At 44.3% G+C, this 71,646-nt stretch overlaps 4 protein-coding genes across 5 annotated transcripts in view; 1 reads left to right on the top strand and 3 right to left on the bottom strand.

The window, feature by feature from the left end:
• LOC119161098 (erythroferrone-like) overlaps positions 1–17,669 on the top strand; it is a 44,288-nt gene extending 26,619 nt beyond the window's left edge. For both annotated transcript variants that reach the window (XM_075889629.1, XM_075889628.1), the window contains exons 2-8: positions 6,285–6,413; positions 7,534–7,636; positions 9,292–9,332; positions 13,163–13,363; positions 14,625–14,833; positions 15,668–15,746; positions 16,901–17,669. In XM_075889629.1, the coding sequence (XP_075745744.1) occupies positions 6,285–6,413; positions 7,534–7,636; positions 9,292–9,332; positions 13,163–13,363; positions 14,625–14,833; positions 15,668–15,746; positions 16,901–16,999 (861 nt within the window). In that variant the 3' untranslated portion in view covers positions 17,000–17,669. The remainder of the gene's footprint in view (positions 1–6,284; positions 6,414–7,533; positions 7,637–9,291; positions 9,333–13,162; positions 13,364–14,624; positions 14,834–15,667; positions 15,747–16,900) is intronic.
• Positions 17,670–25,173: 7,504 nt separating this feature from the next.
• On the bottom strand, positions 25,174–31,648 carry LOC142803176 (uncharacterized). Its single transcript, XM_075888271.1, has 5 exons — positions 31,540–31,648; positions 29,689–29,761; positions 27,129–27,191; positions 26,870–26,945; positions 25,174–25,476 (listed from the first exon to the last, which is right to left on the bottom strand). The coding sequence occupies exons 1-5, from the start codon at positions 31,592–31,594 to the stop codon at positions 25,324–25,326; spliced, it is 420 nt and encodes a 139-aa protein (XP_075744386.1). The 5' UTR covers positions 31,595–31,648; the 3' UTR covers positions 25,174–25,323.
• A 1,025-nt stretch (positions 31,649–32,673) lies between these two features.
• LOC142802816 (uncharacterized) lies at positions 32,674–54,433 on the bottom strand. Its single transcript, XM_075887864.1, has 8 exons — positions 54,401–54,433; positions 52,754–52,893; positions 50,402–50,581; positions 47,652–47,715; positions 46,639–46,772; positions 38,367–38,467; positions 33,472–33,626; positions 32,674–32,793 (listed from the first exon to the last, which is right to left on the bottom strand). The coding sequence occupies exons 1-8, from the start codon at positions 54,431–54,433 to the stop codon at positions 32,674–32,676; spliced, it is 927 nt and encodes a 308-aa protein (XP_075743979.1).
• A 5,607-nt stretch (positions 54,434–60,040) lies between these two features.
• On the bottom strand, positions 60,041–61,561 carry LOC142802815 (uncharacterized). Its single transcript, XM_075887863.1, has 3 exons — positions 61,317–61,561; positions 60,330–60,390; positions 60,041–60,061 (listed from the first exon to the last, which is right to left on the bottom strand). The coding sequence occupies exons 1-3, from the start codon at positions 61,559–61,561 to the stop codon at positions 60,041–60,043; spliced, it is 327 nt and encodes a 108-aa protein (XP_075743978.1).
• Between the last annotated feature and the right edge of the window lie 10,085 nt (positions 61,562–71,646).

Below are 71,646 nucleotides of genomic sequence, written 5' to 3'. Positions count from 1 at the left end.
TAGCATCGTTGGGAACATCTTTATCTGCAGTATAACCAAATTTGTGTCATATCCCTGAAAAAAAAGTAAAAGACATGCATCAAATAGTTTCATTTGGTAGCAGTGAAGTCAGGTTAAGAACAGCCAAGTGGGAATCAGCCTAATTATGTGCATGCGGCAAATCCCAAACGGCGTTATTGAGGTTGTCGAAATTTTCGTCGATTGGTATTAACGTCGATATGTGACTTCAACGACATGCCAAGTTTTCACAGCGCATAAATATTTCATGATGCAGAATAATGACAGCGCTAACGATAACATACAGCATTTATGATTGTCTTTTACAATATTCAGTTTTGCTAAGGTTTTGTATCACTAAAGAAATCTGAAAGATTTGGGTCATTCCTCCTCCAATTGTTCTGTCAATATGTAAACTGCTCGCTTGATGGTGCGCTTATAGAATAGTACGTTCAGCGCAGAGGTGAAGCAAGTGACGCAGTGATGTGGGCAGATTTTTTTTTTTTTTAGGCGTGCGGGGAGGAGGGGGGGGGGGGGTCCGCTTATCTGAATAGGCCGGGCAAGCGAATATGGTCGTCAATTTGGGCTCCCTACGCCCGGCCAAAAAAAATTCTGTGCGCAACCGCCTGGCTATGCCAGTGAAGTGATGCGACAATGATTTGTTCACTTACTGATTTACATACACTTTACATCTCTAAAAAATGCGGCCCAAGGCCCCAACACTCAGCCGTTAACATTACATAAAGCCAATGGTAGAAAAGTGCCAGTATGAATGCAGCTACAACCCCGCCCCAATGTTTTTTTCAAGCGAGGTAGTGTTGCGGAAATGAACTTTTAACTGCAAAAGTACACTGGCACTGCAGTGGTGACAGGGGAAGCAAGAGGGTATGCAGGCGGTAATAGAGGTAATTTAGTCCGATACGGCTAGCAATGGATACGGTGAATAAGAGCAAATCATTTCTCTTTCAATAGCGCAACCACTCAACAATGTATTGTAAGAGCATTAATTGTTGCTGGAAATGCCACTCACCTGCACGCTGATGCATGCACAGTCCTTTGTCCGACGAGCGAACAGGCTTGCAGATAGCTGAAGACGTGTTTACGATGTGTTTGTTCCACCCAGCAGCAAAATCCACAACTACTTCGCACTCCATAAAGATAAATATACACTAACCTTCATCACGAATAAGTAGAAACGCAAATCTGCGACACACACACACGATCAAAACATAGCTCACAAGTTCGCACGTCCATGTGCTCGCCAACCACAGACCATATGAAAATGAGTAAGTAGTGCGAACGCGAACCTAGTTGCGCCGAGAAAAAAAAACGTCGAGCAGTGGCAGCTCAGGCGTCAGCGCAATAATTTCAGTGTGTTTTCCTAATACAATTATAAAAAAAAACTGGGGTACACTAAAACTCATAAATAAACATAAAAAGTTGAGTGTAATTTTTATTTAGTGCTAGTCAACATAAACACTGAATAAAAATTACTTTGTTACTTACATCGTTTGCTACGCTAGCGCCACACTTCTCGTGCGGGCGCAGATGGCGCAGATGTGTCATTCTGCCCTCAAACTACACGGTGAAGCGTGCTACTAAGTGTATGGCTGATGAGAAGCGCGTCTGGGTCCGCTTTTTTTTTTTTCTTCTCCGATATATCTGGGCGGGGGGGCTCCTTATGCACGTGTTTCGGTGCTTGATCGACTTTGACGCCCTTACTTCGCGGACGAACGGCGTGTCTAGGCTTTTTTTATTGTTGTTTTGCACGTGTTTCGGCGTTCGGTCCGCTTTGACGTGCCAACTCTCCATTCTGCTGCTGCGTGTGTTAGGTATTTGCCGTACTGTATTCTCAGGCCTTCTGTGTTCAGCCAGCGCTGCTATCTTATTATCTACGGATGCTAAAATAAATCACTGTTTTGGTTTGGTGAAGCTTGGCACACAGAACAAACAATAATCTGGCCCATGAATATCAATGTGGGCGGCATGCATATTTGTGTGCGGTGTCCTGCCGGGGAGTAACCGTTGCGTGACGAGAGCATTTACAGCGGTTCCTCCTTCCGTTGCTCCCTTACAAACTTAAGATGAATACAGTTGCTCCCCCATTCTCGAACAAGTCGGCCATCTTGTGCCGCTTGGTCTTTTCGGAGAGTAACAGTCGGTCTGAAGGAGTAAAAACAGCCGTTGCTCCCATTTTGGCCATTTTTGGCTTAGAGTGCAGCTTTCCGAGACAATAGGTGCTAGCTGCACAAACGATTTTAATACGTTGACAACGCTTGCCCTGCTCTCTCGTTTATCACTTGCCCATACTTTCATGTTGAACGTTATACCGTGCAAGTTGCGACGTTACCAGCGCTGGCAACAAAGGGAAACAGAGATCGCTGGGTTGCAGCCATCGAGCTGAGTCTAGAACCAGCTCGCTGTTTCCTTAAAGTCTATCACCGCTGCAGATGGGTCTCGTGCCAGCTGATTGAAGTTCAAGTGACCACTCCGCCAGCTCTCGGCTGCCCACTCTACACCTACTCTTTGTTTCCTCCTCGCCAGCGTTCAAGCTCCTTTTCCCAGTGCATTTACACTATGGCAAGCCCGAGACCAGTTGCAATAACTCGCACCATCGTTTCCTTTTCGTCTTTGGCAAATGCAATTTGAAACCCTAAAGAAACCTCGTACCAGTCGAGAAAAAGAAGTTTTCATGCAGCGAATAGCGGGCTCTAATGAGCAGGCGAGCATCAGCGGCCCAGTTTTTTTTTTGTTTGTTTTTGACTCTGAGATTTATTCATTGGTTTGTTTCTCTGCTTCGTCAGTAAGTGGTTCATTTTGCGGACGCGCGTCTAATGGGGCGCCCTTGTTGTTGTGGATGGGATACTTGTTTCCACCACACTGGTGGCGATCAGGCGGTTCCAGGTGCTAAATCAAGAAGTGTCTTGGTGGCTGGGTAACAGAGCTACGACTCAGCAAGCAAGTGAGCAATAGAAAAGCCCAGGGGCATTCTCTTTGTGGGATTCATTGATCCAAATAACTGCTCGTTTTGTTTATTATATATTCCCGCGCTGCCAGGCAAGTTGTTCAAGGAGCTCTGTTCTTTTTGTTGTACTTGTGACTTTTGTTTCTTTGCAATGCATTACGACAAAAACAAGAGCTTACTCAAGACATCAACCGCAAGACAGAATCGCACTGAATCGATAACCGGCACGTTCGAGTGGAAGACCACGAATTGCGTTGATGTAGGGAATGTGGAGCGAATTATCATTATTGTGATTCTATCAGCAAGGCATGCACTACGGTAATCTTTATCAATATCAAGAGCGTTTGTTTTCCTGTCGTTTGAAACAGCTAACGAAGACGTTGAGCTGAAAACTTCGTGTTCAATGTAGCAAAAAAAAAAAAAAGCACGGCTGAAGGTTATGTTTACTGCTTCGATGGACTAAAGAGTTGCAGAGTGGCCAAGTTGAAAATTGATTGCGCCGAATCGATACGCCATTGAGGTCATTCACTCCTGGAAGATCATCAGTTGGAAGCTGACTGGGTTTTCCTTTGCGGTAACTCTTATATTTCGATTCCGCCTTTGGTTTGTTTCTTTCGCATTGACTTGTGTGTCCAAACAAACTTACCCGACTGACTGGTGACGTTGTACTCTGATATTAGGCAATCATTGTTTGAGAAAAAATGGAGGGATGAACAAAGACATGTTCGCGCTGGTTCAGAAACTCAGTGTTCTAACAGCGATGCTCTTAAGGCTTTGGGGTTTTCCAGCGTCGAATTCAGAAACTCGGCGCTCATGCACCCCAGGAAGCGGTTATATCCCAAGCACCTCCGAGCATAGCAAAGCCGTGCGCAATATACTGTACCGAAGAGGTGGGAAAGAGAAGTAGCGGCGAAGGGGAGGAATGTTAGGAAGAGGGCTAATGAAATTAGAAGGAAAGAGGACACGGCCTTGTATATTCGAGCTTAGCAAGGGGATGAGAAAGCAAAGAGAGGGTGAGGAGGACTGATGTTAAGGCGAGGTGGAGGAAAAGGATCCACACAGACTGGAGCTGAGAGGGTTAAAAAAGTCTAACTGGTAGAGCATAGTATATCAACGGTTGAGAAAAGGAAGCTAGAGTGAGAGTAAGGATGCGAGAAGATGCATTACACCATCCAGTAATGAGTGGTAAAGTTCACCGTGACTCGGAAGTAAGGCCTCGTGCCCACGATCGCTTACGCTAAAGTGTTGCTGGCTACTGTGAATTATCCTTTGGTTCGTACGCGTTGCTACAACTCCTGCCAACACTTCTGCTCTTGCCCAGAAAAAGCGTAGGTAGCCAAGCAACATGAACATTATTAAGAAGAACTCCTGAACGGCATCACAGTGCCAGAACGCCCTTGACTTTCTGGGGCAGCCCAGAAAAGGACCGCAATTATTTTTTTCGAGCACACCCATCTCTCCATCCTTATCGACCATTTTTTTTTCTCCTTTTGTCACTCCAGCGTTTCCCATTGAAAACGCTCGCCAAGTTTCGCTTCGCGAGACCCACGTTCCCAACTTAGCTAAAAGCTGAGCGTTGTCGCTTCGGTTGTTGTTGTTGTTGTTGTTGTTGTTGTCGACAGCAAGATGCGCGCAAACGGTGATGTAAACAACAGCGGCAACAATGCTTGCAATACAGTAACACTGCTTTGTTGCCGAGAGGACATGAAGAACGGAGGCGGAAACTAATGGAATGCGCGTGCCGTACCACGCACTGCCAATGAAAAACTATCGCAAAGGCACCGAGCACGTGTACTCGTAGGAAGTTGGGAGGAAGGCCGGTTCACTACGTCCAGTGATGAGAACGAACGGAAGGGAAATAGAGGAAAAATCGGCAACAGTATGTAGCTCAAGTTGAACTGCAGCCAAGTTCCGCCCTTGTTCATCGATTGGTCGTGCACCGTCCCGAAAGCAGACAAACCTGGCCGTTCGCCAGGCGTCCTGGAAAGAGGTTTTTCTGGGAAGAGCTGGGGAAAAATAATAAGAGAAAGACATGCACTGCGTCTTCATTATTTTGAGTACACATCCTTGGTGGCATCACCAAACAGAGTATTGTCTATTAGCTTTACTGAGCTCTTCTTTCGAGTCTGTTGGTAAAATCTTTGCGTAAAATAGGTCGTGTTTCAAATTTTCTTTACGAAAGTCTTCCTGTGTGGCGTATGCGCTATTATTTATGTTTAAAAGTCCCGTACACCTCTTGATGATTACACTGTGACCCACGTAGAGACTTCGTGCTTAAAAACCTAGAATTACCTTATTCTTTCACTTCAGTATGTTCTCACATGTGTGCACCTAGCATAACTTATCGATGATGTGAAATTCTTCTTTGCAGAACACGAAGCACCCCCAATAAACTTTTTAACATGTTATTTTTCTATTGTTGCCTGATCCACTTTCGTTGAGTTCATTACAGCTGATTGACTTTTGCACTTGGGAATGTTTTCCTAGGTTGAGAACGTCTTCATTGAAATCTGCAATTATATTTTTTCCTAACTGGTGTGCTTAGTTAGTGTCTTCACCTATAAAGGTAACGGTCTCTGTTCATCTTTTCAAGTTTAATGAAAGCAACAGAAATACATATTACAACATTGCCTTAGTAACGTTTACAGCATTCAAAAAGATGGAAACAAAGTACAGAGCCTTGGTAATTAGATATATTTCAAACGTGTCGAACTTACAAGAGCATTATATCTCGTGGACTGATTCCTTGTAAGGTGTATTTTAACACGACTGGGGATATAGTTTCAAGAATTCCACGAGTGCTATAGTTGGCCTGAATTTATAGTAACGCGCAAAACACAAATATAATTGATGTCTTATTGATGTTTATTGTTATATTGTTTACCGTTTTCTCTTTACTTATGATACCCACCCCTCATGTAATGTCCCTCGGGACCCTTGAGGTACCAATAAATAAATAAATAAATAAATAAATAAATAAATAAATAAATAAATAAATAAATAAATAAATAAATAAATAAATAAATAAATAAATATAAGATGGAGCACAGCATGCGTGCAGTACGTTAATGTGTATTTGTTTTTCAATTCCTAGCGTTCTCGTTTCTTTGCTGCCATACATGTGCCACAGTGTTTTTGCCGTGCTATACGACGGGCTTCCGTTAGATTGGCGGGTATGTGACATGCCACCTATAATAATTCATTTTTCAATAAAAAAAGAGAATCTAGGGCACTATCTACTAGCTCCTACCTTTCCACGATAGGTATAGTCTCAACAGAAAATTGAGTGTATAAAGTGGCTTTGTATATTTTCTTTCTTCAGCCAGAGAAGCGGATCGGACGACAGACGACTCTGGACCCCCGAGAGACCTGGGCGACGTTTCTCCGTCATTCTGAGAGGACGCAGACTGCAAGACCTAAGAAGAAAGTGGATCCGTCTTTTCTCAGAATGGTCAGAATTGTGCCGTACGGCTCCTGGTTATCTGTAGTACAGTTTGGTAGTACATTGAGGTAGTGCATTTTTGATCGTACAGTTTGGGTAGTCAGATCTATCTCTGGGCAGATAAATTTCGCTAACACCAACGCCGTTTAGCTGCACTCTTTCGTTGGCATTCGTACGCGAGAGCGCACTCAAAAGGTCAGGAAACAAGTTATTCCTACAATGATATCACAGAGCAACAGCATGGCCCGAGCCAAGCGTAAGGAGATATTGTGTCTTGTGAAGCAAGAGTGCTATGACAGCTTTCTAGCATCACTGCTGCACAGAGCTAAAGAAACAAAGGCAAAAACCTGCCCTGATTGAATTTTTTATTTAGTCCCTTGCGAAACTGCATGAATTTGCCAAATTTGTCGACCTGCCCATTGACCTCAGTCTGATGAACACAGGACTCACGCAAGGCAGGACTCACAAGATGGGAGAGATCTTCATCTTTTTTTTTTTTAAAGAAACAGCCAGTTTCCTTTCACTAGTTTTCATTGTAGTCTGTAGACCAAGAATTTTATCGCTTTCAAGGCACAGGCATCTTCGCTGTGGGGGTTGCTGATTATACGTGGAATGAGTTACTAAGCGATCATCCAGTTTGTTGTTATCATATCATGGCCACCGATTTTCACTTGCTATCGGCGGTGACGTAACCATTCCGCATCTCCTACGCTGTTCTTGCCTACAGATGACAACTGGGGTTAAGATTAGGCATGCTTGCTTTAAACGTTGGCGCGAGAGTAAAAAATAGTGTGGTCGATACATTTTCATTACACCGCTTAACTGTAGGGTACAGCCGCCTTGTCCTGCCGCAATCTATGGTCACAAGCTTTTTGTGTGTGCTAGAAAGTGTCAAGCCATGGCACGGTCTTCACTGCTCTCGATTCAACGGTTGAGTTGTTCTCACAATCGATTAGCCGTATGTAATACATCCAGTGTGACATATACGTGCGAGTTGTCATGTGCACGATACATATTGCCTCATATTGTGCACAGGCTACAGCCAGAAACTGTCCTTTATGAAATTTTTATTTTCCTTTCGCTCCTAAGACGTGCCGAGAAAGTGACCTTAGCCTCTCCCCTGTTGCAGGAAGGACCACAGGGCCCCCCTGGTCCCAGAGGTCCCAGAGGCCCACCGGGGGCCAACATCACGCGAGAAGATATGTTCAGGGAATTCAAGGGGCTCCTGAGAGGTGGGGAAAATGACGTCTAGTTGTACGTGATTGCGCTCAAAAGCGCGTGCATGAACGAATAGTTGCGGAGGGTTGGCTTGGTGATCTCGTTTTCTTTGTAGTCCATGCAGCATTTTTGTTTTAAATATACGCACAACACATTCCTAAATTTGTTTACCGGAACAAAAATTTTTAATCAGGCACCCATAATGTAAGCTTACAGATTAATTAAACGATATAGGACTCTTTTATATATATCGAAATCCAAGCCTCATTGATGTGCCACCATCATCGATCCCCAGACCACGAGATCAGCAACGAGACGTTATAATTATTAAGCTAAAGGAGCACCTCATGATGGGTAAGATGACATAAAGTGTAGCTGACAAGCTATCAACATTTGTGTTATATAACAAACTATAGACGGTTCGGTAAAGCGATCTTGCGTCACGTGCCAGTTTTGTGTACCAGTGCGTTGAGCAAACCAAACTCGCATCGGAAACACGACACACTGCGAAAGCAGTTATTTCAGATCTACGTGTTATTAGCGAACTATTGAAGTGGGGCTGACACAATTTGCAGACATCGCAAAAATGTTATAAGGAGGAGGAGGAGGAGGAGGAGGAGGAGGAGGAGGAAAATTTAAGCGGAAAGACAGGGAGGTTAGCCAGTTCTTAAACCGGCTGGCTACCCTGTGCTGGGGAAAGGGGTGAGGGGAATGATAGATGTTAAAAAGAAATGTTGCGAAGAGGTTATAAGGAGAGCGTTGACACTGCATATTATCATTTTGCGATGTCAGCGCTCTCCGTACAGTGGAGGCTGACAACATGTATAAAATACCTTAGGTTGACTTTAAAGTTTTCGTCACTGATCATCAAGCCAGCTTTATCAGAATGTTGATTATCCCGACGAGTCATGACAGTTCCTGAGCGATGGCGTAGCCGTGGAGTGAAACAGAGGGCCCCTCACCCCTGCCATTGAAAATTTTTGCGCCGTGGCACAAAATTTGTGTAATGGCCCCAGTTTTTGAGCATGCGAGCTCCGCATCCTACATGCAGCCCATATCCCAAAAATCATTATCAGAGTCACTGTACGACAATTTAAGCATCGTTGCTTGTGTGCGCCGCGAGCACATGACAGACTCGTCGCCATTACGTCATCAGTTTCTGTCTACCCATGACGTGACACTGCTATGACACGTCGCTGACAAGCTGCCCTCAATATAGAAACCGAAACTGAATGTGTTTTTTTATGGTGGTGGTTATAAAAAAAAAACGTGTTTGATGCATTACCAGACTCGTTTATGTTACTCGGCACCTCCCGTTTTATTGAGAGCAACAGCCCCGAAAATTATTAGATTCGTGTCAGCAGTATTTTAAAAGGCGCCATGCAAAACCAGCGAATTTCTTTTTCATGTATACATGTATACGCATGTCATCACGTGTCACGATTCAGATGGTTGCATGTGTATGACAAAACTATAATAAAATCGTGCGATTTTTTTCTGGTCTATTGCTAAGCACAATTAGCGAGCTTCTTGGTGAAGCATGTTGACTACTATAGTGCTGCTAAGTTCCAGGATTTTTCGCGAGGTGAGCGATCTAATGCTAATTGCATTTGACATCCTATTAGTCGTGTCGTTCTTTATTTAAATGTACTTCCTGTTCATTTTGCAGAGGCTGCAGAAAGGCGAGCCCAAGTTATGGCTGAAATGCAGGTTAGTTGTACAGTTGTGTACCTTTTTAGACTAGCCGACAAATGCAGTTTAGCAAAGTATACAATGTTTAAAATTTGTTTTTCGTGCTTATTTGTTTTCTATGGCTCACGACGCCCATAATTGTTTTCGTACCACTCAAACAACTTCAATTCACAGCTGTTAGATGGACATTCTGTGACTTGCACAATGATTCTCAGCATTATTGAAAGCTTCATGCAATTGATTTCTTCAAGCATTCCTTAAGTTTAGGTTTCAGAATGGCCTTTTACAACGCTGTTAGTCTTCAGTGCGTGTACGAGCAATTGAAGCTATAGTGCCTCGCCTCTGGAAACTGGATACAGTGTTGGACTATCTTTTTTGATTGTAGGCCCGTGTGCACAGATTTGGGTGCACGTTAAAGAACCGCAGGTAATCGAAATTTCCGGAGCCCTCCACTACAACGTCTCTCATAATCATATGGTGGTTTTGGGACCTTAAACCCCACATATAAATTAAACTATCTTTTTGATGATTTGGCTCGGTGTATCGATGGTCGCGAATAAGGCTTCGCGAGCTAACAATTAAGAGTGAAAATATGATGGGAGACAGGGTGTACTTTGTATGTGTTCCTTATCGTCCTCTTTCCTCTAGCGCTTTCGTTATTATAAAACTATAGAATAACTACACCAGTCTACCAAAATTGACTTTTTAAGCTAGATTAACATAAAGAATCGGAAATTCTGTTAGTTGCGTAACGTGACATGGCCTGCGGCTGTTTGACCTTTTCATAGGAACACCGCCGAGGCTTGTATAGCGGCTCACTTTGGTTCAAGTTTCAAGACACCGGATTTTAATATACTGCTACACTATACTACTGAACGAATACGATACACAGCAAAATGGAAACCAGAAGGCAGCAATATGCCAGCGCAAAAGAGAACTCTTTGCTGCTGTAGGGGTTCCTTATTGGTATTCGTGTAATCATCCAGCGTTTTGATTAAGTGTGTTACAGCGACTCACCCACGTTGAATGGGCACCGAAGTAAAACACTGAATTGATGTAGATTGTAAACGTGTACTCCGAGAATTCCTCCTTCGCAGGTCTATTAATAAAGAAAATAGAAGGGCGCTGAAATTGCCGCACGTGACGTCACGGGTTTCCAAGTGCATTCTTCGTATTTTGGTGACATTGGTTGCATAAAATTTTCTGAAAGTTGGTATTTTAGTGATAAGGCCCCTCCAGAAAAGAATATTCGTTGTTTTTGCTGAATAGGGACTACGTACTACTTAGTTTTAGTAGATGACGTCAATATGTGTGACGTCATGATGATTGGTGCACGATTGTTACTCGCATTTTATTTCTGCGCATTTTCTCGCTTAGCAGAAGCGTCTTCTCGTAATGACAGAGGTAATAATTAAATAAGGAATCAGTAAATTTTTAGTGCGAGAAATTATTGAAAAGTAACAGAAAATGATGCCGAGAGAGGTACTAGGAATAATGAGAAGTGATTGTATTGTATATGTGAACAAAGAAACGTGGTCTAAAAAAATTGGCAGATCCCACGTACAGTGGGAATCGATGATATGCGAAGCATGAATAAGAAAGGTTAACTTGTCACTTTAAAATCAGCACAACGTTAAAAGGTGGAAGTAGATGATGCCGTACTAGACTTCCGTGTCATGATTATCATTTTTGGATGTGTCGTTTACCTGCATCATCTATTCACGTCACGTAATACCAAATTTAGTATATGTGGAGCTAGCGAAAAGGCCGCGAGCACACTATGAGCGTGGTATGTTGTCATGTTCTTACAAGACACGCGTGTCAGGATTATCATGTTTGCACCAGTCATATATTTTGTCATCCATTGACGTCACGTAACACCTAATTTGGTATATGTGGAGCTAGCAAAATTGCCGCGAGTGCATCATAAGGGCCCAATATACTCCAATGTAGCGTTGACGCGCGCACACACTGGGCACAGCGACGCTACGTTAGCAAAACGCGAGCACTCAATAGTCTGACGCCAGGCGCGACCAGCGCGACCAGCGCAGCGTCCGTCGGCGCGGCCCGACGGAAACTGCCGCGAAATTCACGCCGATGCGTTACCCAGACAACACCGCCTCTCCCTCTTTTCGTGACAGAGGGACGCCAGACGCGCTGAAATGCCCATGCGTCAAAGCAACGCAGCGGGGCGCGCGCCTGCGAGGCAGACCCGGTGCCTGGCGTGGCAACCCCGCCGTGACGCGACAAAATGAACGCTGGCGAGCACGCGCAGCACGTCACGTAAAAATGTATTGGCGCCTGGACTATGGTATGCAGTCATGTTCTCACATGACACACATCTCATGACTATCATGTTTGCACCAGTTGCACACCTTCGTCATCCATTGACGCCACGCAATACCAAATTTGGCACATGTGAAGCTAGCGAAACCGCCGCGAGCCCATCATGAGCGTGGCATGTAGTCATGTTGCTACATGGCACGCATATCTTGATTTTCATGTTAGGGTCGGTCGCTCGTGTTCACCATGCAATCATGTTACACCATACCAGTTTCGCAACATGCAATGTACGAAACCACCACAAGAGCTACAGGACCAAGAAATGTAAATCGTGACATACAAGTCATACATGTCATGATTTTCATGTCATGACTAGTCAAATATGTTCTTCATACAGTCATGTTACGCCATACCAAGTTTGTTATTGATACGATTATCGAAACGGCCATGATAGCTAAAATTTAATTAATATGTGGGGTTTAACGTCCCAAAACCACCATATGATTATAAGAGACGCCGTAGTGGAGGGCTCCGGGAATTTAGACCAGCTGGGGTTCTTCAACGTGCACCCAAATCTGAGCACACGGGCCTACAACATTTCCGCCTCGATCGGAAATGCAGCCGCCGCAGCCGGGATTTGATCCCAGGATAGCTAAAAGTCGTAGGTGGCTAGATAGATAGATAGATAGATAGATAGATAGATAGATAGATAGATAGATAGATAGATAGATAGATAGATAGATAGATAGATAGATAGATAGATAGATAGATAGATAGATAGATAGATAGATAGATAGATAGATAGACAGACAGACAGACAGACAGACAGACAGACAGACAGACAGACAGACAGACAGACAGACAGACAGACAGACAGACAGATAGATAGATAGATAGATAGATAGATAGATAGATAGATAGATAGATAGATAGATAGATAGATAGATAGATAGATAGATAGATAGATAGATAGATAGATAGATAGATAGATAGATAGATAGATAGATAGATAGATAGATACGCTCAAAGTCGCCGAAGTTCGCTAAGAAGTGCTTCGCATTTAAAATAACTTGCCACCGGCAGGATCCAGAACCTGAGACCTTCGAATAACACGTCGGCCGTTTTTTTTTCTGTAGTGTTCGTTTAAGGTACTATATTACACTACATTATACTATGTTATATTATAACAATACCCGCCGCGGTGGTCTAGAGGCTAAGGTACTCGACTGCTCACGCGCAGGTCACGGGATCGTATTCCGGCGGCGGCGGCTGCATTTCTGATGGAGGTGGAAATGCTGTGCGCCCGTGTGCTCAGATTTGGTTGCATCTTAAAGAGCCCCAGGTTGTCAAAATTTCCGGAGCTCTTTCCTATCAGCGTCTCTATAATCATATGGTGGTTTTGGGATGTTAAATCCCACATAACAATTAACAATCTGCAGAAATATATCAGTCATACCTCGAATAGTCTGGAACCCAACCTCACCCATCTATTCTACTGCTCTAGTCACCACTTGAGAAGGTGGCTCTGCAAGTAAAGCGAGTGACTTTCTTTTTTCGTCATCTAGTGCCACAACACGACAAACTGCACACTGCCTTTATCGGGTGGCATGAACGGGAGCGACTCCCTGTTGCCGTGGCTGCCACCCCTGGTGGAGATCGACCGCGCCAGCATGATGCCTCGAGCTCAGTCGGGCTTCTTCTGGGAGCTCTCGGACGAGGTGCGAGCGCGGAAGGGCAAGGAGCTGCGTCTGCACCCTTTCCACAGGGTGAGTCACAACTTAACAAACATCTTCAAAGTTTCGTACATTCGGTTTGGGGCCAATTAACATTTCGAAACATTGTTAGTGGGTCTAATCTCTCTAATCAGTATTCGTGAGCGAGAGTACTACATGTGACAGCTGAGCTGCTGAGTCCCAACCGTTAAGTTTGCGCACCTGTTGCTTTAACCAATCGTCGACGTCCTCGGCGGTAGTCCCGGCAAAGCTGGGTGGCTCATTGTAGAACTGTGATATGGCCGCTGACCTCGGTGTTTGAGTTCCCTGCAGCATGTCTCCTGTTGAAGCTGGTGGAAGTTCCGCAAGGTGACTCCGACGGGGGTCAATGAGTGGTAGTCTGTTGTCCAGTGCTCACGTATTCAGCACCTTCACCGCGATATCTCGACATTCAAAATCTCAGAATCTGTGTGACCTAGGTGAATTTTCGAGTGTGGGAACTATAAAACTTGACCACTATGTAGAACAGGAGTCTCAATCTCAACTCAGCCAGCGGGCCGCAGTCATGAACTTTAGTCTTCCGATGAGCCGAGATCGTGACGATGAACGAAACGTAGGGGGGTGGAGGGGAGGTGGCAGCACGAACAGAATGTCAGCTAAAGTTGTCATTTGAAAAAAAAATGCCTTTTTTGTATCGCCTGCAAGGCTCCTTTCTGAAGAACATTCGACGGCAAGTTCGCGGGAAAATGTTCATACTGGTTTCCAGAATGACTGAAATTCAGACGCTGTTTCTGATACGTACAGTTATTGTTGCATGCTTACCATTTACATGAACAAATTACGTCACACCACTCCCGTTGGTGTAGCTCATGAACGTACTGTTAAGAAAAATAAAAACCGGGTCAAGACAGTCCTGTGGGAGTCGGGGCACTAGCGAAAGGTCCACATATCACATGTGGCCCGTGGGCTGCGGGCTTGAGATTTCTTATCTAGACAGCCGTTGAAGAAAGTAAGAAAAAAGAAAGGAAGAGAAAAAGAAAGATAGAGAGAAAGAAAGAAAGATAGAAAGAAAAAGAAAGAAAGAATGAATTAATGAATGAATGAATACTGGTACGGTAGACGCACACATGCCTTATCGAGTCGTCCGGTGCCATTTTCCCGATAGGGGAAGTTTCTGAACTTCTTTTCTTCCTGTTGTATGTGAGCAGCTTAATTGCTTACGCATTCGCTGTACTTCACGAACAGCTTTGTTCTGTTTGAAGTGCGTGAGTGAGCTCGTGAACAATACAACGCTCGGCACCTATTTCTGCCGCAGCCGTTCGCCGAGGGCAGCTTCGAGCGCGGCTCCGGCCTGAACGCGACCCGGGGCATGTTCCGGGCGCCCCTGAGCGGACTGTACCTCTTCTTCGCCACGGCTTTCGCAACCAGGCCGACGTCGGCGAGGGCGCTGCGCAAGCAGTTGGAAACGTCCGCCAACGAGGCGTCGCTCCTGGTGTGCGTGAACGCAAGATGCCAAAAGAACCTGTGAGTATCCCGAACAGTGGGACATATAGTCATGAACAGTACACGAGAGGGAACCCTGGATTCATTCAGCAGAACTGTGGTTCACGAGCGTGTCAGACTAATGAGATGGGCGTGGATCCCGACCACGTCGAACGCGCTTTCACAGGGGCACAATGCGCTCGCATTGCGTACTCGCATTTAGCGACACGTTGAAGGGCACCAGCTGGTCGTGATTAACTTTTGAAACTATGTTATTTTTAACATAATTTTACAATGTAATGTTGACCACATGGAGTTCATTCCTTATAAGCCTAAGTTAAGTATTTCAGTCTTACTGTGAGTGCAATATTAAGAGACACATATTATGTTAATCGCCCCGCCGTGGTGGTCTAGTTGCTGAGGCACTCGGCTGCTGACCCACAGGTCGCGGGATCAAATCCCGGCTTCGTCGGCTGCATTTTCGATGGAGGCGGAAATGTTGTAGGCCCGTGTGTTCAATTTTGGGTGCACGTTAGAGAACCCCAAGTGGTCGAAATTTCCGGAGCCCTCTACTACGGCGTCTCTCATAATCATATAGTGGTTTTGGGACGTTAAACCCCACTTATTAATCAATATTATGTTGATCATTTTATTGTCGAAAGTGTTTATAAAATGCATGGCTACTCATTACATCTCAGCCTGGCAAGGACACTGTATATATGTTAAATATTATCAGAAGATGTTTTCGAAAGTATTGCGATCGTGTTAACTCAAGCTTCTGGCACTGCACCGGCTTTTATTTGTCAAGGAGCAGTCGCACACAACGTGCGCTATTTCCTCACCGAGTCACGACATTTGCATATGTATTTTTTCCAGGTCCCTCCGCACTACGAGCGAGTTCAGTGATGGCGAGTACACCATGTCGCTGGCGGTCAACGGGCCCCTGATGCTTCGGGTGAGTGCGTCAGTATATGGGAAAACCGTGGTTGTTTTCAGTGATTTCGGCGTTATTTGAACTCAACAGAAATTTGAACTCAACAAAGAAAAAAAATGAATCATTTCAGTAAGATACAGTTTAGAAGATATTGCGTTGTTTCTGTTTAGGTTCTAGCTTGTGGTCTGAAGCTTTTGCTTTTATGGCCGAAAGAGACGGGTCGCCATTGATGAGTTAGAAAAATAAGGAGAGCTGCATACCGTTTCATCCTTTGAAATATTCGCGCAGTTGGAAAAAGACTTGCGCTATAGTTCAAAATTCTAACCCTCGATTAATGCTTCATTATTATTATTATTATTATTATTATTATTATTATTATTATTATTATTATTATTATTATTATTATCGGCAACTGTAGGAGAGCACGGCTGCTTAACCACAATTCCTTGCGATCTGCTCCTGTCCATTATTTCGACGCTATTTCCGGGGAGGAAATGTGCCACTGAGGTATTAGTGGACCCCGGCACGAAGCACTTTGAATTCATGTTTTTTTTTAGAAAAAGCGCACAAGTGTTGCTTGCCGAACAAAGAGCTGAAAAAAAATTAAAAAAAACTAACAGTAAACTGTGACAGCTGGAAGGTTTCTTCACACATGTGGTTTCGCAGTGCCTCAAATATCGGGGGCACCTCACCTGGTTTTGCCTAGCCTCCATGATCAGCCCACCGCTAACCAAGTTACGACGTTAGGTGATGCTATCATCGTGGGATATAATGATGACGTCACATGTCTTGGTAACGGTGACTTCATTGTGAAGTTATCTTCTGATGATCTTTTGCATCCCTCGAGTTCGCGTGCCCGACGGGAAACGCTGCTATGGGATGCCAGTCAATTTTCGCACTTGATGAGGCCTCTAAAGCATGTGCGACAATGATGTCATGGACAGCGGATGGTCGAATGTTTTATTGTAGCTAAGAGAGCTGTGCACTAGTTATCATAAACTGTATTTCGACTCTCGCGCTGGCAAGGTGAAAGGCTCTATCGTTAATCTCCACTAAGAGCTTGACCTTGCGTAGTTGAGTCCGACTAGATACCCGAAAAAAAAGTTTTATTTAAACTTTGTGTACATGTAAAGAAACTTATATACCTTTTTTTTTTATTTCCATGACAATCGCAGGCTGGCCAAGTCGTCTCGCTGTGGTTCCACAACCGCACACCGTATCAGATCACCATCCACGAAGGATCGCAGTTCAGCGGCTTTCTGGTTGGCCTCTGAAGATACCATGCACGAAGCTTGGCCATGAGACAATCACTATCATCATTATTCTTTGCTCAAGCTCAACAGTGCGCGGTACTTTGTTAGTAATACTAGGTGCTGCAAATGCATACGTTAGGCACGTGCGCTCCGTCGTTTGTGCTTTTTCTTTACTCTAGAGATGCATGTAATCATATCGTTCGGTCTTTGAGTCAGCGTTATACAAGGCAAGATGATTTAGAAACAACGCTTTATCATTATATGTACTTGCCAACTCCTCGAATACCTTCTACTCCACTTGTTTAGGGAATGCATTTTTCGTTACTAACCCGACTTATCGTGTAATAAAAACGGACCCTTCATGTTCTGGTAAACTCGGCTGATCGGCTGCGTTGTTACGGCAATGAACCCATGCTTGAGCTACAGAAATTATTGAGAAATTGTAGCCGCTGTAGTGCTTTAGATGACGCTGAGAGTTTTTTTTTTGTGACATGCACTGATCTTTATAAAATGCCGCCTTTTGGCACTTCACAAAAAGATAAAATAGGTATGTTTATATAACTTGATATAAAGGGAATGCAAAAGAGACGCGAATGACGCTCTCATGTGCTATAGTATCGTGCTTGCATCAAGCATTGACCTGAAGTTTGTCAGTTGGTTTAATCCTTATTAAACTCAAGTGTCAAACATTTCTTTCATCGTGAGTGTTTTTTTTAAAGACTACATCGTATTCGTTCAAGTGAATCATCTCATGAAATAGTCGTGCGTACAGACGCAAGTACGTCCTTTGAAGGTGTTCTGTGCTTGCCCCTCTACATGTGCAAGTGTACGATGCGACGCGCAAGAATTACTGTCACGTCTAGAAAGTCTATGAATTGTAACCTTCTTTCCAGATCGCAGACAAGGGGTAAAAAGAGGTTTTAAGGTGGCGATTCCACTCCCTCCATCTTGCCCATAGTTCAAAAAACGACACCAGATGACGCCACTCATCCACGTTTATAAAGAGCGAGAAAATTGCGCGCGCAAATGTGGTCAGCGTCGCCTTTCGCGCGTCCTGTATTTCGAGCGAGGCGACTAAAATCGGTCAACGAAAAGCAAGGAGCACAAACGCGGACGGTGTCCTTCACCTATGATCGTCCAACTGTTGCCGTCGTCAACGACACGACGAAAGGTGCCTCAGTGACAGCTAGCAGACTGAAAACGGCGTTTTTTTTTTTCGCTCAAGTGTAAACACTCGCGTATACGCACATGCACAAACACACACTCTTTCCGTCTCTTTCACTTACTCACGTTCATGGAATAACGGTTAAACGTAACATGAACCAAAGGCTTCGAAGTGTTTCAGTGCACTGGCAATACCACTAACGTTCTTTTTGATGTACGTGGCGGCCTTGGCACTGGCTTCATAGCGTCGTCCGAGTGCGTCTTTTGTTTTGTTTGTGTTATTCAGGTATTAGTAGCAGTTCTGCCTGGGAAGCAAGCTGCTTTACAACAAAGTAGCTGTGAGAAGCAGCGTTATCACTACAGAGAGGGGCCCTCCTCCGTCGAACTGCTTCCCTACACCATAGCGCTCATGAGTTGCAGAGACAATGATCGTCTTATCCGTAGTGAGGGTGTCTCCGCATTTGGGAGTCAACTTTTCTAGGCTCCCGTACATTGCATATCGTTCCACGTTGGCGAGAACGTCGTGCATCTTCGACAAAGTCTTGCATCTGTCTTAACGTTGCAACCAGAATGTAATTACCTGCTTGTTTATCTCTTTACATTACTGGTCAGTAGAAGTTGTCGACAAGGTGCTCTGCAGGCGTACTCTGAAATTCCTGTGAATTGCAGGCTTTGAGAACATTCACCCAACATTACTAGATTATTCACCTCCTTGTCCCCTTTGAGGCGACCCTACATATAGACCCATTCCAAGTTTGTAAACACAGGTAGGCCAATGTCGACATTATGAGTAAAATTATAGTGATGTCTGCACGTAACATCTGCCATAAGCTCTGAGGGCTGCAATATGTGCCAACAAAACAACGTTGTGAGACGCCATAAGCGTTATAAAAGCCATAAGCGCTGAGAGCTGCGATATGCGCCAACAAACAAAACTAAGTTGTGAGACGCGACTCACATCCAACCGCAACGCAGCTCGTCGGCATACCATTTTTTTTTCTCGTTGCTTGACTGAGAACACCACATGCACCATTGAAAACTTAGCAGAAACTGCAGTAGGCAGACCGTCTTTTGCCTACCAAGAAAGCGCCACTGCATTTTCGTTACGTATAGGTGCGGTGGAATTTGTAATTTGCTCGGCCTGTCAGCGTCCCTCCGCTCATCTTCTTGAGGCAAAGCAAGCACTACTGAACCGTTGTAAGGGTCAGCGCCTGAACCGAAGGCTGAGGAAGAAGATACCTGAGGTAAAACGATTAGTCGAGGAACATTGTCGCGCACTATCCACAGGGGCGGCGCCAGGATGTTTTTACTGGGGGGGGGGGGGGGGGCAACCACGAAAAGTGAGTTCCTCCGGGGGGGCAAGCTAGCTCTGCTCCTACTAGGTTTTCAATATATGCTTCCGGGCACTTGGGTGGGCATAGGGGGGGGGGGGGGGCAGGCGAAAATTTTGGGGGGGCTCCAGCCCACCCTTGCCCCCCCCCCTGGCGCCGCCCCTGACTATCCAGGCAGCAATGGGACGAAATCTGCAACTCCGTCGATGGTCAGATGCGCAATGGCAAGACATGGAATATGTTAAAGCATCTCCTCAACGAAAACACCACCGAAACAAATCAAAAGCATGTTATCGCTCGAATTTTGCATAAAGAGATAGGGAGCACTACAGAACAGCAAGTTGTGCAGCGGCTCGTGCATAAGTACCTCCCAATCAAAACAGGACTGGCACCACCAAGTAGACAGTACCAGGGCAGGCCCAATCCACGTCTTGAGGGCGACTTTAACATCGAGGAGATCAGAAGAGCCTTGCATGATCTGAACGGCAGGTCGGCCCCTGGCCCGGACGGTATATCAAACAAGGCCCTTCGTAACCTTGATGACGATTCAATCGAAACACTGAAGGATATGATCAATGCAGCATGGAAAGAAGGCAGGGTGCCAGAGCAGTGGAAGCTGGCCAGGACGATCCTTATTCTTAAGCCAGGGAAGCCCCCTAATTTGGACAACATGAGGCCAATATCCTTGACATCATGTATCGGCAAGGTTGCAGAACATGCCATACTGCACAGGATAAACAAGTACTAGGGAGATAACGACATATATACACACAATATGGTTGGATTCAGGGCAGGGCTATCCACACAAGATGCAGTGAAGCTTATCAAACACCAGGTCATCGACAACAAAACCAGAGACGTGAGAGCCATTCTGTGCCTAGATTTAGAAAAAGCGTTTGACAACATCCACCACTCATTCATACTCGAAGCAATTTCTAAGCTTGGTCTGGGGAAAGCCTTCTATGACTACGTATGGTCCTTTCTTACAGATCGGAAAGCCGTGATGAAGATTGCAGATATCGAAACCGCAGCAATCGAACTAGAAGCAAGGGGCACGCCGCAAGGGGCAGTGATTTCACCAATGCTGTTCAACATTGCCATGATTGGACTGTCAAAGAAATTATCGAGCATTGAAGGATTGAAGCACAGCATCTACGCAGATGACGTTACCCTCTGGTGCACAGGTGGAAGCGAGGGGCAGATTGAGAGCGCCCTGCAAGAGGCGATTGATACCGTAGAAGAGTACCTTCGTCCTTCTGGGCTCAAGTGCTCCTCGAGTAAGTCAGAACATTTGCTGTATCGGACAGCACGCCGGGGACCGAAGCCCAGTGGATGGAAGCCGTTAAACCAGATAGACATCCACCTTCGTACAAATCAAGGGAATGCCATCAAGAGGGTCGGTTCCATCAAAGTCCTGGGCATGCTGATAGAGTCTAGCGGCCCCAACAGCAAATCTATAGCCAAGTTAACTTGGAAAACAGACAGTGCGGTGCACCTCATGCGCAGAGCGGCCAACAAAAGAAATGGGATCAAGGAAGACAACCTCACCAGGTTGATGCATGCGTTTGTTCTAAGCCACTTCACGTACGAGGCAGCAATGCACAACTGGTCAAGAGCAGAGTCCGAGACACTGAATGTGCTCCTCAGGAAAGTTTTCAAGAAGGTACTGGGCCTACCCATACATACCAGCACCGAGCGTCTGCTTGAGCTCGGCATTCACAACACGCTCGAAAAAATAGCAGAAGCCCAAGAGAGAGCACAGTTTGCAAGGTTATCTACTACAAGGTCGGGGAGAATGATCCTGCAGGAGCTGGGCCAACACCCAATGGCAATCAGACGCAATTAAAATTATATCCCCGACAACATCAGGGAGAATATCACGGTGTCTCCTATACCAAGAAACATGCATCCAGAACACAACGTCGGAAGAAGAATAGCGAGGGCCACGACTACACTTCGTCAAGTCTCAAACGAGGAACGAAGGGTCGTATTCGTTGACGCGGCTTTTTACGCCAATGGGAAAGCGTTTGTGGCTGTGGTGGTCGATGGGGCAGGCCATTTCGTCAACTCAGCGACGGTCAGGACGAAAGACCCAACCATTGCGGAACAGGTGGCCATCGCCTTAGCACTCAAGATGGATAACATTGAAGTCGTCTACAGTGATTCTATGGCAGCACTACGGGCGTTCGCCAAGGGGACGGTCTCTGAACAAACGCTGAGAATACTGCAAGGCAAGAACATAACGCATCATCTTCTGAGTTGGTTCCCAGCTCACCGTGGGCAAATCAACGATTCCCCTCCCAATCTCAATGAAGCAGCACACGAGGCGGTGCGAGAACTCTCCAACCGCGCCTCCCCGGGGATGCGTTCTACCGGTGAAGGGGATAACCGGGAAATTCTTACAACATATAACGAGCTCACTAAACATTTCTACCTGTCTAGAAGGATTTTCCCTCCATCTTACAAAAATCTAACCCGGCCTCAAGCATTTACATTAAGACTTTTGCAAACGCGGATGTACCCTACTTTGAAAATGTTACACGTCATGTACCCTGACCTATGCCCAAGTAATCTTTGTCCACATTGTGGGGAAATAGCTTCATTAGAACACATGCTCTGGCAGTGAACCAAATTCGCTCATTTATCGCACATCACTTCTGCCAGATGGGAGGCGGCAATCCGCAGCTCGTCCTTGGCAGATCAGCTCTGGGCTGTCCACCAAGCCCACGAGGCGGCTGAGGAGCTTGACATCTCAGTCCCCACGTGGAAGCTGCCCGCAACACAGTGATCTGTGTTTTGGAGGACCAAATAAAAGTTTATCCAATCCAATCAATGCACTGACCGCGGGAACACGAACGTATGCGAAACACTGGCACATTAGCCCTTTATCTCGTTGCATTTCACAAAAAAAAATGAAAGGAAAACGCGCACAATTTTTATTGCGTCTCATTATTTATTTCAAGTTTTATTAAACTCTTAAAGAAACAAATATACAAACTACGCATGTTGTATTAAACAATTTTTGCCATGTCACGTGGTATACTGTTGACAACGTCAGAGCAGAGTCGTCTACGTAGAGGACCAACGTCACTGCATTGCCGTGTACGTAGGGCAATTCCTACGCCCACGTCATGCCTTCATTCTCTACGCGTGCGCCGGCAGAGGGGAGGGGTTGCAGCGTTCATCTCGAAATTTGACCCATTTCCGCGGCGCGTAGCGTTGCAAATTTTGGCAGACGTGATCATGAACGCTTCGTCTACGCATTGCTCTTGTCGGATCAAAATTGTCAAACCAGGTGAGTGGCCCTTTAACGAAAGAATAACAGCCAAAGCTTCTATCAATCTGTAAGTTCTGATTATCTCTGCTTCTATGCCATGACATTTTTGTACCATATTCTATGCACCTAATTATCTGTGATTGGTGCGTTGTACAACGTTGATGGACTTGGCACACAATCTTAACTCGCGTGACTGGCAATTCGAGTTGCCCCATACGCATACGTTATAATAGGTCTCAATAAATATTTGCATCATAAAGCATTGGTCCTCTGCTGTTCAAACCCACACATTACAGACAGTGAACTTTCACTATGCATTGACGTTCGCAAATGGTGAGAGTGAATCAACAGCCCCGCCGCGGTGGTCTAGTGGCAAAAGTACTCGGCTGCTGACCCGCAGGTCGCGGGATCGAATCTCGGCTGCGACGGCTGCATTTCCGATGGAGGAGGAAATGTTGTAGACCCATGGGCTCAGATTTGGGTGCACGTTAAAGAACCCCAGGTGGTCGAAATTTCCGGAGCCTCCCACTATACGGCGTCCCTCATAATCGTATGATGGTTTTGGGACGTTAAACCCCACATATCTATCAATCAGAGTAAGTCAACATGAGCGTTTAAGAGGAAAGACAAAAAATATCGGGTAACCACGCCCCAAATAAAGCCGTAGGTTTCAGTAGTAATGTCGGTTTCACATAACAGCTTCAATTGTATAGTATGCTAATTTGAACCGAACCACGAGTTTTGTGGTGCTCACAATTTTGCACAGTAGGGACGAGCACACTATGACATTATGCAACTAACGACTGTAAACTTGCCCCGGAACTACGTCAAGGCCTGAATTATGGCGTCCAAGCGTCGTGGAAGCTATAATTTCTTAAAGTGACACTAAATTAAAAAATAAAGTTCATACTGATAAATCACGCTATCAAACTTTCATGTACCTAATTTCACCACCATATAGAAATAATCAAGGTCTAAGTTTCATTTTAAATTTCGCTGCGAAACTTCTGTGCGTGATGTCACGAATTTCGAAGTGTTTATAGTATTTCAGCAACATTGGCGCACCGCAATTTTCGGAAACTCAGTATGTAGAGTCAAAAGGAGCTCGGTGGGAAGGGGGGGGGGGCGCAGTGTGCTCTATGTTTAGGGATAAAGAACTACTTATGACCTAGTAGACGCCATCAAAGTTTATAACGCCATGGTGTTTAGTGCGGAAATTTCTAGGTGGTGTCTCCAACCACATTAACGTTTGGGGGGTTTTGTTCCTTACCAACCGTCTCATCGCTGTAAGAGTGGTGTGTTCGGAATTCTCAAATTGTACTCTACTAATGCGCGAAAAATCGTTTTATCCTTTAGGGTCGCTTTAGAATGAAAATTTTGTTACCGATTTCATGCCCACGCTTTCCCTCACAATGCGTATATTTAATATGTACAAGGTAGCAACAATGCCCGAACAGCTCAACCACTTTGCGGCGCTTTGACCTATTTTGCTGTTTCTTATCATATATATTCTCTATCCCCGCAGTGCTTTTAAAGTAGTTAATGTTACCAAACATACAATCTTTGTTTAAAGCGCAGACGTAAACAGGGATGATGAAAAAGACAGACAAATGAAGTGTGTGACAGTCACCATGAATCACCAACCAAACCACTAGACCAACCCGACCCCCTAACACGTACTTCGTTATAATACGTGCTCACTGGTGCGTCGTCATAGCGTACGGGCTACTCCTTGAGACACATACTTTGCATTACGGCTGCAGTCTGTACATTGTCGATACATTCCATCGTATTTCCGTCAGCAGCCTCCAGGAAAGCTGCCCACTATATGACATCTCCCCAGTTCATGACAGTTCATGACATCTCCCCAGTTCATGACAATTTATGTGACACCTTATATTATACTATATCAGTTTATATGACATCTTCCATTTCAATTAAAATATAAAGTGAAAAAAAAAACGACTCACTCGTTATTGCGAGTGGCGTTCACTGCGGTACCATATCCAGACGGACAAAGTGTTGATATTAAATGATAACATGCTTTCAAGTATCATTCGTGCGCAATCGTCACCCTTGCGTTTCTCTCTTTTGTTCCCGCCTGCTGCCTGAAACAAACGTCTTTATCTTTTCAGTTTTTAAACATCTTCCATGTTTTTCTGGCCTTTTCGCCTTGTGCGTGCACACTGCATTTGAACGAGAGTCACCAAAATGCACTTTGCATCAGACATTATTGGCTCCTTTGTTTTATCATATTTTTTAATGCTTGTCATATTCGTCTTCGAAGTTCTCTGACAGGAGCTGGGGGTAGGTAACGAATGAATCAGACATTATTGGCTCCTTTGTTTTATTATTTTTTTTTCAATGCTTGTCATATTCGTCTTCAGAGTTCTCCGACAGGTGCGAGGGGTAGGTATCGAATGAATAAATGAAAATAATGTTAATATTATATCGATGATCGTTCCCCATGTTTAGTTGCGAAAGCGGGCTCTGTCGTTGTAGCGGGTCCGAATGCGTAGCAGCCGTCTTCCTAGTATAAGCGTGACGTCAGCACACAAAAACATGCAACGTCACTAGTCTACGACGAAGTCCATGGAGGTTGCGAAGGCATTGAAGAGCCGCTCCAAGTACTTGACCCCTTCCACCACCAGGGGGCCTGCAGCAATGAGTGACACGCCCAGCCACATGCTCACGTGACCGGACAGGTAAAGAAGGAAGTCGGCCATCTGGAGGATGCAAATTAAATGACACGATCAAGGCAACGACGAAGTCAGAAGGAAAAGTATTCATCAGACTGTTTTTTTTATTACCAAATCAGCTAAGTTGCTTGAAATAGGTTGAGTAACGATTACTGTTCTGTCGCAATCAACACAGCGCAGTGGGTACGGATACACACACAGTCTAGCTGACATGAACTTATACACAAGCTAGGAGGCCCATCAATAATAGCACCGAAGGAGTATATCAACTGCTGTAGTATGGCATGCAATCTCATGCAAAAAAAAAAGTAGGAAGCAAAGAGTCACTCCTTAAACGGCTTTTGTATATAAGTAAAATATTCTAACGTACGCAAACCTTGACAATTTATTAAGTTTGTGAAGCGCGATTTCTATGGGGAAAACTGCTTTCGCGCTCTATCTCGGTGCCAATAAAAATGAAAGATTTTTTTTATTTTCATCATATGTACTATGGTAAATCTCCCAGTGTGAACATAAATTCCCCAGCACAAAGCTATATTTTATTTACATTCTAAAGGTAGGCACACAGTACTTCGGAGACCTGTGTGAACAGAAAATGGCGCGAGTTTCTCGGCAAATTATTTGGTGTTCACCTACGTCTCAACAAGTTCGCTGTTTTTATAATAAAGATAATAACCAACAAGTTTACCTGTGAGTGCCCTCGCGTAAGGAAACTATGTGGTAGCGTTTTACAACCACTGAACGTAAGACACCAAATTCGAGACGCATACAGGCATCGTGGTTGACCAATAAGTTGTTAGCCATTCCTTTCTCTCATTAGGTTTACAATGAAGAGGTTCTATTAAACAGCACCTCGGCGATACTATATACTTATTTATTCAGTCAAATACACTAAAGGCCCACTAGAGGCCTTACATGAGGCAGGGGATGAAGGGGACATAAGTGGTTAATGCAGTGTTATGTTTGTGATTTGTACAACATGTTAATAAGGTAATTGTTCAAACAAAGTAAACAACGAACACTGTACAATTGACAGCGATTCCAAATACGTTAGGAATGATGAATTAATCACAGAGGGCTCAGTAACTGTGGTAATTATAAAACTTAGGTCCTTTCATTTTTTTATCGACAAACTTGAAGTCAGAGTTTGTATATTTACGTCCGCGTGAAGACACAGTTGACTTAGTAAGTATGATAGATGCGACTAAAATTAGGATATGGCGGGAAACCATATGACCAAGCAAATGATTTCTCTATACTATGTATTTTGTCATTATTTGTGAGAACATCCAGTGGCATTCACATTTCTTTGTAGCATTGCTAGTATTTGACTGCGAGTTATAACTGGCGAAACATATAGGCTCTGGCTTCGAGGCAAATGTAACAAAACTCTGTTGTATATAAGAAAAAAAACACAGACCGTCATTCTTGGCAGGTTGCTGACAATCTTGCGCTTTGTGGAGCCGAGAACCACCGTGAGGTCTGCCTCGAGGTTGCTGGGATAGAAGAAACGTTAAATCGGTCATAGCCAACCCCGCTGTAGTAGTGGACGTATCCTCCGTATTTTCAGCCACATGTTAAACCGAGCGACAACATGAAGCCGAACAACAATCATGCTTCGCGTAGATATAGTAGAACAAACGGACAACAAAGGAGCATTGATTCCGAGCAGAACTTACTCGTATCTCACGTAGTCCGTGATGAATCCGGTTTGAAACATCAGGCCTCTATAACGAGTGTCTCTGAAAAAAAAATTGACAGAATATGTCGTTCAGTTTAGTTTTAATGCAAAGATGACTGTTCGAAACCGTGTTGAACAAAAGCTGTGCCCAATCAGTGAGCACTATTGAGTATAGTTCTACTTCGGCTATTGCGTTTGTATAAGTTTACGGACTTAAGACTTTAGCGTGCTTATTACCATGCTTGTGGTCGTCAGCATACGACGCTTAGTGTCGTGAAGCACCAGCAAACGTAGCATCCCCACAGAGCAGCTTAAAATGAAGAACTAGGGTCTAATTCACAGAACTTTCATTTCGTAACTTCGTTTTCCCATTGGTCAGCCAGCTACGATAACGATGTGCACCATATTGTGATTGACTGAAATATTAACCAAAGAAATTTTTCAGCGAGGACACCTTTGTGAATACGTCCCCTGACGCCCTACACCTAATAGAGAGCACGCTATTTAGCCCAACCTCTGGTTCAGTCCTACTTGTGAACATTTTGACGAGACACACTCCTAAGTGTTAAATTTACTTTGAATGGTCTCCATTTGTGCTCCTGCTTTTGTAAACTTTTATGTCACTCCAGTTGAAAAACTGTGCTAGCGCATAATATCCACCCAGACATCAAAACCGCTTTGATGTCTGGGTGGATCTCTTTTATCTCCCCGGCGGCGAGGTAAAAGCACCTTGCCTAACTCTGCTAGAAATCGAATGCGCAGAAGCTCTGTCATTGAAGCTCTGACTGCGTTCTCACAAGAAGGCACCTGACAGTAAAACTTACTGTTGCAATTACAACGGCGTAGAAACTCTGGCTGATCGAGTACTAGTTAGCCTATTCGTTGTAATTCGACACTGGTAACACAACAGCGTCACATTCCTGTAAAAGTGAAAGGGAAACAAAGGAAAGTTCATTCAACCAGTATTCGCAAACAGTAGAGGCACTTACACATTAAAAACTTGGAAATTGCGTCAGTATAGCTCATACCAACGCTGTAGACGCAATTTCAGCCCATTCTTGAAAAAGGGAATTTTATTCCATACTAGAAACAGCAGTTCAGATGAGTAAAACGAGGGGGCGAAGAGAGGTTGAGAAAAAGGAAAAGACACAATTTCTGCAACCCTAAAGGGGAGCATGCCTCAGCGTCGATTCGGATGAGTAAAACTGCACCGTGTGTAACAAAATCACTTCAGTGGGGCATACATTGTGAGCACTTTAGCGCACGATAAGCGCTCCACTATGAGAAAGCGGAAAGCAGTAAGCTGCCCGGCACAACACTGTATGTTTAGAAAAAATGATGAGGGGATTAGAAGAAGTTGTTAATGATTTAGTGTACTTAGTAGACTACTATGGGAGCGCATGAAGCGGCCGTCCCGAGAGCCTGACACTGAACAAGTGCTCAATATTGTGTTTAGAAAAAAAGTGGTTAACGATTTAGAGTACTCTACTATGGGAAAGCTGAACGCCGTCCCTTGGGCCTCCTAAGTAATCAATAGTGTGTGTGTCGAAATTGTTGTTAATGATTTAGAGTACGATGTACTCTACTGTGGGAGAGCAGAAAGCCGTTCCGTGGGCCTAACATCTTGCTGAGAAACTGTGTGTTTAGAAAAAGTGGGCAACGACTTAGAGTACTTGAGGTCCTCTACTATGGAAGAGCTTAAAGCGCCGTCCCGTGGGTTTCCCTCAGTGTCTGCTCATTTAGACAGCAGCGAATTATATTAAGTACATTTCACCAACGTTCGGCGGTAACAATCTTGTCAATTGTTTTGGGCACTCTTCGTTACTCAAGTATTTTCTTTAACACTGTCTACATTTTAGGAAGTGAACAGCGCTAATCGCAAACAGACGAAATATTACCAATTTGTTTTTGCTTGTTTCACACGGTCTTTAGTTTATAAACTTTATTGAAAAAGATCCCGAGGAATATGAAAAAAAAAGAACGTTGGATATCTCGATCCGCTTTCCTCGTGACAGGTAAGATAATGCCGAAGCACAGGGTAAGAACAACTATACTCGGCGACAACGTTGCTTGGCATTCAGGCCAAGGTTGTCAAGCCAAATCGCGTGCATTCTACCACCAGTGAATGTAGTTTTACAATAGCGCTGGCATTTCTAACGTCAAAAATAAATGTTCTTTATTTTCTGCGTGGAGCTATTTGAGACCGCACGCAGTGCACACCAGCAAGACAGTTGTATTTGTTTAACTTTACAGCCTTTTCGGACGAGTGAGAAAGTCTTGCCTTTTTACGTTACCTCAAACGCTGAGCGGCGTCTTCGTCTACGTATACATGAGACGCTGATGCTGCACCCCCGTCACTTTGCACAGCGTACGTTACGAGACACGTGCCGAATCAGACTACTTCGCGTAGTGCTGGCTGCATGTGCAGCAGAAGCTGCGCTCCATTCTCTTTCAATTCAATGCCAACAAATGTTGTGCCCGAGTATATTTCCTTAACACCAATCGCCAATGCCAAGCGAACCACTCAATATTATGAGCTTTGTTAATACATGCCGTACTTGCATCCTCTGGTGCATTCGTTCTGGCAGGACACAAACCACTTCTGACGGATCAGTTCATCGATACAGCGCACTGCGAACAAATGAAAAAGTGAACGTCAAAGAGAGAGAGAGAGAAGGAATGTAGTAAAGGTAGGGAGGTTAACTAGACTATGCGCCCAGTTTGCTACCCTGCACATGGGGAGGGGGAGAGGGGAGTAAAAGAGAGAGAGAAAGATGGACACAGATCACCCACACAAAGCCGAGTTTCACAGGTGGTCCCTCAATGAAGTTGCGGTTAAGTATCTCAGGAGGGCTCGTGTGGCTTTCTGTGCTGATGCGCTGTGCGACCAGGCTCCTAAGATCTTTGCCTCATTAAATGGCCGGTTATCGAGTCTATTCAAGGCACACTGGAGAGTCCGGCGATCTTCATCAAATTGGGCACAGTGGAACGTCAAAAAGTTACGACAGATATTGAGAGGTGCACTAAGTGCACGCTATCAATACAGTAGTGTTGCATATAAGTTCTCGTTTTTATATTGAATCGATATCAATATAGTCCAGAGGAAAAAAATCGCAGCGTATCTACGGAGTGAATTATGTCTTTTTATCTATCTATCTATCTATCTATCTATCTATCTATCTATCTATCTATCTATCTATCTATCTATCTATCTATCTATCTGTCTGTCTGTCTGTCTGTCTGTCTGTCTGTCTGTCTGTCTGTCTGTCTGTCTGTCTGTCTGTCTGTCTGTCTGTCAGTGGATATGCTGTGCTGGCTACGCCGGAGGGATGGACTGACCTAGACCATAAAATTGCTTCGCTCCCTAAATGCAGACAGTCCCTCCAAGAAGCGCCAAGATCAGCGTGAATGACAACCCGGGTTCTCACGTGACGCTCAAATTACAATGGGAGAGAAGTGGTTTACTGTGGAATGAAGTCGTATGAATGCCAAATAAAATTGATTGATAGACGAATTGATTGACTGGGTGATTATTTTTGGCGAATCTCGCCACAGCATCGCTCAGATTGATGATTGATATGTGGGGTTTAACGTCCCCAAACCACCACATGATTATGAAAGACACCATACGAGGGCTTCGGGAATTTCGACCACCTGGGGTTCTTTAACGTGCACCCGAATCTGAGCACACGGGCCTACAACATTTCCGCCTCCATCGGAAATGCAGCTGCCGCAGCCGGGATTCGATCCCGCGACCTGCGGGTCAGTAGCTGAGTACCTTAGCCACTAGACCACCGCGGCGTGGCGGAGTATGACTCAGAGCAATTCCAGTTGGCTCTACATAGTTTCTTCTTTACATTCAAGAACCTCAAGCTTTCCACACTTTACCCAGTGTTGCCTTACATCCGGGTCCGGTGAACCTTTGTACAGGAGACGACGCGTCATGCGTGCTGTCACTGATTATGTAATTATTACGACACACAAATTCCTGATTAACATCGTTGCGATAATTTTTTATAGGACGTAATCAGTTTCATGTGATGTCTTTTTTTGTGTGTGTGACGTTTCGGCCTCATTCGTTTCGATTGCCGCAATTCACATTTCGCGAGCCAGGAGGTTTGCTCTCGGGCCAGAAACCCCCTTAACGTGTTCGCCCTGAACGATGTTATGTTTTAGGCTGACCTGCTGTAAGCTTAGTTCACTATATACCTGTAGCATATGATGGTATCATGCAATTTCTTTGCCTACCTCTCAAAATAGAAATCCTCTGCATTTTAGCTACGCAGTGTAAAAAGTGTAAAGCAGTACGGCATGCTTCATGTGACATGGCTGATCACCGTGCTTTAGCCAAGTCAAGACAATAAGAAAAGGAAAGCAATCGGAAAGAAGCGGAAAGATTCTTCACTTACTATGTGGCACATATTCGCACACAGTTCCGCTCATGCGATGTTTCACGGCATACATTTTGGAGAAGCAGCCGCACGTATCAATCCATCTTTGCGCCACGCAAAACTCACTGCACTCCTGGCAGCAGAAATTGAAATAACACATGAGCACGTCATTGCTAGTATGTTAGGAAAAGCATTGCCATATCTTTGTTTTTTTTTTCATTGAAATTATGGCAGGTGAGATCGGTGCCTTTATGGTGGCACGAGGTATATGACCTCCTTCTCAGTTATCAAACGAAACATAAGAACAAAAAAGAGGAGGATGGAAAGAAATACAAGAATAGAAGAAAAACAAGGAAGATAGGAAAACATGTATTGCAGTCTTACACTTTGTATTCAGACGCAGTACAATTCAAGAGGACGTGAGTCAGGAGGATCTGAGCGCGAGTCCCGGTATGCGAAATGAATTCACATGTATGTATAAAAAGTCGAAAAATCGGTATGGCTCGTAATACGTAGCCTGACAGAGAAGAACGTGAAGCATACGATCATTCCTCCTTAGTTTGTTTGCCTGTTCACTGAGCTGAACATAAAAAGTCTCAGCACAGGTAACACTTGATTAAAACGAAGGCGTGAAATCTGAAATACTGGACCGAGCTACTGGGAGGCGAAAAAAACGAAGCTGGGTGAATTACGCCAGAAGCTTATTTGCGGAGTGGCCCACATTTTGATTTATTACGAAAACAACGGCGCCTCAGTATTATGATACTGAGTATCTGGTGTCACTTTGGTGAGCTTACCTGCTCTGTAAAAGCTTAATTGATTGATTGATTGATTTGTGGGGTTTAACGTCCCAAAACCATGATATGATTACGAGAGACGCCGTAGTGTAGGGCTCCGGAAATTTCGACTACCTGGGGTTGTTTAACATACCATAATCTAAGCACACGGACCTACAACATTTCCGCCTCCACCGGAAATGCAGCCGCCGCAGCTAGGATTCGATCCGCGACCTGCGGGTCAGCAGCCGAGTACCTTAGCCACTGTACTGCGAAATCTTGAGGTGGTAAATGAATCGACAGTGGCTAGGCAGGGATAGGATTTCTTAAGAAGCGATATACATTCGCAGTGTTACCACTCGACACATTACCGTAATCAAAGTCGAGTACTTGCCTCTTCTTGAATCTCTTTCTCGTCATACAAGGACTCATCTGCCGTAGCTTCGTAGTCAATGCATCGCGTCTCGTAAGGTAGAGGCAACGAGACCAGCTCCGTCTGCGAGAATTACGTCAACGATGTCGATAAAAACATAACTGGGAAGATTTCAATGAGTTTTCGCATGGCAACGTACTTATTAGGCGATACGGTTATCGTGGCTCACAATATTGAATTTTTTTAAAACTCTTATCACTCTACGACACTTGTCCAAAACAAAGACAAATATACCTACTTAATTAATATAATTTATAGTATAATTTATATAAATAATATAATTTAATTTATTTTTTCTCAATTTTATTGCTGATCTGTTATGAACAAACGGTACAGCTCAAGGCAGACTAACTGTCTGACAATGAACCACTCAAGCACATCCGTTATCTTGAGTATTTTTCGGTAATCGCAACGAAAGGGTGGACCTGCTGATTTGAACTTGAAATTGAAACCTGATATCAGATGATAGCTGCATTAATAGTCATTTTGGTGCTGTCCCTAATGTATAAATAGTACCAGCATATTGAATACGGCCTTTACTCTGCGTTATTTTCTGCCAAAAGATGCCTGCCTTGTAATACATCACGATCACGCTTTGCAGCAATGAATATCAGACCTCGTCAATCTCACTACACTGTAGTTAAACTACGCTTGTTGCAAGTATTCTCCAATTTTAACTGTCGCTCTCGAATGCGCTAGCCACCCTAATACTCAACATAGACAGGCGGGTAACATCTTCACCTGAGCTACGGAAATGGTGTACTTCCGACCCGCTTGGAAGCGGAAAGTGTGGATGATCCCAGAAGTGTAGCTGCTTGTGGCGTGCACCAATGCCGAGAAGGCCATGTTCTCGTTCCGAGGATCCTTGGTGTCCGCGCGAACGCGGAAGTTGAGTCCTGTGGAAACGTCCAGCAACAACAAGCAGCAAGTTCGTTGTGCATGTGCGCGAGGAAACTTGGGCGAATGCTTTTCGTAAGGCGGTGATTGATTACATGACGCAAGCGCAATTGACGTTGGCGTTCGTCGTGAACAAGAGACCTAGTTCACTGTGGGCAGAAGTAAGTCACTCGCCCTTTCCCGTGTAATAACTTCAGCTGAAAGACGTACGGTATGTGACACTAAAAGCTTTCTCATTGCGACAAGATTTGAAGATATGAAGGCCGGAAGGTTAGCCATATGAAGAGAATAAAATAGTAAGATAGTTGTGTAGGCCGCCGAGGCCTGTATGTGATGGTGTGAATCTTAGCCTTGCGGGAACAAATGGGTCGCCTATCTGCGCGCCTCGTTGCAAATCTCACCAGAAAACGATAGTCTTGTCTGTAGGCACTGTGTGAGATCACTGTGTGGAGGCACTGTGTGTCTGGAGGCACTGTGTGTGTGTGTGTGAAGAGCAGCGCTTCGAGATAGGTAATAGTGCACTTCAAGTTGTAAAAGACTATGTCTACTTAGGGCAGGTAATAACCGCGGAGCCAAACCACGATATTGAAGTAACTAGAAGAATAGGAATGGGGTGGAGCACATTTGGTAAGCATTCCCAAATTATGACAGCCATATTGACATTATCCAAGAGGAAGGTATATAACAGCTGTATCTTGCTGGTACTTAGCTACGGAGCAGAAACCTGGACACTTACAAAGAGGGTTCAGCTTAAATTGAGGACGACGCAGCGAGCAATGAAAAGAAAACTGGTAGGTGTAACCTTAAGAGACAAGAAGAGAGCAGAGTGGATTAGGGAACAAACGGGCGTTAAAGATATCATAGCTGAACTCAAGAAGAGGAAATGGACATGGATCGGGCATGTAGCGCGTAGACAGGATAACCGCTGGTCATTAAGGGTAACTGACTGGATTCCCCGAGAAGGCAAGCGGGTTAGGGGAAGACAGAAGGTTAGGTGGGCAGACGAGATTAAGAAGTTTGCGGGTATAAATTGGCAGCTGCAAGCACAGGACCGGGTTAACTCGCGGAACATGGGAGAGGCCTTTATCCTGCATTGGACGTTGTCAGGCTGATGATGATGATGACGACGACGACGACGATGATGATGATGATCATGATGATGATGATGATGAGTGTCTGTACACTATGTTCTGCATGCTGCCGCGGATAGCCGAGTTGTTATGTCGATTGCCGCAACATCGAGGCTCTTGATTGCGGATAACTACTTGTTTATATTGGCTTGGGGAAACGCCAGAGTATGTGGTCAAGGCTAGCGAATTTGTTGCAGTGCCTGCATGCAGGAGCTATTGGGATAAATGTCGGCATAAATTGTGTGCAATAAAGCAGGGCTGGCATACGAACCCGTGTGCAGGAGTCTGAAAGTCAATGCCTGCGCTTGATTTAACGTCTTGCTAGGAATGGGAAGTCTTTTCTGGCGAGATAAAAGGGCTGTGTAAGGGCTGTGTGGTTGGGTGATCTATGTTCTCCACATTTGCGGGCCGGCGGGGAGTGCTTCATGGTCGGGAAAAGCGAGACCTCGAGTTTTAGAGTGAGCCAGCTTGTTCATATTTATTGGGACTCCCCTGATGGATCTCATGTGGACGCTGAACCACGTTAGGGTGTCGGTGGTGATGCTCTTGCCCTCCAGTATGCGATAGGCTTCTTTGCACACGGTGCCAACGGAAAAATATCAAAGCAAGTGAGGGAATGGAGTAAAGCTACAAGGTGGGCTAATTGTTTGTGAATCTCTGTAAAAGCACTGAGGTAGTACGGACAATGCACAGTACGATAAAGCTACAAGGTGGGCTAATTGTTTCTGAATCTCTGTAGGAGCACTGATGTAGTACGGACAATGCACAGTACGATAAAGCTACAGGACACACAAACTTGAGCGTTTGTGTTCTGATTTTTACAAAGAAAGCTGTTATAGATCCCTTCTCGGGTCACACAGTTGTCCGCCGCCGCAGCCGCCGTGGTCCGTAACAACATCGCACGAAAGAAAACCTTGCACCAAGACTTGAGCCCGGGTCAGCTGTGTGTTAGCCCAACATTCTACCACTGAGTTACGCCGGTGCTTATAACTTGTTAAACTTCCCTTAGGCAGGCATGACCTAGCACCAATGACGTGGGGCTTGAACCCGGGTCCACTGGGTGCCAGCCCGGTATTCTGCCACTGAGCTACACCGGTGCTTGTGACTTGTTGTCAAACTTGCCTTAGGCAGGCTTGATGTCGGGAAAGCAATCGCGTTAGTACGACTTACAAAGCGTTTTACAACAGCGAAAGAACAACCTGTCGTCGCACAACGCGAATAGCGTAACGAGTGGGCCGTCCAATGCTCCAAATCATCACAAAAGCTTGTTCTTGTTCCGTTTTAACTGTGGCGCATACCCACTTCAGCCATAATTCCTCATTGTCGTTAGCCATTGCATGGGAATTGGCACAAAATTTCTTGCTAGTGTTTAGCGGATACCACCCTTCTCAGAATGACGAGAAGTAGCATAGCGAATGGCGGCCTACCATCAAAAGAAAATATTGTTATTTTCCTAGTGGGTATCAAGCAAGTGTGCTTGCGGCAGTTACCCAATGAGTGTTTTGAAAAGGCTCTGAAAGGCCGCTCTTTCAGCTTTCGCTGTGTCTGTGTCACGCCTACCGCGCAGGCCTGGCGTTATATTTTTTTGTGCTTAATATGCAGTATCTGTGTTCACTTACTGAACTTCCAAATATTAAAGTAAGGAAATGTCATTCTCATCGCAAAAACTGCTCTTTCTTTCGGCGTTGATAACTCGTTCGACTTACATAACTGCTACAAGCTGTTTTTTTTCTGAACAGCATTACGTAATTTTGCAGCATCAGAACTACTTAGAGTTGGTCGGAGAGTTGGAGGAATGACACGTGTAGAATGAACGCATAGCCTTGGCGAATGTGGACAATGCAGCTATATAAAGCAAACGGAATTATAGCAACAAAAGACGTCCGATATAGTTTACTATGTTTGCAGCAATGATCGATATATATATATATATATATATATATATATATATATATATATATATATATATATATATATATATATATATATATATATATATATATACTGCGTGGCCACTCAGCAGAGTAGGATGTTAATGACAAAAATAATAGTGTGCAGGGTGGGAGGCTTCTTTCAACGCAAGCGTGAACCATTCGGGTCATCTCAGCGGAAGCGCTGCGATCTTCGCGGAAAGCCAGAAGTGACACAGAGAAGCAGCCGAGAAACGTTCGAGCCATATCATTCATCCGTAATGAGATTTAGTACCAAGAAGCATTATGTGCCCGGAAAGAAAATAAGGTTCTCTTCAAAGTTGACTTGACGTTGATAAATGACCTATCCAGAGTTCGGAAGGACCATGCTAGGCAAGTGTGTAAGCCCACTCGACGTTACCCGAGCTCTATGCCTTTTAATTTTACTTTCTACGTCCCACACTGGAAGAGATCTGGAATCATCCAGTGATAATGGTTCGGTGACGTATTGACCTTATCCCACTTCAACCACTCCACGCGAGTCAAGAAGCAAAGAAGTCAACGCAAAGACTAAATGTCGGATTTTGTATTTCATGAATCCCGTGCTCGAACTATTGCGAGACGTTCAAAAGGGCGACGCTTATTTATAGGGATGGTTGTCCCTTACGAGTGACAATATCTATACGAGCGTGGATCATGGGGAATTGTAATGGTTGATGACTTTAACTAGATGACTTTATAACGCGCTCTGGATATGGCATAAAAAAGAATCAAAACACTCTGCTAATGTGTCAGGTCAAACCTGCGAAGCGCCTCACCTGATTTACAATAGAAATTTGAGAGCGTGAATAACACTCTGCCAGGGTTTCATGGTATAAATATTCTAATGGCTAACAGAAGAGGATTCACTGTACGCGCCTCGACGACAAGCGAATAAAACTTCAGGCACAATATGTCAACATTATGCCATCTGTATCTTCAACAAATTCTGTAACACGCAAAAGTTTAGAGCAACATGGTGAATAATTGAATGCCAACCATGCGAACAGATTTATTCATCTGCTTTCAAATCAGGAGGGGAAAAAAATACAGGGCGCCATAGGCGTGCACATCCGTTTACTCGTCCGTTCAAGTGGTTTCCGATAAGGCTTGAGGTATTTCCGTGGCTTTCATACTTCTCTCTACTTTCAATGTCAGCTTTGAAGACAATGCGCAGAAACACTTACGTGATCTCCAGTACGAAATATTGAATAAATAAATAACGGACTAATTTTTGTGTGAACTGCAGGACAAGCCGAACAGTGCAGCAGGGATGCAATTAGGTTACAACTTTCAGAAGGTTTACTTAAGTGTCATGTGATTAAATTCAACCCACATGGTTGTTAAACTTCGTTACTATACTTGCCTCCGTTTTTACCCATCAATACTATGTCATTATGGTCTTCCTGATCATGATAAATCATGATTATCCCCGTCATGTTTATGTATCCAGCTGAAAGGTGAAAGCCTCCCCCAGAAATCTTCAGTTCATCATACATTGTGCTTGAGGCTCGAAAGAAGCACTCGATTGCCTTCCCCAAGAATCGCAAGTAGTGTGATCATTCTGCACGGACGCTATCACTCTGTACGACTACTCTACTGACATTATCTGTCACGCTGAACTTTCGATGGCGAAAGAAAGATGGTTTCCTTATCTTACGGTATTTGTACTGCTCTTGACACCTCTGGAGTTCCGGTGACCTGCCGATGTTAAGAATGAAGCAGACCCCAGTCTTCACGAACGTGTACGTGGGATCCCACCTGCAAACAGTTTAGTGAGTGACGTGGTCAATGAGCTGCGAAAAAAAAACATGAGTTTAATGTCATTGCTGAAGAGAAACCCAGCGAAAAAATATGCGAAACCATGCTCGCCTCGTAAAACAGTCCTTTCGCTACGATTGGATCATTTTTCAAGGGGCCCTGCAACAGCATGGTCAGAAAACGCTCCCGACAAGACGCGAGCCAAATATTATAGCACATAACGCGGCCTGGAATTCACAACAAATTGTCATAGTCAGCTAGAAATTGCTTTCTCTTCTCTCGACAAATCATGAAATATGCCCAAATACCACACGTAGCAAGCACATCTACCAGTCATTGGCTCATTTGAACCTGGCGGGCTCGGTCGTTACAGGGATCGGCGCGGGAAGCCGCTACTTGTCCACGTGCGCGCGCGCGATCACACTGAAAAAGCCGCGTCTTTGAAGAAAAGTGCTAAAGGTCACGAGGTGCGCGTGAAGTTTTTTTGTGGCCCTGCTATCCCTCCTGCTTAGGTTCCAGCACTTTCGTCGGGAGGAGAAAAGAGAGAATGCAATGCCAGCATGCGACAGACCTTTGTAACTCTACTCGCACTGGACGGATTCTTAAAATTTTCGCGGTGTTGAATTCGTGAGGCAATAAGCTATTGCAGTGAATTTACTTCATGGTTACTTGAAAAAGTGTTTCAGGGTCCCTTTAAAGAAGAACTTCAAATCGGAATGCAGTGTCGTTCTTGACGCCCTTGCTAGCCTATACCGTAAGTTAAAGGGCCACTCACCAGGCCCCGTACCAAATTTTCGTAAGCCCGTGGAAATTATTGGGTTTCCGATGAGGAACATTTTGCCGCAAAATTTTCATCGGTTCACGAGCTGAGAAAACTGTTTTTTTTTTTTTTGAAGCGGCGTGAAACGAGGATGAGAGGAAGCGAGCTCGAAACCCTACGAAACCCTTGCCGCTCTTCGGCGTAGCCATCGCAAACCAAATCTCTTCCCTACCCTCTCCAGCATCCGACCAAGAAGTCACGTGCGCATGACGGGCTCGAACAAGCCCAACCCTCGTGCACGCGAGCAGCGTTTTTTGTTTTTTTTTTTCACCATCGTTATTTTGAGGTTTATTGCCTGTTCCTGCGGGATGGTTTGGAAACTCTGGCTTAGACGCGGTAGAATAGATGAGCACAGTGAGTGCGCGAACGCGTAGGAGCATTCCACGGCGGTCGTCTGCTCGATGCGCTGACTGCGGGGACACGAGCGCATGCGAAACGCCGACACATTAGCCCCGCATCTTGTTGCAATTCACGGGCGAAAAATGGGAAAAAGACACTTGCATTCCCTTATGGCGTCGCATTATTTATCGAGAGCTTTATCAATCTCTTAAAAAAATGGCAGCATATCCACGGAGTCAATGATGAAGAGTGGAGTGAAGCATCCGTCCGTCCACTCGTTCTTGCTTCCGTCCGTCCAAGCGTGCGTCTGTGTGGCCGTCCGTGTGTCCATCCGCCCGTCCGTGCGTGCGTCTGTTCGTGCGTCCAAACGTCCATCTGTGCGTCCGTCCTTGCGTTCGTCCATGCGATGCATCCGCTCCTGCGTCCATCCATGCGTCCATGCGTCCATCCGTCCGTGCAGCCATCCGTGCGTCCGTCCATGCATCTGTCTGTGTGTCCGTTCGTTCATCTAGTCGACACTCCAACTACCACCATCTCGCATCTTTTCATCATATATTTCTCATGTGGAAGCACTGCCATCCAGCGGACATTCCAAGGACTGAACGAGAGGAGGCACACGCACACTTTCTTACGGCTTGCGCTTCGTGTCTACTTCCCACCTTTAACCACCTCGAGTTCAAGGTATATACTAGTTCACTGTATTCATGGCACTGCATTCCAACGCTCACTAAACCTTTCTAAAACCAAGGAGGTTACGCCCAGCGAGTATAACGAGCAACCCTTTCTTGTCAGATAGTCCTCAATGTACATGCCAATGGCTGCTGAGGGGGAATGAGAGACAGGAGAACTCGGCTATTAGTTAACGCGCACACTGCGAATTTTCTATTGTTCAACAACGCAAAGAAGAAATCTCCCACCGGCACCACCTTGAAGGTCAAAATGTAAGACTGTTTACTCACTACTACTACGACTACGAGGGACGAGCGGGTGCCGCTATAAAAAGCTTCGCCCATAAAAATTACATAAAGTACGCATGACGTGTTAGATAGTTTTCGCCATGTCATGTGCCACTGTTGGCAACGTCAGAGCAAAGTCGTCTGCGTATAGGACCAACATCACTGCACTGCAGTGCACGTAGGGCCATTCATGCATGCTCGTCATGCCAACCTTCTCTGGACGCGCGCTCGCCAAAGGAAGGAGGAGCAGCATTCATCTTGAAATTTGACCCATTTCCGTGACGCGTAACGTTGCAAATTTTGGCAGACGTGATCGTGAACGCCTGATCTACGCACTGGGCTTTTCAGCTCAAAATTGTCAAACCTGGTGAGTGGCCCTCTAAGTTTAACGTTGTACGACACATCGTTATACTCTAACATCGTTATACACATCGTTATACTCTTGTACGTTATCGTTATACTCTAAGCAAATTAGGGCTTTGAAGTATTTTTTTTTGTAATTGAGTAAAAAAACACCCTCACCACGAACATCCGAACCACAGCTTATTGATTGTAATACAGCTTGCCTTGCGAAAATTTTATCTTCCAGACTTCTTGACTTGCCGCAGGCGAGCTCGCTGATTTCCCTCTAGCTTTTTTCACCAGCCGCTCATGCTCCCGGTGGCTTTGCGATCCAACTCGATTCTCGCTGTGTTTTGAAATTCCAAATACGCTAAGCCCCCGAACCAGACAGTATATGTTGATATCCTCTATCGAATTTCCTCCGAAGCCTTGACGCGTGTGAAGTCTTGATCTTCAGCTCTATTTTGCGAGAAAAAAAAAGAAAAATGCAAGGAACACAGCCGTAGTTTAATGAATTACATTGCGCGAAGCATGGTGCCTAACTTAGTAGCACTGCACAGCGATGTCTGTCTACCTAGTGGTGCTCCTTCATTCGTGGCGAAACAAAATCCAGTGAGTAAACGGAGCCAAGGCCTTGAATACATCACTAAACAATCAGACAATGTGCGCTCGCGTATGCGGACAGGTGTTTATTAGGCCGTGGAAAAGCGATAGCAGGTGGCCGCAGAAGTGGCCCGAAGTAGCGCGAAACTGAACTACACGTTATGATGATACATATACGAAACAGGCCCACAAAGCCGATAACACAGAGAAAGAAGGTATGGGTAAGTTTCCTTTAGTGAAGTTCGTGTGCATGCCCCTTTCTCCGGTGCGAACCGAGAAAGCCGACTCTCGTATTTCACTGGTGGGAATGAGGCTCTGACTGGTTATATGCAGTTGGTTTATTAAATGCGAATCATTTCTTAGCGAACTTCGGCGACGTTGAGCGTATCTATCTATCTATCTATCTATCTATCTATCTATCTATCTATCTATCTATCTATCTATCTATCTATCTATCTATCTATCTATCTATCTATCTATCTATCTATCTATCTATCTATCTATCTATCTAGCCACCTACGACTTTTAGCTCTCTTGGCTGTTTCGATAATGGTATCGATACCAAACTTGGCATGGCATAACATGACTGCACGAAGAACATATTTTAGTAGTCATAACATGAAAATCATGACATGAATGTCATGAATGTCATGATTTACATTTCATGGCCCTGCAGCTCGTGCGGTGGTTTCATTCGCACGGCATGTTGCAAAACAGGTATTGCATGGCGAACACAAGCGACAGACCATAACATGAAAGTCATGACATGCATGCCATGTAACAACATGATTGCATGCCATGCTCACGATGCGCTCGTGTCCGTTTCAGTAGCGTCACATACACCGAATTTGATATTACGGTACGTGAATGGATGCCGAAAGTATGTGACTGGTGCAAACGCGCGATAATACTCAGATACGTGTCATGTAACAACATGACTACATGCCACGCTTATGATGCGCTGGCAGCTGTTTCGCTAGCTTCAGTTATACCGAATTTGGTATTACGGATCGTAAACGGGTGATAAAGGTATGATACTGGTGCAAACATGAGAAACATGAGACGCGTGCCATGTAACAACATGACTACATGGTACGCTCATGATGCGCTGGCGGCCGTTTCACTAGCTTTACATGTACCAAACTCGGTAATATGTGACGCGAACGAACAACATAGGTCAATGACACATCTAAATATGGTAATCACAACATGCGTGTCGTGTAACAACATGACCACATCCCATACTCATGATGCATTCGCGGCCGTTTCCTAGCTTCACATATCCTAAATTTGGTGTTACGTTAATGAATGACGAAGGTATGTGACTGGTGTAAACATGATAATCATGAGATGCGTGTCATGTGAGAACATGACTACATGTCACAATCAAGGTGCCAATACATTGCAACGTGACGTGGTGTGCGTGCTCGCCGGCGTTCATTTCGTCGCGTCACGCCGGCGTTGCTACGGCAGGCGTCGGTCCTGCCATATACTCGCAGGCACGCGCCGCGCTGCGTTGCTTTGGCGCATGCGTGTTTCAGCGCGTACGGCGTCCCGACGTCATGAAAAGAGGGCGACACAGTGGTGTCTATAACGCGTCGGCACCAAATGCAGCATGTCGCATTTCGCGTCAGCAGCCGTCGGGCCGCGCCGACGGACGCTGGTCGCGTCCGGCGTCGGACTATTATAGAGTGCTCGCGTTTTGCTAACGTAGCGTCGCTGTGCCCAGCGTGCGCGCGCGTCAACGCTACATCGGAGTATATTGGGTCCTTCATGATGCGCTCGCGGCTGTTTCGCTAGCTCCACATATACGAAATTCGGTGATACGTGACGTCAATGGATGACGAACTATATGACTGTTGCAAACGTGATAATCCTGACACGCGTGTCTTGTAAGAACATGACAACATACCGCGCTCATTGCATGCTCGAAGCCGTTTCGCTAGCTCCACATATACTAAATTTGGTATCACATGACGTGAATAGACGACGAAGGTAAACGACACATCCAAACGTCATAATCATGACAGGGAAGTCATGCATGGCATCATTTATCTCTACCTCGTAATGTTGGGCTGATGTTAAAGTTGCATATCAACCTTTTTCATTCGTGCTTCGCACATCATCAATTTCCACTGTACGTGGGATCTGCCAATTTTTCACCATCGCACTCGGCGCGTTCCCGGAATTCGCCTCTCCCCAAACCTTCGCCGTGCGTCTGTTAAAAACTCTGCTGCACGGGGTCTTCTTAAGTTCGGGCACGGTGTTCTCGGGCAAAGGCCACGTCCCATGGTTTGGGCACAATGCTCGAATGCCTCCAGCCGTCGAGGTCAGCCATGCCATAGTCGTCGGGCCATTCAGCGCAGCAGAGTCGCAGTCCGTGGCGAGCACTTGAAGTCACAAATTGGAGCCCCGAGCTCGTTGTTTAGACGCTAGCTGCCGTGGCTGTCAGAGGCCCCCGCAATCACCTGGGCCCACCGCCCGGTCGTAGATTCCGCTGGCAAATATGTTCCGGCCCTCATCACTAAGTGTTCACGAAGGTTCACTTCCCGGAAAACACCACCGTAGCCAGTCGATGTATGGGCCGAGCACCGGCATTCGTCGGTAGCTCGTTTTTGTTTATCCGAGCCGCAGGCGCCGCGTCACCCGACAGCCTTAATAAAGGAATGGTCCCAAACATATTCGTTAAGCTCTCGATACTCAGGTACGAGTTGTCATTTTACTTCCTACTTCCACTGCCCACTGCGGTGCATAGTCTGTGCAGGGTGTGAGCCATGCACATTCGTGGATGTAGTTTACATGTGGCTACGTATAGATCGATTCGACTTTTACCAGTAGGAGTACACATTCCAAGAGACAGCTCAATGCTCCCCCTCTTGAGAGTACGTCGTACTCTCAACTACTTAAGTTCGTGAACACAATTGTGAGGTATTTTTAAGCGGAACCAAATGCATGGCGAGACTCGATGAGGCTTTGCAAGAGCCAGCAATTTTAAGCGGGGTCCCGCGAAATGTTGCGAGGTCCGGAAAGACCTCAGTGTGTTGGGTTCCCTTGCCGATCGCTATAGACATTGATGTTTTCCCGCACGAAGCGTTTGTGAAAATAGTGTTACCTGCACTCTTTTTTGCTTTTCATTGTCGTTTGCAATCAAACATACCCGTTCTTACGCCAGGCTTTGTTACCGACCACCATAAATGGGCAACAAATTTGGAACTTACGCAGACTTAATTAGTATGAGAGCAGTATTTCGAGTAAATTCGTAATTCATAACTCAGAACAACTGTGCACAAAGAAAAAAATTAAAAAGGCACAGAAAACATAGAACACGCCAGTGTGTCTTCTCTGTTGTCTGTGTCTCTTTTTTTGTTAAGCAGTCGTACTGGAGTATATTAGTGCAATTTTTCCTCAGCTGGACTTACTGGGACTCAAGGTCACCAACATTTTTACTTAGCCAGGCCCACCAGGCACACTTACGGCTCGGTCTGTGTTAGCATGACTGAATCGACTCATGAGTGAGTAAGCGTAAAATCTCCTTTTTCGATCATGATGTCGCTGCTCTTTAACGCCAATATCTCATGTAATCGGTGCTCCACGTGGCAACTTTTGATCTTTCACGTACATATAGCGGGATATCGGTGGTTTCAATGAGTAAATACACTTTTGTGCAAGACAGGATTCACACAAGATACTTTTATCAAAAAAATATCTTGCCGTGAAAAAGTTCGTGGGGGCGGAAAAGTAGTCACGCCCCCCCCCCCCCCCCACCTCTGAGTAAATCTTCTGATCAATAAAAATGGAAGTGCCATGTGATGCCAGGGCATTGAAATATGCGAATGGACGTGAGTAAAAAATGAGCCGATGTAAGGCTGATAGTATATAAATGACAATCGGTTAGCAAAGAAAAAAAATGGAGCTCACTGAAACTCGCCCATTAAGTATATATTGCGCTTAGGGCTCAATCAAACTCAGACTCACTAATATTTTCTTGAACCAGGCTCACGCGGAGCAACACTCACAAAAATGGTTCACGAGCGGATTCACCCACACTTTACTCACCCAGACCAACAAAAAGTCTAGGTGGTGTTGCCCAGATTCGATCAAACTCAAACTCGAGCTAATATTTGAGCTTAGTGAATCCAAGTAGGTCTACCGATGAGAGAGTTTGCCGACCTGTGCATTGTAATACAGGTGACAACATGCTGAAACTAAAACTGCTGTATTGCGTATGTCAACACATTTTTAAAATCATTTCTTAGTGCCACGCTCTGCAGCTGCAAAAAAGTGGATACTGGGGCTAGTTGGTATTACATTTTGAAAGAAATTTACTTGTCTTAGTGCGCAGGGAATGGTTGAGGAAGAAGAGAGAGCAGTGAGATAGGACAGAGCGCACACTTACAACCAGTTTTATTGCACAGATGGCGGGAATATATATACAATCAAAAGGGCGAGGAGACCACACACAGAAGAAAAGACAATTAATAGCGCGTACGGTAGACCACCTTATTAAAATCTTTATTTGACAACCTAACTAAATTGACAACCTAACTGAAATCTTTAATTGACAACCTAATTGACAACCTAACTGACAACCCAACTGAGATTTATGGACGGGGCACTGACACACTCAGTTCCTACTTTACGAATAAAAAAAAAGCCTCATATATTTCACGTGCCCTTTGGTCCTTATATCTTGCCATTACTTGGCATTCATCGAACTTCGGGGTGCACCCACAATTCGCACAGTGACTTGCCAAGTGGCTGCCCACTGATCCGCGCATCACATTTGCTTGCTCCCTAAGGCGATTGTTCATCTGACCGATGTAGCATCGGCCACATGATAAATGCGGCTGGTCCTTGCCACAGGAAGCATTGCTTGTGTAGACCCACCTTGGCTGTCCCGGTATTGAGCAATTGAACGTAGATGATTATTTATGTCCTACAGAAGTCTGCGAAACTCTAATGGCGTTTCTATCAACAAAAAAAAAACGATGTGTCATGCTATTTTTTTTTGCAACCTGGATGTACAAATTAACTTTTATTTTTTATTATTTTAATTGGTTAGAACACCAAATGAGCACGCAGTTTAGCCAACTGGCAAGCTGTATACTTACAGGTTGTCACACTTGAAGCTTTCGCAGATCTCTCCTGAGAAGGTCATGGTGCAATTGGAAAACACGTCAGCCGGAGGATAGGTGTAGTTGATAACGTACTTCATAGCGACGATATCATTGCCCACTGTCGTATCCTGAAAAAAAAGCGCAACATTAACTCAGAAAAAAAGCTTTCCCATGATACAGTGCCTGCAAAATGCACAATGGCGATGGTACCCTTGCATTGCATACCCTAAATACTATACGTATTGCAGAGAAGAACATCGGTGGAGAAAACTTGCTAATTGAGAAAAAGGTTAGCTTAAACCCAAAAGCCTACGAAGGACAAAGTGCGTAATATGATCTACAAAAACGCTTATACAAATGAACACAGATAACTTTGCAATAGCAGAAAGACTCCGACATCTTTGCACAATTTTGCTAGAACCTGTTTTCGCAACTGAATATTAGGGATTAAGAAACACTTACTATCCGGAATTATAATGTGTAACGCAATATGATTAAATCGTTTACATTATCACTTATTGTGGATGTCCAATGTAATTTATGCGTAGAACATAGAACGCTTTTTTTTGTAGCATTCCACCTGCTTTCTGCACTTCATGCATATATTATGAATGCAACCGCTAAACGCGACGTCGCAGACAAGGGGTGGTTGTTATCGAGATTTTAGAAATGAAAGGACAAAAGATAAGAGAAAACATTTCCCACGAGTGACGAGCTTTTATGTCCTCGTGGACAAATAATGCCATATTTTTAGTGCATCTCACATGTAAACTGCGTCTGCCCTTTTATTTCACGCTCCTGTTGATTACCCAATACATTGCACAATTATATAAAAAAAGGGGGGGTCATATGATTTGAGAGGCAAGAACAATCAAATTGCGTATCAGACGGCCAAGTGCAATAACTGAGTCTTTAAAAAACACTATACGAAGCCACTGCTTTTGGTTCCCGTTATTTTTATAATGAGATTAATATTTTTTTCTAGAGGAACAAATTAACGTGCTTACGAATGTAGCGGCGACGCACTTGTTGTATCTGCCGTACTCTGTGCACATCCTGGTGAAGTTCACGCTGTAAAGAGCGCACGTAAAATCACCGTTTAACGTGTTCTTGCGGCAGAAAGAGGTAACTGTAATTCTTTACTTCGAAGGTCTTTATGATGAATTAATTACCATTCTTAAAGCGGCCCTGACCACCGCGCGTTGAAAAACGAGGAAGTAGTTTCTTTCTCACCCTTGCTTCCCTTCTTGCGAAAGATTTTTTCCACTTATTTTTTCATAAAACACGTGTACAGTGTCAACACTGAGCGATGAGCTTATGTCGAGATTTCGCACTCGTCGGCTACACACTGTCCCCTCCCCTTGCGCATTCGGAAACGCACATAATGAAGCGAAATCAGTTGCCCGCGCACAATAGGCCGAGACAAGGAAGAACGGGTGGCCGGCTTCACGACAAAGCAACGTGAGGTACAGTTCTCAACTGATATCTTGCGCACATGAACCAGTAGAGACTATGTAACACAATGAAGGAACGTGAATTACCGTTCTTGCATTATGAAGGACCCTAGAAAGGCGACTTTCAAAATAGAACGACGCGCTCGCTTTTTTTGTGTGTGTGCGTGTGCGTGCGTGCGTGCGTGCGTGCGCGTGTGGCGCGCGCGCGCGTGTGTGTGTGTGTGTGTGTGTATACTTAGAGGGTTGTTAGGAGTCTTTTATGAAATAAGAGCATGTCGCGTTAAACTGTCTTCAGTTCTTGAACAAAACCTAGCTTAATGTACCATAGGAATGGGCTAACTGGCCGATTATACTTGTCTTCGTTTTTTTGTTTTTTTCATGCATATCATCTTCCTTATACTTTTCACGTTACGATTTTCACTTGTTTCGTTGACACGAGCGTCTTTTTCCCGCACGTGACGTGACTTGTGTTACACTCATCTGGCCTTTACTAGGCAAGCATGACTTTCTACAATTGCCATGAACGATCGGTGATTGCTTTTAAATTACCGCCTTTTCTTAAAAAAAAACATTTAGTAGAGGGTGAGCGCTCAGTGATGTGATCCTTCTTCGTTCGCCCTCGATTTTTCTATGGGGCAGCTCTTCGCCGTATCAGCATTCACTTGTATATACTGTATCTTCTCGACTATTGCAATAAAGGCTACATATGCTGGTCACTTGAACAAGCGCCGTCCGTGGTAAGTGCATCGTGGCCGCTCTGGCTGCCGCGTACCCACGTACAGGAATTAGGGCATCTGTAGTCCGGTCTCGCACACAGACGTACTGTAAAACAAGGTTCCAATAAAGCTCAAGCAGATTATGCGGCAAAATAAGATGTTCTGATAGTTGCACAACCCTATCACGCGGCAATAACAACCACAGAAAACATTGAATGACCCCTAGATAACCTGTGGAAATACTAGGACGAGCTCGCAGTTCTCTTCTGATGTTCCCACGCTCGTTCGGCACTATCCTTGAAGTCAGTAGTTTTTTCACGTCACGTCATCAGGAAATAAGCTTTAAATTGGTCCATGTACCAGGGATGTGCATTATCTACTGCTCAGCTCTGCCGTCCAGTCACGCGCCCGTTGTGACTTGTCTAGCATCACTGTCATGATCGATCACCTGATGTCACTTTTTTGGCGCATTTTCATCTGCACTATAGCGCAGATAACTGCATGTAGCCGAAACACACGGACTCCTGATAGGCGAAACAGTTAGTGCTGAAGTGTCCACATGTTCTATATGAATGAATAAGCGGCAATGGGGAGATAGCGCCGAAAAGAAGGGTAGCTGCAAAGGCAAGAGAAAATTCGGCAGATCACGTGTACCTTGGTAATCGATGTTATGCGAAGCATACGGATGGAAGGTGAGTGTGTTGATTTTTTTTATTGAGAGAATCGTTACGAAGTGGCGCTAAAGATATGTACTAATTCACGCACAGACACTCGTTATACAGCCTCATTGGGTTTATATAACCAGTGTACAGTTGCGCAGAGGGAGGCTGACAGTAACATCGATATTAGCAGCACCAGAAGTGGTAAGCTTGTGTTTAACGCTGGTGCTCGCGAGGGTGTATAGTCCAGTACATTGTTACAATAATCAAAATAAGTGGATTGCGCTTAACTACAAGTGACGTTAACCCGACGTCACGGCTGCATCGTAAATATACACATTTCGTGTTTGTAAAATTGGATAGCCAACACGTACTGCAACCACAACTGACGTTTCATGAAGATTAGCGCCTATTTAAATAGTAGTTCCGAGACCTGGCGTGGCTCTGTGGTAGCTTACTCGGTTGCCACGCCGAATGCTAGGGCTCGATTCCTGCTATAGGGCCCTGACATCTATTCTTTGCTCTCGTCAGGCCAACGCTGCCGATGTGAGTTTTTTTTTTTTTTATTATTAACGCCAGCGGATATGTGCCACACGTCTGGCGGATAGTGTATGACGATGTATGCGACAAGGTTGTGACATTATTCATGTAATGACCAGTGATTCATATTCGTTGAAACATCTTACCCTCTCGTGCTAATTTTGGTTTGCGCCAAGTCAGGGGGGGGGGGGGGTGAAAGATCGTGAGAGCACCCAGACGTAGGTGCCTTGATAGATAGATGAATGGATATGTAGATAAACGCTGGAAGTGCATGTAGTATACAAGGAAATGCTTCGCTTTTAAAACTATACTCACTCGCATTTGAACGCGGAATGGTATAGGGACTCTCTACCTTCGCGCAACATTACAGAGGCAACAAGGGGCTCACGCTTCGTATGAGCAGATGGTCACGGCAGGGAAGAAGACGCCCCGCATGTTCTGCTGCTCGTAGGTGACGGCCGTGTAGAAGTGGCGGTAATTCTCGTAATCCCAGTAGATGCTGAACGAGCACGCCACGAAGCATCCCTGCACCATCAGCATCTTGAACACGCGGAACAGAAAGGTGATCCTGCGGCATCGGGGAACAAATCACACGCGCAGGCGTCCATCTTGTGCCGAGGGTAAACCGATACGCTTCCGCGTACGGCGAAACGATCGCCTTCGCTGCAATCTCAGAGCAAATTAATAGCATGTCACCTCGGCGTCCCGCGCTATAGGCCCGTACTTTCTGTCCAAGAGACCTGGTTTGAGCAGCGGTGCGCTCAGGCCCTGCAGCTGTGATATACCAACTACGATGACTACTTAATGAACCACTCACTCAATAAAGTATTCTTACCAACCGCGCTGGCAAATATATGGAATGAATTTGAACCTTGAACTTTGAACTTTATTACGAGTAAACAACATACAAGAAAAACATGTTAGCAACATCTGGATCCTTAGCAGAATGCTAGTATGGATCCATGCAATTATAACATACATTAATTAGAGGCAGGAGAAAGAGTTGTATAATGAACGACATTTTAGTTTAAGATGCAGATTGTTTTAATAAACATATCACTTATACACAGATACCGAACACATTCAAGAGGAAAAATCCAACTTATACACTACACTTTGAACACGTTTTTGGTTTGCATACCTAACGTAATACATCTAATGTTTCTGTACATCTGGTAATAGCATTCCTGGTCACCATACAAAACATTAGTTTAAAATCATGTCACTTTTCATCATTTGACGAAACTTGACAGTAGTCTAATAGAGCTCTTTGTAATGACGTTTGAGCATTAATGTGAAAGCATTCTGACAACCGTAACAGCCGTGAAGCTTTGGTGGCACTAATGATTGTTCTCTTTCAAGAATCTCGTTCTTGCTGACCTATATACGTCTGAGATTCGAGCCATTGTTTGGCGAAAAATAACAAACAAAAAAACAGAATAGAATGAGTACACGTAAATTCAGAACAATAAACAAGATTCACAACCGCCGGGCATAGTTAAAACTGTTCCTGAGGCCATTCATGTTCTGCGTACACCTTTTTTTTTTTCTTATCCATACGGACTTTCACGCTCTGTGGACACCCGAAACACTACACTGGGAAAGTGTAGTGTATTATATTTCGTCATATTTCCTTCGTCATATTTTACTCCCCGTTATCTTGTCAAACCACTTCTCCTCTATAGGTCAGGACTTCTTTTTGTATTTCAAATGCGGTGTGTGGTGCACTGTTCTCGTTTTTTTTTTGTCACTATGAATTAGATTGTCACCATTGTGAATCCAAAGGCGAGGGTTTCATCGTTAATAGACCCGTGCATCACGCCTATCTAATAATTTTTTTCACTGTCCCTTTCCCCCTATCCCCGTTCACTAATCCTAGCCTTGCGTTTATTACTAATGTTTGATGTTTTATTTCATACAAGATCAAGTAAAAAAAAAAGAAGCAGATATAAGACGCCCATGCCCACTTCATGTTCACATTCAAGGCTGAAGGAAACAGGTTAATTTTTTTTTTTTTTGCCAAACCATGCTATGATGGGCGGTGGGAACACGCTTTCGGTGTGTACACAACGCGTTCTCTTGTAACCTCAAAGAACTTAAAGTTGCTTAAGGCAATCAACATTGTCGCTACCAACATCGTGTGGAGTGGAGCCGAAATGCAACGGGCCTCGAATCGCGCGCCAATTTTGAACGCCTTCCTGTGTCGAAGCACATGACGGGACTCTATTACGGCCCTCGAAATGTCTTCTTGGGACTTTAAAATGAAATTTCGGAGTTTGATTGATATCAGAAATATCTCATTAAACTTTGTACACATTCTTGCGACGGGCTCGTTTTTTTTTTGTATATAACAAAGAAGAACGAGCCCTTATATTTCCACGTCTTTCCATCTCTAGTATATTTCCACGTCTTTCCATCTCCATCTCTTAAGTGGTCTTCCTTAAATAGTGCGATTGAAAATCATTTCATTTTGCTCAAAATAAACTTCAAAACTCCTGCCTAATTGAAAAAAAAAACGGCCTCACGCAGCACGGCTAACTACAGCATTAGCTCATTTGGTAAAAGCGCGTAATCCCAAGGCCGTATAAGTTTGGTTCCTGCCGATGGCAAGTTGCCTTTTCTTCCACTCAACTTACTTCCCATCTCTGTCACAGGTATAACTTAAGACAGTGTTATTACGAATATTATGGCGTAGGTGCAGCGAAAGGTATTTTGCCTCATACGATAACGTCGTACTCACTCAGCCTTGCGGAGCCTTCCTCGAACACGTCGGCGGCAGAAGTCGAAGACGACCCTCACGCTTTCGGTGGCCCCCACAACAATAGCCACGCCCATCCAGAAACCAGAGTAGCCTCCTACGAGACCTAACACTTGGGTACCCTGTGTGGTAACAAAATATTTCGGGCCTTTAGACTGAGCCTGAAAACAGGGCCTGTTCTGCTACCTTTTTCCATCTAACATTTCTTCTCACTCAATGTAGAGTAAGAAACCAGAGGTAACTTTGCTTTTCATATTCTTACCATCTTTACGAGTCAGATGTTAGTCAATGTTCAAATTCTGCTTGCTGCTTGATAGCTGCTAGCAGGCTCACAGCTGTTGCCACGGTCCTTATTATCGAAAAGGTCTGTATTAAAGCGTTCACACACTATTTGCATTGAAAAATTTACTGGCGTTGCAGAAGTACAAATAAGTGCTGATACAGTGAAGGTTTTCTGCCAAAGTGTAGAAAGTGATTTCACTGACCGTTAATAGAGGAATAAAGTGCAGTGCGTCGACGCTCCTTGATGTCATGAGTGCACGCACTTTGACGAAGGTGAGTCTGAAAGGGAAAAAGAAAAAAAGAAGGATAAGGCACTCGTTAAATCATTGTACACCATAACTGCCGCTTGACAGACACACCATATTGAATTCTGCTAAACAAATGGGACGAATTTAAATGCTTGCGCTAAATGCTTCCTTTCTTCCGTTTTCAAGTGCAACCGTCCCCATGAGTGGATCCATAGTTACCCGCCCAGCGCAGGCACGTGGTGGCATCTAGTGGCAGCTATGCTAACCATGCGACTCACAATGCTCAAATCAACCAACGGCCGTAGACTTCGTGTCTATGGCAGGGCCGTAGACACAAATGGCACGATTCGCCGAGATGATGGAGAGCGATTTCTAGTTCAGCTAGATAAATAATTGGAAACTAATGGCCTCGTGCGGGGCTCTAATGTTCGGCTCACGTGTTGTCAGAAGCCTGAGCTACCATTCGGCAATGTTTTCTGGCCACGCACGAAAGTATGGAAAAGCCCCTTTAGAGTTTTAATGGATACCTGTGATGCCAGAGCATACGCTTACTGCTGATAGGTCAAAATGAACTTTCACGTTAATAATGACGATAACTGAATGACTTCATTAGGACGGCGGACACTTTTTTTTTGCGAGTAGCCGAGATTGTTGCAACATCTGGCGGAGCAGATCTCAACCAGGAGCTTCTTCCTGAGTGACCTCTGGAACCCACTTCGGCGCGGTTGCCACCAATACATACCTAAGTCAAGCATTATAGTAGCCTCCATGTTTTTCTTCTTGCTACTGTTATTATTATTATTATTATTATTATTATTATTATTATTATTATTATTATTATTATTCACCATCATCATTGTTCGCATTAACGAAAATTTGTAGAAAGGTCCATTTTCTTGAAATTATATGTACAGCACGTTTAGTGTGATTTTCTCCTGTATTTCAACGCAACATGTACTTTTACTAAAAGGGACATTGTGCGTGTGACATCATAACTACTTGCAGCAGCAATATTTCGTTATCCGACGAACCCCCGTAAAGGTTAACGATAAGAACTACTTTTCTTTTCTTTCTTCAAATCCGTAGACAAAGCACTCACCCCTCCATAGACACGCTGGTTTCTTGTTTCCATGCCGACTGGGTCGCTTTGTATATCGTCTCTCTGCGTAGGATCACACAGTTATGTTTGAAAATATTGTTTCGGTTTTGTACGCACTCGTGAAGTAGGTGCCCTGCTTTATAAGGCATTATTACAATTTTTTATTTCGTTTCTTTGCGTGTAATTTTTTCTTTTCGTTTAATTTAGATACCAAATACTCCATAATAAGCGGACTTCACTGCTACAACGCTTCATACCTTTGTTCATTTTTCTAATAATAGTAAATAAAGTCCAACAACCTCATGTATAAATTGGGTACCTGAAAATGCAGGCATCTGATTAATTATTCAAAGTGCAAGTCATATAAGCTTTCAGTCTACCACTTATGCCTCATAAACAACGTATCGGAAGTAATAGGATCCCACAGAAAAAAAAAACAGGCATTTACAACTCTTACCACTTATTTATTATTGCATTCGTTAAAGTGAACGTGTATTTCATTAAAACTTGCCTGAAGAAAACGGCCATTTCGGAAACATGATCATTCTATCAATAACTAAGTGCTTTAAATCGAAGTAAGATACAATTCGGCGAATCATAGTGCGCGAAAATTGCAAGCAATTTTTCTGTACACTATTCACGTAGAATATTTCGGCCACCAACGCAAGAAAACTGCACGTGCAGTCGAATGCGTACAATAACCTGACGGATAACCATATCGACATGTATTTCGAGACGGTCTGATGTAATGCTCACTCTGAAGTTCTGCCTGAGCGTTCAAAGGAGTACGCTGCACTGTGGCAAAACTAATCATTGCAAAGTGACGTTTTGTAGCTTTGGCATTAAACCATGAAATACAGATAAGAAGTTATGAAGCATGAAACAACAGCAGCATATTTAGTAACGGGGTTATCTTTCGTATTGCTTCTTCTGATCAATGCACCACCGCTGTGCTCTAGTGGTCTAGTGGTACTCGGCTGCTGACCCGCAGGTCGTGGGATCAAATCCCGACTGCGGCGGCTGCATTTTTGATGGAGGCGAAAATTCTGTAGGCCCATGTGCTCAGATATGAGTGTAAGTTAAAGAACCCCAAGTGGTCGAAATTTCCGGAGCCCTCCACTGTATACGGCGTCTCTCATAATCATATGGTGATTTTGGGACATTAAACCCCACATATCTATCTATCTATCTATCTATCTATCTATCTATCTATCTATCTATCTATCTATCTATCTATCTATCTATCTATCTTCACATCGCGAGACCTTAAAGTCAACCATGAAGACATGATGCCCACCTGCACGCTGTGTGACAGCGGTCATTGCAGATTACGCTGTACATCGCTCTGCCATCGGCATGGACGCAGTTGGCTGAGGGTAAGAAGCAGAAAGAAAAAAAAAGCAGTGTCACCTACCTTCAGAATGTCAAATTTTGCCAGGCATGTTCAAATGTTAAACTGAACAAAGACGTTCTTTGCACGCAGGTGATTGTATGTATACTGTTTTTGACCTGAGGCGTAGCCTTTTTTTTTTGGGGGGGGGGGGGAGGGGGGATGGTAGCACCTTCTTGATTTTGGGGCGGCACCACCTTGGTCATTTTTCGCCCTATATGCCATGACTTAAAATTCAGGAAAGGGAAAGGGGTTAGTTTTAATTAGGTCTTAATTTTCAAGGAGTTGCAGTAGTCGCCTCTAACGTAGCCAATCTTTGAATGCTTATCACATGAACATTTTAATACTATGCATATTATGGTACGGTAACTTTGATGTGAAGAAATTCTTCCAGTGCCTACCATGGAAAAGCTGATAGCGCAGGATAGGATGGGTGGAGAATTTTACGTGCAATCAAATGGTGTTGGAGTGCACATATGCCACTGTGAACACACAGTAAAAAGATCTCTAAGGGAAAAGAAGCAGGAACACAACAGGTCCGCAATAATCCAACTTTGAAACTAAAACGACAAATAACGCTAGTGACATCTTCATTCGAGCTTTTTTTTTCATTTTGAATAAAAATTATGGTTCAGAATCCTAACACGATCCTTCACTCGAGACTTCTCAGCTAGGATTTCAGGCAGGCAGGTAGGTAGGCAGGCAGGCAGGCAGGTAGGTAGGTAGGTAAGTAGGTAGTAAACTTCTTTGAGAATTATTAAAAATAATAATGCATTCTGTTGAGTACACGCAGATTCAAGCATGACTTACTAGTTTCATGTAAATCGCAGACCTTGTCGCTTATGTGATTTCGCCATGCGTAATCATTTGGAATACACCCGCAGACTTCTCGCGTTATCTCCTTTCGACATTCTTCGTAGCATATCTTGAGATATAGGGTAAGGAAACAGAAATTAGATTGAAAACGCGATCAAGCAACATTAATTTCGTGATAAAGACGCCAGGCCTACAAACATGGGCACAAAAGATGAATCAGGTCAACCCAAGTGAGTTCTTCGATTTGTCTCCTAGGTCCATGCTTGCACACCTGCCTTAATTTATCACGAATCTGTACCAACTAGCCAAGTTATAATTCTAATTCTTAATCTTTCATTCGCTACAGTTTTCCTCAATGAACAGGTCAGGTGACTAGAGAAGGTTTGGCTCACCTCTTTTGAATACTTCACTTTGTAGTTGGGGAGGCGCAGATACCGGCTGTAGTTGTCACACTTGGTGGCGAAGGGCGCAGGCAGAGATACCACTCCCTCCTTCCAATACATCGCCCCCAAACGAAATTTCATTAAAGGAATGCTAGGATACAGCGATTGAAAAGACACAAATTTTTATTTGCCAACAGATGGCCAGTGTAAGGGGCAGATGCTGTGCGATCATAAAAACACGAACGTCAAAAAAAGTGACCAACTAAGACTCGCAAACTTCTGAAAAGAAGTTATATCTAAGATGTTTGATTTCTTTCACAACCTGGTAATTTTTTCCACACGCATTTCATGTATTAATCGAAATAAAAAAGCACACAGGCACTGACGAAATCAATATATTGTAATTAATTACTACCTAAATTGAGACATCTGAGAAAACGTAGAACAAAATTGCTGTAAGTTTTGATATGTGTGTCAAAGTGAGCCTTAGACGTGAAGCAATAGGAGCTCTTTAGATGCCCCGTTCGTAAATAGCGGGTGTGTCAAAGTGTGCACGGGTAAGTTATTCTATAGCGTTAGTCTTCCGCGCAGTTATTAAAATCTACAATTAAAATTTGGGAATAAAATAACGTGCTTAACACAGACTGATTATTTGACGCATTATTATTTTACGGTTCGTGGTTAGCGTAAATAAGGATGACCAAGAAGCCACGTACCTATGGTCCACAATCCCACATGGTACAACAACGGACAAAAAAAATGCATGCAATGCCAACAAGACATCCGCAAGGCAAATATTATCAAGCATCTTCAAGCGGCGACTGTTCGTTGGAAAATGCTTGGTATACTTGAGCGCGACACAACCGAACTTATAACTGTAAGGGGGAAAAATTGGCATCAAAATTTCCTATTTCTCACAGCGGACAGATCTCTTTCTAAGAATATGTGACCGGCACATGCTCAAGGACGCAGTGCGATCCGTCAGTTGATTGCAGTGCTGTTTAGTGGCACAGTTGTCGATTGTCTGAAACTACTAACCTGCACGATTCCGAACACGAAGTCGCCCGAAGGCTTGAAAGCCATGGCGTGCTTCTTTCCGGCGGTGTTTGTGTCGACGTGGTGAAAGCCCAAATTCATTTCGAATTCGTCCAGTTCTATGATATCGTCTTCAGGCCAGGCAAAGAGCACGTTCATCTCTGGAAATGTCGTTCGTACAAATGAAACGTTTTCTCGATTTTATCACCTATTCACTCATACGTATGTACCAACATAGTAGTTGGTACATACCTATAAAAACTTTATGGGGCACTGAGCGAATTCAATAAATTTGCTAAGTGTAAAATTGTGTGCTGAGGTACGGTTACTCGTGAGCACAGAGAGATGCAAAACGACTTTTAATTCACCACAGATGTTTGAGCGTGAGCGCTTTATAACAACGTGAATATTGCGTCTATAGCGCTTTGTTATTTGCATTCCCTAGATCTCAGATGTTGCGCAAAACTCTACCAGAAAGATATTAAAGATCTTACCAACCAGTCTTTATCCCTTCAAGGAACTATTCATTGCTGGGACATCGAACACAGCGTCACTGAACTGCCGGGGTTCGTGTACTGTCGAAGTGAGACCTTCGTTGAAACCTGTATCTCAGTAAGCATCTTATTCTCGTCAACAGATAGCTGCACTTGCACCTCTGACCTGTTTCTTTGCAAAGCCAAGCATAGGCCAACTCTATTATCTCGATACCCTCATGACGCACGCAATATTCAGCGGAAAAAGTAAGTCTGTGCACGTACCGAAAGCCAAGACGTTTTGATGGACTGTTTCGATCTTGGGGTCGTGCCTCCAGTTCATAGTGTAGCACATCTGACTCGGTAGCCGGGAGTAGGACTGTCGCGTAACGCTGCAATGAAATACAAACAATAAACAACTTCAGCGTACTATAGAAGGGGCAAGAAATTAAAACAATCAGCGAAGAAAAGGTTTCGTTTGAGCCAACATGTTTTGTTGTGAACATGTCTTTGTCAAGTAGCTTCCTTTCCGAAGACAAGTTCACTTTTAAAAACGTTGATTCTAGTGACACTCCAATTTCGATGATCTTTCACTACTACAAAAACAAGAGAAAAACTATACACCAGTTAATCGATACAAAATCTTAGTTCATATTTGCTCGATGTATTTGCAAGGTGTAGTATTAGGTGACGTTTGCGCTGGGCCAGCTCCTACAGTTGCGTCTATATAATCACTCATAGATGCAAGGTCTGAAGGAAGGAAGGAAGGAAAATAGGAGGAAAAAACGGCAAGGAGGTTAGCCAGCCTATAGGCAGCCGGTTTGAAAGCGTCTCGACTTTTCCAGGGCCCGGCACAATACTGACGTACCTAAGGGCTAAACTGGCGCTGACTTTTTTCTTCAAGTTGCATTTAGAAGGCTACATGCAAAATGGGGAAAAAATCACGGAGCGAACCGAAAGTTAGGTCACTTCCCCCATCATCAAAAAAGCGTAATTCAAAAGCATTTTTAGAAGGTTGCAAACTAAAACGCGCAGATTTGTCAAGTGCTGATTTATTTCACGATGGTTCTCCGTTGCCTTTTCCGATAATTTATTTCGAAATGTTATTTCGTTTATTTTCATAATCTCATCTCACGTCACGCTTGACTAGGTCTCTCGTGAATTTTGCTTGAACCTCGTAGTCCGTTGTTCTTTTGCTTGCTTTTGAAGCTCTCTTGGTTTAGCTTTTTTTAGACGATCGTGACCTGATGCATTTAGGAGTTTGAACAATTGCCATGGAGCAAACAAAAACCAGCAGGCAGGCCAATCGACGCAGTGTTGCTTACTTCGGGCTCAGGTAGAACTCGAAGAAATACTGCGTCGGGTTTACAAAGCCGATCTGCAAAACGTCTTCCGAGCTATGGGCAATGTCCCCCAGTTTGCCGCCAGTCAGCAATAATTTTTTCAGCTCTTCCACCTGCACAAGCACGATTGTACATAAAAAGAGAAGAAAAAGTTGTAGAAAAGCTTGTATACGTACCCCAACGCACTTGAAAATTGGTAATCAGTTTGACGACTCGCGTGACTGTCACAAGCATGCACTCCGATAGCACATTTCCCCTCAACTTTACTATTGTTTAGATTATGTCCCTCCCGAAGGAAAGATGACAGAAAGAATCACTGATATTCAATTCGGCAATTCGGCAATTAAGAAAGACATCGTTTCCAGCAGTGTTTGAGCTAATATTTTCTTTACTAACATTGTCGTCTTTGGTGACGGATAAAAAATGTTATGAATGTTGACGCCCAACTACCATAAAAGGACTCGGGAAAATACCGTTTTGAATACCTACGTCAGTGGTGTTAGTCTCGCAGAAATCCGGATAGTGCTCGCATAGCTTCGTCTTGCTGACCCTACAACAATTGAAGGCAGATGAATAACACAAAACAAAAAAAGATGATTGCTCAGTTATCAATTTGAAATATGGCACTTATTCACTGCGTGAAACGTAATAAGATCTGCATATTGTATCATAAATGCAATCCCGTTTAAAAGAAAAAAAATATATGAGTTAATCATTTGCGATATCGTATACTGTCTTCAGGTATCTCCGCAAAGCTTCGCTATGTATGTAATGTCCACCTATTTTCTTTTTACGCAAGCGGAGTGGCCAAGGAGTGGCCCTTGTGGTTCTTGAACAGAATAAAGGATGAGACTCGTGACAACTGTAAGGACAGTTCGGCAGTATCGTTTTGCGCAGATCTGTAAATCGCATATGTGCGTGCACACTTAACCGGAAACGGGTGCACTTCTTGAAGATGTACCAATAATATTGCTGTCCAAAGATTTAATCAGATCTCAAAAAGAAAACTCCTTTTAAAGGTCTCCTAGATGTTCCAGCATTTATTTCGATGTCTTGGACGCACCAACCAGAGAATCAGTGATTGAAACAGTAGCAAACGTTTCAGAAATAGGATATGGTAATTTCAGCACAAGCAAAAAAAAATAGTTTCATCATCATTGACGGAGTGTGGGACGGGACAGAATGGCCACTTTTCCCTGGCCTCGCCCGAAGGAAAACTGCCGGACCAGTTTTAAACAAATTTCACCTGTTCATTCATTATCGAGTGGCTGTGGTGTTGTCGAGCGCTACTGAACAATCAGGATCAGACAACATTTCACCAACTGGGACTTATTCGTAAAACTCGGGTGTAAGGGATAAAAGGAGAAGGGATCAATAGTGACGTAGAAAGGAAAGAATTTGTGAACATTTTACGTTCTCTCGCAAAGTAAGCGTGTGTGCGGACAGCAATAGAAGCGCGCATTCTGCCACACGTACCAGTTGGTGACGCAGACTGAGAGGCCAGGGAAGAGCAGCACTTCGGCTCCCTCGATGCGAACGTCCACGGCGCTGGGAAAGCTGAGATACGCCTTAACTACTTTTGATGCCTGGTAGAGGAAACCAGTGGCCATCAGCATGAAGACGCCGATGCGCAGCAAACGGATTCGCCGCTGGTACCTGAGCACGTGCAAGCGGTGACATCCGAAATCCAAGTGTGCAGGGTTGACGATATAGCCGACCATGCGGTCGGAAAGGAACAGCAAGCATTTCTCACTTCCACGCCAGCCACAAAACGAATCAACGCAGTATGCACACAAGTCACACGCTGCATCGGCGGTACTGAGAAATGAAAAAAAATGTACAAAACACGCCGAATGTCAATCAATCAATCAGTTGAATGGTAATCACTCATCGTCTGTTGCACAGTACAACTTTGAAAGGTTTTCACACTTGCGTTCTTATACAATAGTTCGAATTACACAAATGATAAAACAATGAGGGGTACAGAAATAAACAGCATAAAGAAAACAATCACATGAAGAGAAACACTAGCCGGAAGAACAATAACAACAACAACAACGACAACAACAACAACAACAACAACAACAACAACAATAATAATAATAATCTATATGCTATTATTGGTTTTTCTGCTTCCGTTCAGTTAGTGACACGTCTGCGCGACTTGTTTCACGTAACCGCCGAAAATATGCACGCTCTGTTAAGACTGCGCAATCGTGAAGCAATGTTTAAGAACTAAAAAGAAAAAGAATGAGGAGAAAAGCAAAGAAAGGCAGAGAAGTCGGCCAGGGGTGCATTCAGTTTCCTGCCCTGTTTTGGAGGTAAGGGTTTACGAATGCAGCGGCCGAAAGAAAAGGAGGAACGTGCTACGATATTTCGGGTGACATAGGCATATAAATGCACTGATTAAGCAGCATCGTATATAATTTCATGATCTTCATAAAAACTCTATGCGGATGTCAGACATGAAGAGTGTGAAAGGTTTATCTGCACAAGCTCATTGAACCGCTTCCATTCAATTTCGACAGCCTGAGAAAAGATTTGACATGCGCCAGTTAACGAACATTTTGCAAAAAAAAAATAATTGTGCCTGAAAAATGTCGCTTCTACTCAGCGGATATTATGATTAGTCTTGACACCATAAGGCTTAATGTTTCTCACTTTTTTCTGTCTCCATTGGCTCCTAAATCCAGAATATAGTGCAACGTCATGTCGAGTGGCCGTTGGACTCGATCTGCATAATCAGAAAAGTACGAAGGGCGTCTAATGCTAAGGGGAGCACAAATATGTGATAAGGTTGCTAATTATTATAAAAAATAAAGAGGTGGTCCCTCCGAAATTGTTATTGTTTACTCTCCAGAATAAACAAAGAGAGAGAGAGAGAGATGAATGTATACTGAGGAAAAGCAGGGACGTTAACCGGAAAGTAAACATCTTATTTGATACCCTGCGCTGCAAGTGGAGTAGGGTATGAAGAAAAGTCTCAGTCTCGCCGCAAGAACAAGCAATGAATACGGTATCGAAAAAATTATAATGTCGCACGAAGGACCACAAACAGCTCCAAACTTGTAGCGCACCACTGAACCACAAAGAAGGACGATCGAGAAAGAAAAAAAAAAGGCCAGGCATGGACAGCGCATGTGTGAATTAGCAACACTCAAATTCATTACGTCTTTGTGTTTGAACAGCGCGCTGAAAGGGTCGGATATGCAGAAGCTGACGCTTTTGTACATTTTCGGTGCACGGAGTGACCCCTCCGCGTCTCCTCCCATGCGGTGGTGTGTGACGCAAGGTGTGCCCGGCTTTATTTCTTTCTTTCGTTCCACATCAAGAGTGGGCTCTGAAAGGGGCCACTTTTTTCATTCGTGGCTTAAGAGCAGTTTAAAGATTAAAAGAAAATGTGGAAGCGTTGCATGATACAGAATACGCTCAAGCTCTTTTAAGATCCTTACTGTATCAACGGTAAATTCTACGTATTCTATAAATAGCTCATCGTTACTGAAGTCGTTGATGCATGGCGCGGGGAATAGTTGTCTAACGCGGTGGGCTGCGGAGTGAGTGTCAGTGGTTCGAATCCTTGATCGGGTGCTTCGAAATTTTGATGTATTGATGTTTTTGGAGAGGGAAGCTTTTTTGTATATACATACTTATTCATTTACTGAACAAGACGGCAGTGGTGACGGCCGAAATTCACCAACACTGCTCTATAGTTACTATCGCAATAAAAGTAACAACGAGAAGAATGAGGAAGGAATGAAGATAGTTCCAAATACACACACAAACACACGTGGATGTCACAATTGGTCAGTATAAGGCTTATCACTCGTAGAAACTTCAGCATTTTCGTGACTGTCTGTTTTGAAGCTCGGCGTTACAATATCGCTTGCTGAAAAACAGGCCGGCGGCAGTGACGAATCGGCAAGGGTGGTACGATGTAGCAAGATTTAGGGGCGAAGCTCTTCAAGGCGTGGCTATGTCCATCTCTTCTATGTATGTATGTATGTATGTATGTATGTATGTATGTATGTATGTATGTATGTATGTATGTATGTATGTATGTATGTATGTATGTATGTATGTATGTATGTATGTATGTGTATGTATGTATGTATGTATGTATGTATGTATGTATGTATGTATGTATGTATGTATGTATGTATGTATGTATGTATGTATGTATGTATGTATGTATGTATGTATGTATGTATGTATGTCGTACGTAGCCACCGAGGGTACATACCCGCTCTAGAGCAGGTTTTTGCCACAGGGGATGCGAGATGAGAGATGGCGGTACTTGGAGTGTTCACTAGATGGACGCACAGACGGATGGACAGACAAACTAACAGACGGGCGGACGGATGGATAGACGCGCGAACGCACGGACGGATGGACGCACGAACAGACAGACAGACAGACAGACAGACAGACAGACAGATGGACTCACGGACGGACGCACAGACAGATGGACGGATGCATGGATGGACGCACGGATTGTCGTGCGGACGGGCGGAAGCAAGAACGAACGGACGGACGGAAGCATGGACGGGCTGACGGACGCTTCGCCCCACTCATCATCATTCGCTCCATGGATATGCTGTGATTTTTTGGGAACGTTGGTAACGGACACAGTGTCCACGTCATTCGAGGATTACGACAGGAACCTGTCATCGAGGGAGTGGCTTTCTTGGATATGCTTCGATGTGGTTATCGTAATTTTCTTGTGAATCGGTTGTCACTCCTTGCTAAACGTACCAAACAGCAACCGTGAGAGTATAGGGGAACTGGACAGTGGTGGTGTCGAAGCGGCCGATTCCATGACGCTCTTGCACAGCAGTGACATCAAGTCGTTACGCTGTAGTGCACACTTTGCTAACGTGCTAAAGGTTCATGAGATTTGTAAATTTTAGTTGAGTTTCGAACAAATGGATCAATTGCATTACATGGTGGAGCTTACTTACCCTGATATATTCCACAAGGAATCAGCCATTTAATATGACAATCTCTCAATGCGACTCTCGATGTGGGAAGCTTGGGTGAAAAGTGCTCCCATATTTACTAAAACATCTAGCATTAAAAATTACGCAGGAGAATAACTGGGATACATCATTAGCGAAATCAACAGATCAACGGGAAAATGCACTTATGAAACATAAGTTTTGCGAATGCCCCAGATATTTCATGCGTATATATGCACACGTCCACATGACCCTATGAATATAGGCGAATCAGCGTTCTATGTAGCCTCGTTGATGCTCAGGACACCGCTGATCTCTTCGTTGACCTAAGAAACGGAAGAGGAGTCATGCGTGCTAGCACCGCATTTAATTTATAGTTTCAAGGTCTGAAATGTGTCGCCATGCGTTTCACATAACAGCGCTCCGATATACCTAACGGTCCTGATTTTGACGCCGTTATTCACTTTATCGACGAGTGCTTCGATATCCTTAGATGCACTTTCCTGTTGAGTTTTTTCATGGTACAGCTTATACAAATGCGTAAAGGATGACCCCTGATGGCTTAGCAGAGTACTTAAAGTGGACGTATAATGGGATGTAGTCTTTTTTTTTCCCTCTTTGCGGCTAACATCACAACCTCACAGTTGTCGTCTGTATATTCTTGTCAAACGAGTTGATCGTTGCCTCGTCAGTATTACGGTTTCAATTCATTGACGCGATTGCCGCAGACACCGCTGTTTGGGAGGGACACGAATGGCGCTGTGCTTCCGTGGTATAAAGGACGATATCGGTTTCTTGTCTCACAATCCGGCAAAAAAGGCTAAATAATCGGGACCTCAGATACGACGTCATTGGTTAAATAGACATTTCATTGTCGTCTCCTTGATAGCGTAACATTATTTGATGAACACTGCAACGGCACTTGATTTCAAACGAAAAAACGGCGAAAATGGTGACAGCGTGCAAACGAGATGGCTGGCGATATCTCACCCTGTGACGATCACAGTGTTCCGTGTGCTTAACTTCAGACACAAATGCAGAACTTATACGTGACGTCTTCACTCTAAAAAAAGAGTAAGTAAAAAGGGTGTCTTTTTGTCCCACAACAATAATCGTCATCTATAATGCGTTCCATCCTTGCGCTATCGCCCCGCACCCGGTACATTCCGGTCACGGTCGACATGCCCATTATCAGGGTTACATTGCATTCTCGATAGGAAAGTGGCCAGCGCCGAGTTTTCAAGAAAGGAAGCACATGCATTGATTGATATGTGGGGTTTAACGTCCCAAAACCACCATGTGATTATGAGAAACACCGTAGTGGAGGGCTCCGGAAATTTAGACCACCTGGGGTTTTTTAACGTGCACCCAAATCTGAGCACACGGGCCTCCTTCATTTCCGCCTCCATCGCAAATGCAGCCGCCGCAGTCGGGATTCGAACCCGCGACCTGCGGCTCAGCAGCCGAGTACCTTAGCCACTAGACCACCATGGCGGGGCGGAAGCGCATGCAAGCCTGATGTCGATTATTGTTGTGGGACAAAAATACACCCTTTTTACTCGATATTTTTAGAGTGTTTATAGCATATTCAATAATTAATTAGCTCATGTAATTATTCTGTTAATCTCTCCTCCACGTATAGTTTTGCAATATCAAGACTTTATCCTTGAGTGACTATTCAGGTTTAGTCAGCTTTCCAATGGGCTCCGACAGACCATGAGCCTTCCCTTGAGCGACCGTTACTACCACTGTCACCACTGTCACCACTGTCACCACCGCTCAATGCATCACAGTCGGAGAGCCGAAAAGACGCAAAGGCTTCGAAAGCAGCGGCGGACGTCATGTGGTCCTCAATGCCACCACTGCGCACTCATGAAGGGTCGGTGCCGAATGCCTCGTGGTGTACACCAGCGTCCAAAGATGGTTTCTACGACGAAAGCCGACAACTCCTCGCTTTGTTGAAGTCTCTCGTGGCCGCGATGCGCACTCTCATCAACAGCGTGGAAACTCTAGCAGCTCAATGCACCTAGCAAGTTCTCGATTCGTTGTAACCAGTCCTTGCTAGTCTTTTTTGAAGATCTTGGATCCCACTCTATTTTTTAGGCAACCGCAGAGCAACTGGTCTGAAAGCCTTCTTAGTTATGACTACACAGTGTGCGTGATGAACGCTGACGTATGGTGGCGTACCTCTTATTCTCTCTTTTCTCGTTGTTTTCACTATTATTTTCTTGCCATTTCCACTTCCCGCCACGTAGAGTAGCAAATGGGGTACAATCTGGTTAACCTCTCTGCCTTTACTTTGTCACTCTCTTTCTCTCTCCGATTATGCTTAGCCGCAAATACATTTTGCACCGGCTTTGGTTAAATACTGCGACAGCCTTAATACAGGCACAAATACTTTCATCAAATCGCATGACTTTTTTCACGTGTCTGCAACACACACACACACAAACAGCACTAAAGAAAGTCGGAAATAAAGCCAGCTTTACAACACGCACACAAAGTTCCTTCAAGTTCCATTAAGATAGCCGTACCTTTAGCAGCTCGTGCTCTTCCCCTGTACGCAGCGTCAACTGCACTGAAACGGTGCACAAAAATTGCACCGAGGTGCAGCTCGAACCACTTGAATGTACAGCGTTATTCTGTGTGTTTGGTTTCAACGAGTAAAAAGAAAACCCAAACGAAAAAGGCCATAACTACCCAACTAAGGCTCAGCAAGGTGCTCAGTTGACATAACACTGCATACCCCCCCCCCCTCTTTCTTTTTCTAAAAAACAAAACAAAAAGTAGCTTCTAGGAGACGTAGGGTAAACGAAATCCTGTCAATACCCAGTACGTTACTGCACGGCTCAGTGCGTGGGTTGCACGAAGGGTTGCGAGTCAGTTGGTCTATGTGATAATGTAGCACCTATCTCGATGTCGTATCGAGGCTCTTTCGCGCCCAAAAAGCCACACGATTGGTAGGGCTGGCGAAAGAGCCGCGCGAACTCCTAATGGAGGTTCCCTGTCTTTGCACAGCTGGTTCGCGGAACGAAAACAGCCGAGAGTGTTGCGTGCGTGGTTCGCACAGCAAACACACAGGGGATAGCACTTTGCGGGAGAGTGACACAGCGGGCATTTGTATACGGCGTCCATCTACGTCTGAGATCCTCTCACATAAGTTCGATGCTTGTTTAGTTGAGGGGAAGCTAGAGTGGCTGTGGCATTCGTGCTATTGTGTGGGAAACATTGGGAAAGAAACTACGCACCTTCGCTGGCCGCGCATAGTGCATGCATATAGAACTGTTAATTGTAGTTTTTTTTTTTTCATTTCTGTTTTCGATTTCGTTACAGCTCGCGCGAATGAAGGGAAAGCTTCTATCCGGACTTGTCAAATACAAAGGTTGATTGCTACAGGCTCGATGCACTTATGCGACGAGCAGTGCCAACACGCAATGCACTTCCTTCTCATCTTGTTGTAGTTCAAAGTTGGCGGGTTGGTAGTTGGACATACGGATGAATGAGAAGCCGAGTGGAAGAATGCGCAAACGTTTCTGCGCACGCATAATTAGTACATATAGAGACTTTTTATGACCTTGCACCCAGCGTAACTCGTCGTCTTACACGTAAATACAGGGAGAGTAAAAAACAATTACCAGGCCTATAGCTTATCCCAGGATTATATGCATGGGATAGCGGCCTGCGAATTTCTGACAAATACTGTACGTGTTATGCCTAATTATATTACTCTGCCAACATCAGGTCGTAATGACGATTCCAAAAAGAGAAAGTGGGAACATAAATAGCCCAAGAAGAAAGAGAGAGAGAGAGAAAAGGTATGTAAGAATGACGAAGGGGTAACGTGGAGGTCTCGTATTATACTACTGATTTTATACGAACCTGTGAAGATGAATAATTGTTACTACAAGTTAAATTAAAACTTTTGATGACGCTTGAGCATTCCTTCATGAGTAGACTCATAGCGCGTCACCTTTCGCATCGGTTCTCGATGCGTGCCGCAGCCGCGCCGTAGGGAAATCAACGACTATACCCGTTTCAAGGTCTTCTAGAATGCCTCTTCGAAATGGAACTGTTAAGTTCCCACTACGCCACAATTATTCTTTTTGCAAACCAGTGAAGGGCCCACTACATGTCTGCAATGCAACAGGCAAACCAACGCAGCTGTTCACTTTGTTCATGGTTTTTGCTGCTGATCAGGATGAAATGTGTCTGAGCGCTAAGTAGTTAGTGAGCCTTTAGAACACCCAGTCACCGCGAAATCAACGTGTTTTGACGCCTGTCGCGAATCAACGCTTCTGCCACGCAATATCACTTGTCTTAAGGACACTTTCGATGCAGATGGAAAGCAAAAAACAAAAACAAAAACAAAAAAACACCATGCATAGTGTTTGAACTTCGATGCAATTCAAGAATTTCCAAGCTGCCGAAATTATTTCAGAGCCCCCTCACTATGGCGCACCTTCAAATCGCGATTTTTCAGATGAAATCCCCAAATATAGTTTCATTTTAGGGGAGATTGAGGAATTTTTTGTTGCTCATTTTATGCTACACTAGCTCGAATCTAACGACACGATTTCACTATTCCCACCGGATTGCCGTAAAGATCGCTTTCCATATATACACCTCGAGCTACTAAATGCGGTTTTATGGAATATATAAGGCATACATTTTGAGGCAAGGGTGCAAAAACGACAAGAGCTCGAATTCCATGAAATATTTATTGAAAATCTGCCGTTAAAATAGCAGTCACTTAACCAAATACCACAGACGCCTTGAACGCCTTAATTGAAACTGCTAAATTATTCTTTTCCACACAATCGAATACTCCACGCATGTTTTTGCATTTAGTTGCAGGTGGTCTTGCTTGTGCGTAATCATTCAAGTGTATGATACACCAAAGTCCATTCAACTGCTTCGATATTATCTATATTGTCCTAACCAACCAACCAACCAACCCACACTAACAGCGAGTGGTATTTACAGTCTACCGCTGGTGGACCAGTACCTGCAAATAAGTAATATTGCCTTTCTTATAAAAATAATGCCATTTTCACCAATCACTTGCCAATGAAGGAGTGTTTTTGTGTACGAAACATATCTACGCGAGAGCCCTTCATAGGCTCGCAACTAGACAAGCCAGGCCAAGGAGAATCCGGCACTTAATAAAACATTCACTTAATATTCAACCTACATATTATGCAATATCTTTTCTGAGTAGGAACGCATCAACAAAATTGAAGCTGTTGGTTTGCGATAGCGCATCGTGTCCGTTGAGGTGAAGCTTTAAATACCAAGGCTATGACGGCACTCCTCTGGAAAGCGCACACCGGCGGCGGCAAGTCGCGCGCGGCCGCGGCTGAGTGCGAGGGAGGTACCGGCTCCGGTGCGTGACACCACTGATCGTCTGCGCAGCGCATCGAATTGTGCGCACACCGGCGGCGAGCCGCATGCGGCGGCGGCGGAGTATCATTGCGCATGCGCAGACCAGTACCATGCGAAATTGGCTCAGCGAGGCCAGTGTAGCTAACGCTACAAAAAAAGTGAATGGTGACATCTAATACAAAAGATATCTGGTGTTAATTGATGTGTATACACGTGATGTTAACAAGAAGAATATTCTAGCCTTGAAAAATGAAGCTTTTTTTTTCAGAGAGACAAAACGAAATGGTGTAACGTAAACATAACACGCCCAACATCATTCGTGGCCCGCCATGTTGGGCAAAGCACAACTTACACAAAAATGGTCATTCAACCAGCATGTACGCTAACCAGCATGTCGCGGTTATATCGAACAATGCCATATTACAAGAAATCAAAAGACGTCGAACAATAAATAATTTGATTAAACCAACAAAACGGGAAAGTTTGAAAAGAAAATAAACACTTAAAAATGGCAACTGCACTATGAGCCTCTATATTGAGAGACAGGTGATTGGCCACCTTCTGTAGCTTGCGCATATGAGTCAATTATTATCGAAAAATTCAGTGTGAGTATGGCCAGATAAGGATCCAATGTGAGCAATATTTTGTTACGTTGCACCATTGACATGAGCAAGCGTGGAACTTTCCGAAGAGGATGAAGACGACAGTGGGTTAAGCGCTTCCGTGGGAGGCAGCTCAGCCATCTTGTTTAGCTGCCGATTCTCAGTGGCAGTTAAAGATTAAGCCTATTTATCGCCCTGTGCACATCTTTACCCACATTAACTTGAACCTAACAACATTTCAGTCACCCCAATGGTGTTTCGTAAAGGTGTACCTCCAATGGGGCGCCTATACGTTGAGTTCATGTGTGAAAACGTGAGATTCCCGATTGCGATACGACCTTTAATAAAATTCTCTAGTTTCCAAGAAAAAAAAACCGAGGCACCATGTAGACAACAGGCATAAAATTAGCCACTGCAAGTAAACACTTCTCAAGCTTTTACTCAAACAGTTACATTAGTTTCCTTTACAATTATTTCACACTCTGTTCTGCATTTCGCCGCATGTCCTTCAATTTCCAGCTACATGATATCGCGGAATTTATGCATATGTCTAAATTTTTATGTGTTTGGCTGCTAGTTTTGTATTACCTAAATCGTTTTAGTAGTGGTTTTATACTAAACAACCAAACAACCTACACTCAGACCGAGCAACTGAAAGCGACCATCTCCAAAGGGTGTAGGAGCACCTGACAGTGAGAAAAATTGGCTTGCCTCCTAGAAAGAATGCTCTCCACGCAAGAGGCTTGCCATTGAAGAAGTGTTTTAGGGGCGAAGCTTCTTAAGCCGTGGGTCGTGCGTCCGTGATGCATGTAGTAGTAGTAGTAGTAGTAATAGTAGTAGCAGTAGTAGTAGTAGTAGTAGTAGTAG

Source organism: Rhipicephalus microplus, chromosome 3, assembly GCF_043290135.1.
Source record: "Rhipicephalus microplus isolate Deutch F79 chromosome 3, USDA_Rmic, whole genome shotgun sequence".
In the NCBI taxonomy this organism is placed as follows: Eukaryota; Metazoa; Arthropoda; class Arachnida; order Ixodida; family Ixodidae; genus Rhipicephalus; species Rhipicephalus microplus.
The sequence above is the reverse complement of the archived record's forward strand: the minus strand, read 5'-3'. Positions and strand labels throughout refer to the sequence as shown.

What these genes read in the sequence shown, in the direction of transcription:
- LOC142803176 (XM_075888271.1), bottom strand. Translation starts at nt 31,594, where the DNA reads ATGTATGCCGTGAAACATCGCATGAGCGGAACTGTGTGCGAATATGTG. An exon ending in GAATGCACCAGAGGATGCAA is followed by an intron (nt 27,192 to 29,688) that starts GTACGGCATGTA and finishes TTTTTTTTTCAG; the next exon opens with AGACACTCGTTATAGAGGCC. An exon ending in ACGGACTACGTGAGATACGA is followed by an intron (nt 26,946 to 27,128) that starts GTAAGTTCTGCT and finishes CTTCTATCCCAG; the next exon opens with CAACCTCGAGGCAGACCTCA.
- LOC142802816 (XM_075887864.1), bottom strand. Translation starts at nt 54,433, where the DNA reads ATGGAAACAAGAAACCAGCGTGTCTATGGAGGG. An exon ending in ACCAGCGTGTCTATGGAGGG is followed by an intron (nt 52,894 to 54,400) that starts GTGAGTGCTTTG and finishes GTTACCACACAG; the next exon opens with GGTACCCAAGTGTTAGGTCT. An exon ending in ACCATCTGCTCATACGAAGC is followed by an intron (nt 47,716 to 50,401) that starts GTGAGCCCCTTG and finishes CGCTCTTTACAG; the next exon opens with CGTGAACTTCACCAGGATGT.
- LOC142802815 (XM_075887863.1), bottom strand. Translation starts at nt 61,561, where the DNA reads ATGGTCGGCTATATCGTCAACCCTGCACACTTGGATTTCGGATGTCAC. An exon ending in TCAGTCTGCGTCACCAACTG is followed by an intron (nt 60,391 to 61,316) that starts GTACGTGTGGCA and finishes CAATTGTTGTAG; the next exon opens with GGTCAGCAAGACGAAGCTAT. An exon ending in GCGAGACTAACACCACTGAC is followed by an intron (nt 60,062 to 60,329) that starts GTAGGTATTCAA and finishes TGCTTGTGACAG; the next exon opens with TCACGCGAGTCGTCAAACTG.